The following is a 72,089-nucleotide window of genomic DNA, read 5'->3' on the forward strand; positions in this document are numbered from 1 at the left end:
GTGTAGTCACTGTTGTGGGAGATATAGCAGCTGTACATCTCTAAGGCTCCATTTCGGGCTCCGCTTCCCTGCACCAACTCTCCCATTTACCAATCCCGCACAAATCCGGGAACTGCACCAACTACCACATTGAGTGTTATCCTACCCCAGCACTCCCACTTGGAATTTAATGGCACCTGCATGAATTCTCAATTATTGTTGCCCTGCATCAATTCCTTCTATTTAGTTGTTCCCTGACAAACATCTTCAACGTACGGATGCCCTGCAGATTTGTTTTTCATTCAGTGATGCAGTGCACTGAATCTCCAATTTACCCATACTTGGAGCGTTTCTTCTTTATATTGAATCCCTGGCCCGTATTCCCCAATTTAGACATGCTCTGCTCCAATTTTCCAATATATTAGCACTCCCACCAATTTTCTCATGTAATGGCACTGTGCAGCTGATCTCTCATTTATTGTTTCCACCAAATCTCCCATTTACTCATATCCCTGTACTAATTCTTCCATTTACTGATTCCCGAGCCCGATTCTACCATTTAAGGGTGCGCTACCCTAATTCTCCCATTGACTGTTGCCATGCAACAATTCTCTAATTAAGCTCCACTGTGCACCAGCTCTCTCATGTACTGATGGCCCGCACCAATTCTCTAATTCAGTGTTGCTTAGCACCATTTCCCCTAATTACTGACGCCCTGAACAAGTTCTCCACTCAGTGTTGCCTTACACCAATCCTCATACTGACTGATGCCCTCGCCCAATTTAGGGGTGTCCTAATCGAAATTTCCAAATGGTAATGTCTTGCAATTCTCCCACTTAGTGCAACACAGCATAACGCACCCATTTAGAGATGAACTGCTTCGGGTTTGTTTGCATGTGATACATCTCTGAGGCTGTAATTCGTGTTCCGCTTCCCTGCACCAATTCTTCCATTTACCAATCCTGCACTAAGTCGGGAATTTCACCACCTCACCCATTGAGGTTATCCTGCCCCAGTCCTCCCACTTGGAATTTAATGGCATCTGCATGAATTTTCGAATTAATGTTGCCCTGCATCAATTCCTTCCATTTAGTTGTTCCCTGATACACATCTTCCACGTACAGATGCTCTGCTGATCTCGTTTTCGTTTAGTGATGCACTGAACTGAATCTCCAATTTACCAATACTTGCAGCATTTCTTCTTTATATTGAATCCTTGGCCGGTATTCCCGAACTTAGACATGCTCTGCTCCAATTTCCCAATATATTGGCACTCCCACCAATTTTCTAATGTAACGGCACTGTGCACCAGATCTCCCATTTATTGTTTCCAACAAATCTCCCAGTTACTCATATCCTTGTACTAATTCTTCCATTTACTGATGCCCGAGCCCGATTCTACCAATTAAGGGTGCGCCACTCTGATTCTTCCATTTACTATTGCCATGCACCAATTTTCTAATTTAGCTCCTCTGTGCACCAGGTCTCTCATTTACTGATGGCCCGCACGATTTCTCCAATTCAGTGTTGTTGAGCACCATTTCCTTCAATTACTGACGTCCTGAACAAACTCTCCATTCCGGTTTGCCTTACACCAATCCTCATACTGACTGATGCCCTCGCCCAATTTAGGGGTGCCTCCTCTCATTCCGGCATCAAATATTTCCCTGTCCCAATTCTCCCATTTAGTGCTACACTGCACCAATTCTCCCATTCACTGCTAATCTGAAACTCTCCCATTTGGTGCTAAATGCACCAATCTGCCATAATCGGATGTCCCGTCCCAAATTCCCTTATTTCGATAAGCCCTTGCCCAATTATTCCATTTAGTAGCTCCTTGGAATGTTTCTGCAATTTCGTGGAGCGCTGCCAGAATTCTAAAATTGAGTCATACACAAGTTTGACTGAAGTGTCTGTTTCCATGTTGGACATCTCTATGATTGTATGACTCTATTTATGGCTCCGCTGCTCTGCACCATTTCTCCCATTTACCAATCCTGCACAAATCCTGAAACTCCACCAACTCTCCTTTTGAGTATTATCCTGCTCAATTTAAAGGCACCTGCATGAATTCTCCAATTAATGTTGCCCTGCATCAATTCCTTCCATTTAATTGTTCCCTGAAACATATCGTGCACATACAGGTGCCCTGCTGAATTGTTTTCATTTAATGTTGCACTAAAATGAATCTCCAATTTACTGATGCTTGCAACATTTCTTTTTATCGATTCCCTGTCCCCTATTCCCCAATTTAGACATGTTGTGCTCCAATTTTCTAAGATATTAACACTCCCATCAGTTTTCCAAAGTAATGGCACTGTACACCAAATCTCCCATTTATTGATTCTCGCCAAAACACCCATTTACTCATCCCCATGTACTAACTCTTCCATTTACAGATGCCTTTGCCCGATTTAGCATTTAAAGATGCGCTACTCTAATTCTCCCATTTACTGGTGCCATGCACCCATTTTGTATTTTAGCTCCACTGTGCACCAGGTCTTCCATTTTTTATTCCTCTCCAACACTTCTCCAATTTACTAGTCTGCGCCAGAATTCTCTAATCTTTGCGATCCCAGCATCATATCTACAAATTATCGATCCTACATATATCCTCCCTTTAGTGGTGATGTACACCAATGCTCCCATTTCGTGGTGCACTATATTGAATCTCCACCACTAATCCTTTGCAACATTTGTCCTATTTACTGATTCACTGCCGGTGTCCTCCCATTTGCTCCAATTCTCGAAGTTATCAGCACCCTTTACCAGGTCTTTCATTTACTGATACCCCACACCAATTCTCCAAGTCAGTGTTGCTAACCACCATTTCTCCCAATTACTGATGTCCTGAACCAGTTCTCCTCACAGTGCTGCCTGAGACGAATCCTCATACTGACTGACGCCCTCGCCCAATTTAGGGGTGAACAACTCTAAATCGCCCATCAAGTATTGTCCTGCCCGAATTTTCCCATTTAGTGTTACACTGCACCAATTCCCCCTTTATTTGATGCCCTGTTACATTTCGAGAAGCCCTTCCCCAATTCTCCCATTAAGTAGTTCCTTGCAATGATTCTCCAATTTAGTGCAGCACTGCCGGAATTCTTAAATTGAATCATGGACAATTTTGACGGAATGATCTTTTTCTGTGTTGGAAACCTCTCTGATTGCATGACTTTATTTATGGCTATTTCTCCCATTTTCCAATCATGCACAAATATTGGAACTGCACCAACTCTCCCATTGAGTGTTCTCCTGCCCCCGTTCTCGCAGTTCGAATTTAATGGCACCTGCATGAATTCTCCAATTAATGATGCCCTGTATTTTTTTTTTCATTTAGTGATGCGCTGAACTGAATCTCCAGTTAATTGATGCTTGCAACACTCCTTTTTATTGAAGGTTGAAGACAGAGGGTGGTGGGGGTGGGTTGCTTTTCAGACTGGAGGCCTGTGACCAGAGGTGTGGCACTAGGATCGGTGCTGGGTCCACTGTTGTTTTGTCATTTATATAAATGATTTGGATATGACCATAGGATGAATGGTTAGTAAGTTTGCAGATGACAGTAAAATTGTAGGTGTCGAGGACAGTGAAGATGGTTACCTCAGAGGACAACGGGATCTTGATCAGATGGGCCAATGGGCTGAGGAGTGGCAGATGGAGAATAATTTAGATAAATGTGAGGTGCTGCATTTTGGAAAGGCAAAAGAGAGCAGGATATATACACTTGATGGCAAGGTACGAGGGAAGTTGCGAAACAAATAGACCTGGAGTGCAGCTTCATACATCGTTGAAGATATACTGACATTTCGATAGGAGAGTGAAGAGAGCAGGACTTATTCACTGAATGGACAAGGTAATGGGGTGTTGCTGAACAAATAGACCTAGAGTGCAGCTTCACAGATCGTTGAAGGTTTACTAACATTTCGACAGGATAGCGAAGAAGGCGTTTGGCATTTTTGTCTTTATTGCTCAGTTAATTGTGTAAAGGAGTTGGGAGGTCATATTGCGGTATTGGTTCAGCCAATATTGGTATACAATGGGCAATTCTGGACTCCCTCCTATTAGAAGGGTGTTGTGAAACTAAACTGTTTAGAAAAGATTTACAAGGATGTTGCCAAGGTTGGAGGGTTTGTGCTGGATGTTAAGACTGTATAGGTTGAGGCTATTATCTCTGGAGCGTCAGTGGCTGAGGGGTAACCTTATAGAGGTTCACAAAATCATGACGGGCCTCAATCGGGTAAAAAGGCAAGGGGATTTCCCTGTGCTGGGGGAGTCCAGAAGCAGATGGCATATGTTAAAGTTGAGAGGGGAATCATAAAAGGGACCTAAGGGTAACATTTTTCACGTAGAGGGCACTGTGTGCATGAGCTGCCAGAGGAGGTAGTGGAGGCTGGTACAATTACAACTTTTAAAAGGTACATGGGTGGGTGTTGGAATTAAAAAGTGTTCAGAGGAACATGGGCCAAATTCTGACAAATAGGATGAGATTGACATCGGAGATCTGTTTGGCATGGATGTGTTGGACTGAATGATTTGTTTCTGAGCTTATATTGCTCTGAGTGGGTTGAGCTCCGGATTGTAGATTTATGAAGCAGAAAATAAAGTATGGTACAGAGTTAGACCGAGAAATCTTGCTGACCTCAGCAGCTTTATCCTGTTTCCCTGATCCTCCTCCTTCAATCAATGCATTTTTCAGATCCTCATTCAGAACTCCTGGAGCTCTGTAACTGGCCTGAAACAATATGTGGAAAGTCCTATTGCAGTGCACACGAAGTACCTTTCCCACTGCCCTGCTCCCACGGCCTGCAATGCTGCAGACTGAGCAGACAACCCGAAGCACAATGATGAGCTCCTTCCGGCCCATGGCCCTCCTTCTCACTGAATGAAGACAATCACCAGAAGCAGAATCCAGCTCTTGTTTTGAGCCTTGAATACCTGACTCTGTCTCACTGAGTGAAGATTGGACTCAGAAACAGAAATGAAATCAACTTCCTATCTACATTGTGTCACTCTTTAAGATCTCTGTGTGTCTGAGTTCAGGTCATTTGATTGGAGACTGCGGATAGTGGGTACCCAGTGAAATGGAAAGAATGGTGGAGGAGCTCACTGAGGGATATCTCTCAAAGTGAGAATCAAAAAGATGCTATTCCACATTGGAAGGTTTTAAGGTGCATTGATGGCTCTGAAAAATGTTATGCGGATGTTTGTAAAACTTAGCATCTCTGACTGTTTTGTGGCTGGAGTTTATTTTATCCTTGTGTAGATTTGACACATTAACCCTCCCTCCCCACCACTACAGAAGCTTTTGGAACTGTTCAGTTTTTCCTGCGGCTTCTGTAATTATTTCAGGTTCCTGACGGGAGCAGTCTCTCACTTTTCTAACAAACAAACCCATTCTTGTGCTGCAACCAATATTTCAATTAGAAATGGGAAGCACAGAGGGGAAAGCTTCCGAGATGCTGAGCAATGGTGCCCGGTTCCACACTGCAATTCACATGAACCATCGCCAGGAAAAGCAAGGAGCAATCTGACAGATCCGTTTTACCACGGAATGAAAGATTTATTCCCTCGATTAATCCCAGTGCCTTTCCTTTAAAAGGCAGATTACACACCACAACACTGTGATGGCCGGGAATTGGACCCAGGTCAACTGCTTGGAAGGCAGCTATGCTCACCACGAAACCACCATCACCCTGTTAGCAGCTCCGTCCCCATTCCCAAACATACTTAACAAGGCCGTGATCGTCACCAACTGGGTTGGGGCTGAAATCCAAACAAGAAATTGCTGGGGAAGCTCAGCAGGTCTGTCATCATCAGAATCAGAAGCCTTCAGTTCTGAAGAACAATCCCTGAATCTGAAAGGTTCCCTCCCCACAGATGCTGCCAGACCTGCTGAGTTTCCCCAGCAATTTCTGTGCTGTCTCTCAGATCAGCAGCATCTGCAGTTCTTTGTTGGAAACAAAGCAAACGTTGAGCCACCGAACGGGATATTGGGTCAGGTGATAGTCTTCCTCATCCATAGAGGCAGATGGGAAGGAGCATGGATCATAGAATCCCTACAGTGTGGAAACTGGCCATTCGGCCCATCATGCATCCCACCAAGACACACCCCTCTACCCTCTCCCTATAATCCCGCATTTCCCATGGCTCATCCACCTAACCGACACATCGCTGGATACTATGGACAATTTAGCATGGCCAACCCACCCCAACCTGCATATCTTTGGACTGTGGGAGCAAACCGGAGCACCCTGAGGGAACCCACACAGACCCGGGGAGAATGTACAAACCCCACACAGAGAGTCTTCAATCAGACAGGAATCTGGGGAATTGGATAGGGTTAGAGAGGGAGTCCAGGCAGTTGGACTGGTGTGTGAATGATGGGCCGAACAGCCTGATTTCAGTGATGTAAAACCTCTACAGTAACATGACTCCCCACATGCAGCATTCCTCACAGTTTGCATTTTGTTTAATCCGTCCTGTTATTGACCTTATTCTGAATGAAATGGATGGAGAGGGGTTGTTTGTGTATTCAGTCAGATCTGTGTATTGGTGGGTCAGGAGCATCATACTCAATAACAACAGGGGGATGGCGGATTGAATTCCTGCCCATTACAGATCCCATTGCAACATGCCATTTCCTCATGGATTTCATTTGGATAAGATGTTTTATTGTTAATATCATCACAATATATTGTTGCCCTTCTGTGCATGTTATGAATTTGGACAGAGCGATCTCTCTTTTCTCTGTGAACAAACGGAATATCAAGGAGTCGGATTGGGGAATGTATCATCTCACAGAAACATGAACAGGGAGATGTCATTCCCGCTGAAATAAACACAGGCCATGCTGAGAAATCTGATAAGGTCAGGCAGCATCTATAGGGAGAAGGGAAAGGTTAACTCGTGTGTTATGAGGGTGGGGGATTCAGTAGAGCGGAAGGAAGTTAGAAAACTAATGATTTCTGAGCGATTGGAATGGGGGTAACGCTGACGAAAGAATGAGATGGTTTGTAATAGGGTGGAGGCTGCAGAGATTTAAGGATAAACGGTTTCATGGAACCGAATCCAAAAGGGATTGGGAACAAGTTCAGTAAACATCTAAGAGAACAGAAAATGTGAGCAGGGGAAGACTATACAGCCTGTTTAAACTGTTCAGTCTGTTCTGGCAGTCAATCCAATCAGAGCTGGTTTGAGATTTCAAATCCGGTTTCCTCCCCACTCCCCATATCCCGTGACTCCCTGAGACATCTGCAATGTGTCTATTCCAATCTGAAATGTACGCAGTGAGGGAACATACACAATCCTCAGGGAGAGAATATTAAAGACTCAGAGGCCTTTGAGTGAAGCGCTGTCTCCTCATCTCAGTCCCAAATAACCTGCCCCTGACCCAAAGAGGGTGTCAATCAAACCCGAATGAACGGCGGATGCTGTATCATTAACACTGATTTCTCTGCGCAGATGCTGCCTGACCTGCTGAGCTTTTCCAGCAACTCCTGAGACTGTGTTATCGTGTTTCAGATTTCCAAACCCACAGGATAATTTCTCAGCATCTGCCCTCTGAGGCATCTTCACAATCTGATACATTCAAATGAAATCTCCTTTCAATTTTCTAGAATATCGACCCAATCTATTCAGAAGCTCAGCCCTGGAGCACACGGGTCCCAAATACTGAGCTTTATTTTGTGATTCATTAATGTGTTTGGGTCATTGCCGCTGGGACACCACAGATTGCTCAGATATAATTGCTCTGGTGAAGGTGACGGTGAGTTATTGCCATTTATTTGGGGCAGATAAACCCACAATGATGTAAGGGAGGGAGTTCCAGGATTTCCAACCAATGGCACTTGTGGGACTGAGATGATTTTCCAAGCCAGGGTGGGGAGTGGCTTGATGTGGAATTGCCAACTGGTGGTGTTCCCGTGTATCTGCTGTGCTCAGCATTCCACATGATAGTGCCGTGGGTCTGGAAGCTGCTCTGGAAGGAACCTTGGGGAATTTCTCCAGTGCGTCTTGTCTATGGTACACACTGCTGCTACTGAGTGTCGGTGGTAGAGACATGGGATGTTTGTGGCTGTGGTGCTGAGCAAGCTGCACTGCAAGTTTATTTTTTTTATTTTATTAAACAAATTACAAAAACAGTTTACAACAAACAGTTACATTTACAGCTGCATACAAGAGACAGCAATTTTACAAGGGAGAGGAGCAGCAAAGCCAGGCCCCAAACCCTACCGTTCAAACAGTTTACAGGGACATGAGGACAAACCTCAAATCCCAGTTTCACATAAAGATATAAAGAGACAACAGCAATGACAGTTGTACATTACACAGTACTGTTACATACAAAAGTGCAGACAATACAGACTCAGCAAGCCTCCGCCCCTCCCACCTTGCGACCACTAAGGAAGCCCGCCCCTGCCCAGCTTCCGGTTCTTGGTCCACCCCATGCCCCTTCCAGTTCTCGGTCCGCCCTGACACACCTTTCGACCACCTCTAGGACAGCTCGCCCCGGGAACCCGTCGGGGCTACAGTGGTCAGGACGGCGTACCAACCTTCTGGCTTCACTAACCACCCTCAGCACCTTCCGTCCACCTCTGGGGCAGCCCGCCCCAGTACCCACCCGGGGTGACAGCGCTGAGGACGGCTATGCACTGCAAGTTTATTCCACCTAATTATGGAGAACACAACTACTCTCCATCATCATCAATCCATTTCACAGACGGACACCCAGTGATTACACGGATCTGTTGTCTCAGTCTGTTAATTGTACAAATTACCACGAGATTGTAACCAGATTCCCCTCTTCCCTGACAATGGGCTGAGGGACATCCCGTGACTGTTGCACTTTCTCATGGACATTCCATCTGTAAAAGCTGGGAATGAGCTGATAGGACACAGACTGTGTTACAGATGGTTACACTCAGGGCAGTGTCACTCACTGCATACCGATTCTGTCTGTCTTCTTGCACGTGTCTCTCTGAATGTATGTGCGCATTATCGTGTGTGTTTCTGTCACTATTTCCGTCTGTGTCTAACTATCTGTCTCTAACTATCAGTGTCTGTGTGAGTATGTGTGTGTCTCATTGTGTGTATTAGTGTGTGTCTCCATTTTTATGTATCTTTGTGTCTGTATCTCTGTGCAGCGGGCTCTCTGTTGTTTTGGGAACTGTATGGTATTGAAACGGGGCTTAAACTCGCCTCTATCTGTATCTCAGTCTATTTCTCTCATGTTTAAAGTGACACAATGCTTCTGGTCAGGTTGATGCGTGTTTGCGTGTGTCTCTATGTGTGTGTGACAGATGTCAATACATACAGATACTTAGAGACACATCCACAGAGATGTGCAGAGAAACATACAGCAGCACATAGAGAGACACGCATACAAATATAATTGCACAGGCACACACACACAAACACACAGACAGATATTGAAGGAGACAGCAAAAGTGAAAGCACTGACAGAATTCCTTGTTCCTAAAACTAAATGAGAAGTTAATAGGTTTTTTAGGATCATTTGACTTTACTCGAAAGTTATCCATAATTTTAGCTGGATGGCTATGCCTTTAACAAATTTGTGATGGAAATAAGAAAAAGTGGCTTAGTTAGCAGAGTGTGAGGTTACCTTTGAAAGGTGAAAGCAATTTGAATCAATGAACCACTTTTGGCCATCCCTGAGTTTTTCAGTCTTATCAAAATGGCCGCTGATGCTGGTAAATTGGGGCGAAGTGCTGTCTTGTTCCAGGATGATGAGTTAGGAATTGTAAAACCTGGAAGATGCTGCTATTAGAAACAATACCAGTCATTGGGAAAAATAGTCTCCCATAGGAAAGGGGGCTTTGGGATTACTGTTGGCTCTTCAGTACTTTGAAGGCTATCCATTGATTGTAATCCACTGGCCTTCTTTAAAACGTTTCAAATAAACAATGCAAGACTGTTCCGATCGAATCTTTTGTTGTCACCATTTTATGTAAACGTCATACACACTACTGGATAAATTAATGTGAATTCAGATGGATTGCCCCAAGAGTCAGATGCTGAAATATATAAAAGATTTAAGGAATGCAATGACTGCATAACATTGTAAGAAAGGAGAAAGAATAAATAGATTGCAGTTTTTTAAAACAATTGTGCATCTTGTATTTTCCAAATAAATGTGTTTTTGAAATGGCATTTTAGTTTTCTCAGGGCAACTGCAAATCAAGAAAAAAATTAAAAATCTTCAGTTTAATTTGGACTAAAATGTGAAAAGACCGACCTTACAAACAGCCGATGAGGGGAAGATTGCTGCACGGTTTGACAGCAATTCACCTGAGAGTGACCCAATGATTGAAGTCTGGTTGGAGATTAATGGAGTTATTCACAGATGGAACTTTGGTTTGAAACAATGAGCTGATTGATAATTGGCCACGAGTTCACCAATGACAAAGGCTGTCTGCCTGCCAACAGTGATGTGATTGGTTCTCAGGCAGCTTAACAGCTTGGGACCCTGAACAAGACACAGAGAAGTCTTCAGCTGCTCAGGAGCTCTCTCTGTCTCTGCAGTAAAAGGCAGTTTAATTCTGAAGAAACCTGGTTTATTTTTGATTCCGCTGTTCCTATGAGCTCTGCCTTTTAATAAGTGTGATACAGACTGTTTATAAGTATTAACCAGTCCTTCTGCCTCCTGTAAATCAATAAGAGCCTACAAGATGCAGTGCACAATTTTACCAAGGCTCTAAAGGAAGTACATTCCAAAGATATGACAACTAAGAAATGGAGGGGCTGGGGATGAATGGGAAGGTTATGACATGGAGCCAGTTATCAAACCTGGTTAAATGAAGAGTGCAGGATTGGGTATATCTAAAAGTAAGGTGTCAACCTGGTGAAGGGACAACACAGAAATATTTGCATGCCAGAAACCATGAGCGGCAACAAATAGACAAGGCTAAGTGACTCCTGCACCCATGGATCAGACATAAGCTCTGCAGTCCTGCCTTCTCCCATCGTGAATGATGGGGGATAATGTAATAAATCATTGCTTTCACTTCAATGTCGAGACTGAGAGTGATCGAATAGCTCCTTACCAAATTATGACAGGCATGGATGCAATGGATAGTCGAAGTCTTTTACACATGCGACATGAGAAATAGGTTTAAGGTGTTATCGACTATACCAGACCCAAAAGTATGGTGAGGAGCTTTGATTTGATTTGATAATTATGATTGTCACATATACCGAGACACAGTGAAAAATATTGTTTTGAATGATATCCAGTACAAATCATGCCTTATATCAGGACATCAGGTCAATATCAGATTTATTTGGCTATAGAACAGGTGCAGAGAAGGATGAACTCTAATATATGACAGGCCCAGTCATAAGTCTGATAACAGCAGGGAAGAAACTGCTCATGAACCGGTTGGTATATGTTTACAAACTTTTGTACCTTCGGTCCAATGGAAGAGGGTGGAAGAGAGTATTGCAGGAGTGGGAGGGGCCTTTGATTATGACGGCTGCTTTCCTGAAGCAGTGGGAAGTCGAGACCGAGTCAAATGGAAGGAAATGTGATTTGGGTTATGGACTGGGTTAGGTTCATGCCTCTCTGTAATTTCTTGCAGTACGGGCAGAGCAGGTACCATACCAATGTGTAATGCACCTGGATAGGATGTTTTTTACAGTGCAATATAAAAAATGGTCAGAGTCATTGCCGAAATATTAAATTTTCTTTGCTTTCTGAGGAAGTAGAGGCATTGATGAGCTTTCTTGGCTGTAGAGTTGACATGGATGGACTGATTGCTGGTAATATTAATTCCTCAGAACTTGAAGCTCTCAGTACCAATGACAGAGACCAGGATATGTCCTTCAGTCTACTTCCTGAAGTCAATGACCAGTTCCTTCGTCTTGCTGACATTGAGGGAGAGATTGTTGTCTTTACACCATGCCACTAAGCTCACTTTCCTGCACTCTGTCTCACTGTTGTTTGAGATCCTACCCACTATGGTGGTGTCATTAGATAATCTGTAAATGGATTTGAAGCTGAATTTGGCCATACAATCATGAGAGGGTAAGACATTAGAAGGAGGATGAGTACACAGCCTTGCAAGACACCAGTATTGCGGATTATCATAGAGGAGGTGTTCTCAACCATCCATATTTATTCTGATCTGCAGGTCAGAAAGTTGAGGATCCAGTTGTAGAGGTGAGGAAAGAGTCACAGGGCTCAGACTGTGTCGATGAGCTTTGTTGGCATTATGGTGATCAAAGCAGAGCTAAAGTCAATATATAGGAGTCTGACGTAGATGTCCTTGTTATCCAGACGTTCCTGGGATGGGTGAAGGGGAGGAAGATGGCGTCTGCATGGATCTATTTCGATGGGAGGTGAATTATAGTGGACCAAGGCATTCTGGGAGGCTGGAGTTAATGTGTGCCATTTCTAACCTCTCAAAGTACTTCACAGATGGGTTCAGCCATGAGTGTATTAAATATCGGAGCAGGCTCGAGGGGCCGAATTCCTGACTCCTGCTCCTTTTTCTTGTGTTAGTTTGTTCCTTACAGCACAGAGGGAGACATGTTACCGAATGGCACTGGCAGTCAATGAAGATTAAAATACACAAAGTGCGTCAGTGTGACACTTGCTAAATGCCTATTTTCTGGATAAAATGCAAATGATTCCACGCCAAAACTCTGACAGACTCCGAATAAGGCCACACACCTACAATTCAGTAGCAGACCTGTCATGTTACCTTTTGTGTATTCCTATCGTTTTTAATGGTTGAAGTTTGGAAAGTCAGACAGACTGCTGACATTTTTAATTATCTCAGGGCACTGACTTTAAACAGATTCTTGAATCCACGTCTTAATCAATTGAAACTTTGTAACAGAGTTCTCCATATACTTCTTTTGCAGTTTAGTTTGGAAATTAACATTTCTACAATGCAGGAATACATGAATGGAAAAGGTTTTTCATTCATTGGCCCCTCTCCTGGGCTGACTGAATTCCAGACTCAAACTGAAGCCTTCTCTGTCCCTGCACCCAGTTTAACATTGTACCATTTAGTTTAGATTGTCCCTCCTCTAACATCGAAAATGCATCCGTTCACATCCCGCTTTATTTCATCTACAGGAGGCCGAGAGATGATAATGTTCAAAGTGTAAGGTGTGTTTTAAGCTGCAAAGCGGGACAAATGTTTTCAGAAGTGTCAGTCAGTTAGCCATTTTAGGTTAGTACAGCACTGACAGTGACTTTATAAACAGGGAAAGACAAGAATGAGTGGGGACTTGGGAGTCCATGTGCAAGTAAATGCAGCGTAGATTCACAGAACTATAGCTGGACAGCACGGGTTCAATGGCCAGGGAAATGACACAAGCCCAGGATGGTGTCACTGGAATTTAGAAAGATCTGAAATGATATAAGTTTGAGATTTGTAACAGTAACTGCTGGGTTAGATAGGGAGAAAATATTTTATTTGCTTCTGGAGGCTCATTGTCTCGTAACCTAACAATAGACTGGAACCCTTTGGAAACTCAGGCCGTGTTCAGCGTGAGGTTAGGTTTTGTTTAAATCACCTGAAACTGTCCCCATCAAACTCTCGCAGAAAAAGGGTCCGCATGGGGTTAGGTACAGAGTAAATCTTTCTCTACACTGTCCCCATCAACCAATCCCAGGACAGGTACAGTATGGAATTAGATGCGGAGCAAAATCCTCATGAAACCCTCCCAGGAGAGGGACCATAGGACCATAAGATAATAAGACATCAGAGTGGAGGTAAGGCCATTCAGCCCATTGAGTCGATTCCGCCATTTAATCATGGCTGATGGGTGTTTCAATTCCACTTACCCACACTCCCTGTAGCCCTTATTTCCCTGCGAGATCATTTCCATGTCTCTTCGTTTCCATTCCAAAGTGACTCCCTCTAATTTTAAAGCTGTGCCCACGGGTCCTAACCTCCCAGTCAAACAGAAACAACTTCCCAGCATCCACCCTTTCTCAGCCCAGCATTATCTTGTAAATTTATATTAGATCTCCCCTCACCCTTCTAAACTCTAATGAATACAATCCCAGGATCCTCAGCCAATCGTATGTTAGGCCTATTATTCCAGGGATCATCCGTGTGAATCTCTGCTGGACACGCTCCAGTCCCGGTATGTCCTTCCTGATTTTGGAGTCCAAAACTGGACACAGTATTCTAAATGGGGCCTAAGGAGAGCTTTTTAAAAGTCTCAGAAGCACATCACTTCTTTTACATTCCAACCCTCTTGAGCTAAATGACAACATTACATTTGCTTTCTTAACCACAGATTCAAAATACAAGTCAACCTTTAGAGAATCCTGGACTAGCACTCCCAGATCCCTTTGTTCTTTGGCTTTAGGACTTTTCTCATCGTTGAAAAAATAGCCCAAGCCTGTATTCTGTTTTTCAAAGTGCAAGACTCGCATTTGTTCACATTGAATTTCATTCGCCATTTCCTGGACCATTCTCCTAAACTGTCTTAATCTTTCTGCAACCGCCCCACCTCCTCAGTACTACCTGTCTGTTCACCTAACGTCGTCTTATCGGCAATCTTCGCCAGAATGTCCCCAGTCCGTCATCCAGATCATTACTATATAAAGTGAACAGCTGCGGCCCCAACACTGAACTCTGCTGGACACCACTTGTCACTAACTGCCATTCTGAAGAAGAACCTTTTATCCCACCTCTCTGCCTTCAGTCAGACAGCCAATCCTGAATCCATGCCAGGAGCTCACCGCGAACACTATGGCCCTTCCCCTCACTCAGTAGCCTCCCATGAGGCACCTTATCAAAGGCCTTTTGGTAGTCTAGATCGATAACAATCACAGAGACAAAACACTTTCTCCATATGACCAAAAACTGATTGTCTTCCATCCACTAGTGTCCCGGTCTTGTGTGGGTCACAGGTTGAGCTCTGAAACATCTCCAGGACAATCTCATCCTGTACCTGTGGCTCTGGCTCTGTATCAGTGTCTGTAAGTCTCCCTGCTTCTAAAATTACCTCCATTCCCTACAATGCCGGATAAATTCAAAAACAGTTCGATTACCTGCAAAACATTTTGGGATACCCTTAATATATAAAACAGAAAGTGCTTTATAACTGCCCACTCCCTCAGTTTAAATGAGGATATTCAGTGTATTTCTGCTACATTTATATTGTCCGTAAATCACACAGAACATTCACACCCAGGGACCGTGAACAATCCGGAACGTCCATGAAGTGTCGGTCTTTATTGCAGGCGATTGGCCATCGACAGTAAGGTAGCCTTCCTGTGACTGTTTCACTGAGACAGCATCAGGAATCCTGTGGCCCACTTTGATCCTCAGACTGACTGTTCATGACTCTGCAAAGAAAATCACATTTTCAAGATGCAGGAATGTCTGAACGAAAACAGCTACTGATGTGCTTCCCCAATGTAATCACTGCTACTTTTCAGGGCGAGATTTTCAGGAGGACATTAAACTGACAGAAACACAGAATCCAGAAGAGGCCATTCAGCCCTTCGAGCTTGCTCTCCCATTCAGTATTCTCATGTCTGACTCTCTGTCTCATTGCTGTATTCCCAATTTCTCTCCAAACCCTGTGATGTCATTAACCGGTTAAAAAATCAATTTCTTTCCTGAATATGCTCAGTAACCTGTGCTCCACAGCCTTCTGTGGGAGAGAATTCCTCAGGTTGATCACTCTGTGTGAAGATAATTCTCTTCCTCTCTATTAGAAATGGGTGAGCCCATGTCCTGAGACTATGATGCTTGTTCTGAGAATACCTGCCCAGGGGATACAGCCCATCCCCTGTATCTAGTCGTCCTACCTTTAGAATTGGATACATTTCCATCAGATCCCCCTCTCATTTTTCTGAATACATGCCCAGATAAACCAACCTCTCATGGGACAGTGCTGTTATCCCCAGGACTTGCAGAGTGAAGCTAATGAGCTGTCAGAGGAAGTGATGGAGGATGGTACAATGACAACATGTGGTTCACATTTGTAGGAGGAACAGAAATAACAAATAGAATGATTCTGTTGAAAATAGTGAGAGGTTATTTAATATCATTATCCAGAGGGATTTATGGTATCAGAAATGTAACTGATAGTGGAGTCAATGTGGAGGAGGCCACATGATACACTGTCAGTTATTTCCAGCAGACCGGATAAGGACTGGGAGGTATTCTGCTGTGGAACTCTATCGGCCAGATTTTCCCTTTCATTGAAGATATTAATATCCCTTTGAATCCTCCATCACACAGTCGCTCTGTAACACATTCTACACACAGCATCACTGGGGTCTCTCACATTGAGGATGACTCTTCCACTCTGAGTGAGTCACTAGGTGGCTGCACAGACCAATGCTGCTTATTGGGAAGGATTCCTGAAACAGGGAACGTTTTCGCGTTGGAGATACTTACAGAGATACAGGCCGTGCACACTCATGGATGCTTCAGGTGGGTGAAATCATTGACATATCTGATAGCAAGATATCTTTAAAATACAGATTTGAAGGCAAGACCAATTTGAAACGCAGATGTTGCTGGAGACAGCGCAGTTCAGATGGAAACCACATGGAGTTACCTAATGGATAGCAGACACTTCAACAACATGAAGCCTACTGACAATGAAACCATGGTTAACATGTCAAGGCTGAGATTGAAATTTCCAGTAATGGTGTAAGAACAGGGTATAGGAAGATTTAAACAGCATGTGGATTGATGCAGTAATTAAACCACAACAAACACACTTGATGCTGAGACCTGGTTCGAAGTTATCCAAAAGCTTGGATTTAAAACTGAGATTGGGAACTTTCTGAGACAATTCCCGGGAAAGTGTGCAGTAAGTGATCTGCTGTCAAGCAATGACCTTGACCCCTGTGCTGTATGTAGACTCAGTTCCTGGAACTGTCTCCAGCTTTTCTCCCAATCCATTAGACAGGCTCCTTGGACTGAGAAACTTAATGATAGCAATCATCATGTTTATGGATATGATCTGTCTAGATTATCCCACTCCCCGCACCTCCCCCCTCCCCATCACCCCACCTCCCAGTCACCCGAGCACTCTCACTAGGCAGCTGGAGAACAGAATACCCCCCACTACCAGCTGCTGGTGGGAGAATCAGAATGGCACGAATATTTGGGATGGATTTATTGAAGCATAAGAAACAGTCCAGCATCTACATGGATTCTCATTTTGAAAGCAGACATGTTGTTTGTTTTCTCGGATGGAAAGTGCTGAAAACCGAAGCAGCAGGGCTGGATCGACACCCTGGATCACTTCCTCTGATACAGGAGGAAGCAGAGAATCTGATCCTGCTACTTTCCCCCTCGTTGTCTTGAGAAAATCATTGCTCTTTCCTTTTCTCCACTGACCTTTAGTCTGGACAGTGTCTCCAGCTCATTCACATTGTTTCCCAAAATGTTAAACCAAAACAGAACAGGAATTGTTGCAAAGACTCTGCAGGTTTGGCAGTGTCTGTGGGAGATTAATCAGAGTTAATTCTTCGGGTCCAGGGACCTTCTTTCAGGACAGGAATATTACCTCTGCTCCCTGAATTGGGAAACCTGTGTCCTTATCCTCATCTTCTTTCGGTTCTCTTGAATACTGTTAAATATTCTATCTCGCTGATCTCTCTGATCTCTCTTACAGATTTGCATCTCTAGAAGGGTTGCCTTTGGTCCTCCATGGTCATTTCTTGCCCATCACCCACGGGATTTTGAGTTTTTGTCAGCTTTATGCAGTGATTAGTTCAATAAGTCTGGAAACTGGATATTTCACCACTCTATTGAACTGAGGTCTGAACTTGGGCAGAGTTACCATATAAATAAGGGTGTTTGTGCAGCAACTTACATTGCGCAGCATGTACCCAACTTGTTCAAAGATGTCATAGTCATTACCGGTTAAGTACATCTCTGGGACATCAAGGATATATAAAACATACAGCAGCCAGAGAAGTATGAAATTTCCAGATATAGTGAAGTGTAAAATCACTGCCTTAATTCTACTCTTCATCTCAGGGTCAACCTGCTTCCCTTCCTTACTCTGACCCCTCCGTCCCTTCCGGACTTGACTTGACTTAAATAAAATGCGTGCGATTGTCAGAACATTGAGGAACACAATGAAAAACAATGGGGTTAGAGCCACAGCAAATGAGCGGAATCCAATCCAGCGAGAGTCAGTGAAGTAGCTTCGCTTATTCCTGCAGTAAAATGGTATGTTCCTGATTATCTTTCTGGATTCAAATCAAAAATACCAGGAAACATTTTTTAAACAAAGCAGAATACCGGTTATTGAGAGAATTGTGGATGCGTTTTTCCCAGTGCAATATTTAGTTTTCAGTATATGGCAACAAAAGCTGACAAACCGATTGAAAGTAATTGCGACTGTGAACCAGACAGAACAGTCTATGGATGCACGGATCAGGACATTGATAACACTGCACACAGGAGTGATGTTCAGGAAACATACTGGGTAATAATAATAACGAAATTGCCTGAGTATGACTTCACTGATAATGACCAGTAGATCTGCTGCTGCCATGGCCACCAGATAGTGTGTTGTGCAGGTAGCGAGGCCACACTCTCCCTGGGATAGGATCATAATAGCGACGAAATTCACTACAAGCAGAAGGATAACAGGAAAATGGCTTAATATTAATGAACACTCTTTTCTGTATAAGTTTACAAGCAATCTGCATTGTTGCTACAACGGCAATAAAGATCAGGCAGTCATCACAAAAAATTGTGATGTAAATCGTAAAACTGCAACTTGCCAGTTTCTACCTTGAATAGAAACAGTCAGATGGTGCACAGCAGATGGAATCCAGGATATCAGTCATGAAACTTACCACCAAAACATGTAACATTTAGAAGGGTGAATTTACACCACATGCAGCAATGATTCCCTGAAGAACAGTCCACACAGCTGGATAATATGAATTGGATGTCTCCACACGATAGGGATGTACTAAAAGTCAGACCACTCTTTTCTTTTCATTCATGGGATGTGGGCATTGCTGGTGAGGTCAACATCTATTACCCATTGCTAAGTGACAAGGGACAATTCAGATTCAATTACCCTTTAGTGGAGTCACCTGTAGGCCATACCCTACCTTGTGAAATGCTAAGTACCTCTCTGCAGTGAGTCCTTGCAATAATTTACGAGGAGGAAAACATATCATCAGAGTGCTTAAATATCAAAACAGGGCAGATATAAATCAATTGTCATGAAAGTCAAAAGGAGTATTGGGGAAGGGAGGGAGAAGTTTATTTTCTGATCGGTTTGAGGGCAGATGCGGTTCAACTACAAAGGAATGATAATCCTAGGCAGTGATAATACATGGTGTTAAAATGTGAATTCCAGACAGAGGCAAATGCTGACTGTATAAGTTCAATGAAAGATGAGGGGGGTGGGATTGTTGTAAATCTGGCCAATCCAAATCATCTGAAAAATGATGGGGAATGAGGGGCAGATCCTATTGGTTGAATCAACATTGTGGTTGCACGGAGATAGAGGTAATAGTAACAAGATTCCATTGCCAACCGGCAAAGCTGCACTAATTCTCCTCAGTTATCAACACATAACATCCAGAAGTTAATTGCAGTGAATTGACACTGGATTATTTACTTTCAATGTGGATACCTGCACATTTTTGAAAATTAATAATATGCGGTTCAGCACTCAGTTCAAAATGTACAGGAAGTTTGTGAAAGCGGAAAGTCGACTTAAACTGGGTGTTGTGGAGACGCTCGGTCGGATCCCCAGGGCACCTTCAGCAAAAATAAACTGTCCAGGCATTCAGTGTAACTTCAGTGTTACAGAAGATTTCTTGTGGACATGTACCTACATTGAAAGAAGTGAACATTAGTTTCAGTCCCACTACATATGTTTGTATGCTCCTATAAGAGTAGATGAAAGGAAGTAAGAGGAAATGAAACTCATGTACTCAAACAGAAATGTACCAAGTACTCTGCTACTGCTCTGACCAGGACTGTAAGAAACTACAGAGAGTTGTGAACACAGGCTCGATCATACACAAATCAACCTTCCATCCATTGAGTGAATGTACATTTCTTATTGCCGCAGAAAGCCAGCCAACACCATTAAAGATCCTCCCACCCCGGTTAAACTCTCCTCCAACCGCTTCCGTCAGTCAGGAGATACAAAACCATAAACACACACAAAAACATGTTCAAGACTAGCTTCTTCCCCACTGTCATTTGAATTCGGAATGGACCGCTCAAATTTAAACCATATGTTGATCTTGCTTCTTCTGCACCTTCGTTGCAGCTGTACCTCTGTGTTCCTCACTCTGTTCAATCACCCGGTGGCCTTTGTGTCTTTGCACTGAAGATTCGCTGCACTGCAAGCAAAACAAGTTTCTTTCCCACAGTACAGAGGTAAACGTGACAATATAATAATAAATGAAATCAAATCAACTCAGGGTTGAGAAAAAAAAGGTAAGCGGCAGAGATGATGGAAGAGTAACCCTATCAGCAGAGCCAGTGAAATACCTTGTGAGGCAAGCCACATTGCATGGTGTCTACAGCTGAACAGTGCGAAATGCCTGAGGATGGTTTGCTCAATGCTGGTGGTGTCTGGGGGGCGGGGGTTGCTGCAATTTCAAAGGGACTGGCATGGAATGCCGCATCACTGGGAAAGTTGCTGAAATAGCAGAGATGCTGCAACAATGAAAGATACCCTGTAAAGTAACAGAGTTTGGGATAATTGCAGTCAGGATCATTGTTGGAGGCAATGGCTCTGGAGGAAGCATTGGTTGAAAAGGCAATGGTCCAGCTGGGAGTTTTTTTTAGATTAGATTAGATTACTTACAGTGTGGAAACAGGCCCTTCGGCCCAACAAGTCCACACCGACCCGCCGAAGCACAACCCACCCAGACCCATTCCCCTACATTTACCCCTGCACCTAACACTACGGGCAATTTAGCATGGCCAATTCACCTTACCTGCACATTTTTGGACTGTGGGAGGAAACCGGAGCACCCGCAGGAAACCCACTTAATGGTAAGGTCCAAGGGAGTGTTGATGAACAAAGAGACCTTGGAGTGCAGGTTCATAGCTCCTTGAAAGTGGAGTCGCAGGTCAATAGGATAGTGAAGAAGGCGTTTGGTATGCTTTCCTTTATTGGTCAGAGTATTGAGTACAGGAGTTGGGAGGTCATGTTGCAGCTGTACATGACATCAGTTAGGCCACTGTTGGAATATTGTGTGCAATTCTGGTCTCCTTCCTATTGGAAAGATGTTGCGAAACGTGAACGGGTTCAGAAAAGATTTACAAGGATGTTGCCAGGATTGGAGGATTTGAGCTATAGGGAGAAGCTGAACAGGCTGGGGCTGTTTTCCCTGGAGTGACGGAGGTTGAGGGATGACCTTACAGAGGTTTGCAAAATCATTCGGGGCATGGAAAGGATAAATAGACAAAGTTTTTTCCCTGGGGTGGGGGAGTCCAGAACTAGAGGGCAGAGGTTTAGGGTGAGAGGTCAAATAAATAAAAGAGACCAAAGGGGCAATTTTTTTCACGCACAGAGTGGTACATATATGGAATGAGCTGCCAGAGGAAGTGGTGGAGGCTGGTACAATTGCAACATTTAAAAGACATTTGGATGGGTATATGAATAGGAAAGGTTTGGAGAGATATGGGCCGGGTGCTGGTAGGTGGGACTAGATTGGGTTGGGATATCTGGTCGGTATGGATGGATTGGACCGAAGGCTCTGTATCCATGCTGTTCATCTCTACGACTCTCGTCTCAGATTTTCAGCATCTGCATGAATCACCCTCAGGCCCCGCCCAGTGACGTCACGTATCCCTCTGCGCATGCGTCCACATTCCCGGCCAAGATGGCGGCTGTTCACCTCGCAACTGCAAAACACTTAGCCACAAGTTATTTTTCAAGGTGCTCGCTTCTCGCTGGAAGGATTTATTCTCAATCTGAATCCCTCTCTCCAGCTCCTGCAGCCTTATCGTCTGGAAAAGCGCGTCTCGCCATTTCCCACAGAGACAAACCCAGCACTGCGGCTGCACTGCCCTCGCCTGTAGTGAGTATAGAGGGTATTCATCACCGCGGGGAATGCTGGGTAGGTACTCCGCCATTGAGGAGATTCACACAGAAGATTAATTCTGTTCATTAATAATTTTCTCTTTCCTGAATTCCAATCTTCTGCTATCCAAATAATCTTTGGAAGAATAAAATTGGCGGTTAGAAAAACATCTTAAAATTGGATGCATCTCTCAAATCATCTCTACAACATAATCTTGTCATTAAAATGCTAGATCTCTCAAATCATTTTGTAAATTTCCGTCCTGGACTGATGGTGGTCGATTTTGGACACTCCTTTAACAGGTGGATGTTTAATACTCAAGCCAAGAGATACATTTGTTTATTTTGAATGTCTCTCAACATGTTTCTTTTGTCATCTCATTTTACAGAGTAGTGGAAGGAATGAAACTGAAGCATTTCTCTGATGCCAGTTCTGTGCTCACTTCTCAGCTCCAAGCTCCAGCCAGAGAGTTTACATTGAAGTATAATTACATTGATTCAGAGGTGAATATTTTTGAGCTTTCATCTATAATTCAGTAGTTAACTTGCTTTGCTGTGGTTCATTGGTTAGGCCCTGGTGTGATCTCTTCACTGTGGATCTGAATCCCGGTCCTCCATGACAATCTCTTTGCCAATGTCCAACCTGCGCTACCTTTAATAATGAGTATTTTAACTCTCTGTGACAGTTTATTGTTATTTCTTCTAGTTATGGTCAAATGAGAGCTTCATCACTCCAGGTCCCTGAGGTATGTGCTGTTAATTTATTCCACTCGTATGTGTGGCCTCCCTCACAAACATCACTCAGACCCTGCTATGCTCCATTTTGCTTTCATTCTTCATGCTCCCTCTTACACACACTATTCCCTTCCCTGCTCGTACACACCCATGCTTACCCCGCTATCACCTTCCCCCTCCCGTCACCCTCCCCTCCCGTCACCCTTGTCCCCCCCGTCACCCTTGTCCTCCCCGTCACCCTTGTCCCCCCGTCACCCTTGTCCCCCCGTCACCCTTGTCCCCCCCGTCACCATTGTCCCCCCCGTCACCATTGTCCCCCCGTCACCCTTCTCACCCCCCGTCAACCTTCTCACCCACGTCACTCTTCCACCGCCCCGTCACCCTTCCCCCCCACCCCACACTTCCCCCAAATCCCACCCCCGTAACCCTTCCCCCCACCCCACCCCACCCCGGTCACCCTTCCCCCCACCCCACCCCAACTCGTCACCCTTCCCCCCGCCTCCCACTTTCCCGCACCTCACCCTTCCCGTCACCCTTCCCCCCCACCCCACCCCCGTCACCTTTACCCCTCCCACCCCGCCCCACCCCGTCACCCTTCCCCCTCCCACCCCGCCCCACCCCGTCACCCTTCCCTCTCCCACCCCGCCCCACCCTGTCACCATTCCCCCTCCCACCCCCCACCCCGTCACCCTTCCCCCTCCCACCCCCCCACCCCATCACCCTTCCCCCTCCCAACACCCCCACCCCAACACCCTTCCCCCTCCCACCCTGCCCCACCCCGTCACCCTTCCCCCTCCCACCCACCCCACCCCGTCACCCTGACCTCTCCCACCCACCCCCACCCCGTCACCCTTCCCCCTCCCACCCCATCACCCTTCCCCCTCCCAACCACCCCCACCCCGTCACCCTTCCCACTCCCACCCAGCCCCACCCCCGTCACCCTTCCCCCCATCCCGCCCCACCCCCGTCACCATTTACTCCCCACACCCTGCCCCACCCCGTCACCATTTAACCCTCACCCCGCCCCATCCCCGTCACCCTTCCCCCCCAACCCCCCACCCTTCACCCTTCCCCCCCACCCGTCACCCTTCCCCCCACCCCCGCCACCGTTCAGCCTCCCACCCCGTCACCCTTCCCCCTCCCACCCCGTCCCACCCCGTCACCCTTCCCCTCCCAACCCGCCCCACTCTGTCACCATTCCCCCCCAACCCGCCCCACCCCCTCACCCTTCCCCCCACACCCCCTCACCCTTCACCCCCACAACCCCGTCACCCTCTCCTCCCACACACCCCCACACCCTCCCACCCCGTCACCATTCACCTCCCCACCCCGCCCCACCCCGTCACCATTCACACCCCACCCCGCCCCGCCCAGCCCCACCCCACCCGGTCACCATTCACCCCCCCACCCCGCCCCACCCCCGTCACCATTCACCCCCCACACCCCCCACCCTCCCCTGTCACCATTCACCCCCCCACCCCACCCCGCCCCACCCCGTCACAATTCAACCCGCCCACCCCGTCACCATTTACGCCCCCCACCCCGCCTCCCCACCCCCCCCACACCTCACCCCACCCCCGTCACCCCCCCACCCCACCTCCCGTCACCCCACCCCCGTCACCCACCCACCCCGCCCCACCCCACCCCACCCCGCCGCCCCGCCCCACCCCACCCCATCGCGTCGCCCCGCCCCGCCCCACCCCACCCCACCCCGTCACCCTTCCCCCTCCCACCCCGTCCCCCCGTCACCCTTCCCACCCCACCCCTGTCACCCTTCCCCACCCCACCCCACCCCCGTCACCCTTCCCCACCCCACCCCACCCCGTCACCCTTTCCCCCCCCCACCCCACCCCGTCACGCTTTCCCCCCACCCCACCCCGTCACCCTTACCCCCACCCCACCCCACCTGAACCCCGTCATCCTTCACCCCCACCCCACCCCGTCACCCTTCCTCCCCACCCCAGTCACTCTTCCTCCCCCACCCCACCACACCCCGCCTCACCCCGTCACCATTCACGACCCCACCCCGTCTCCCCACCCCCCACACCCCCCCACCTCCCCGTCACACCCCCACCACACATCCCCGTCACCCCACCCCCCCAGTCACCCCACCCCCCCGTCACCCAACCCACGTCACCCATCCACACCCCCCACCCCACCCCACCCCGTCGCCCCGCCCCACCCCACGCCCCAGTCACCCTTCCCACCTCACCCCCGTCACCCTTCCCCACCCCACCCCACCCCCGTCACCCTTCTCCCCCCATCCACCCCACCCCACCCCGTCACCCTTTCCCCCCCACCCCACCCCGTCACACTTACCCCACACCCCATCCCACCCGAACCCCGTCACCCTTCCCCCCACCCCACCCCCGTCACTCTTCCTCCCCCACCCCAGTCGCCATTCCTCCCCCACCCCGCCTCCCCACCCCCCCACACCCCACCCCACCCCACCGTCACCCACCCCACCACACCCCCCGGTCACCCCACCCCCCCAGTCATCCCACCCCCCCAGTCACCCCAACCCCCGTCACCCCACCCCCGTCATCCATCCACCCCGCCCCACCCCACACCATCCCGTCGACCCGCCCCACCCTTCCCACCCCACCCCCCGTCACCCTTCCCACCTCACCCCCCGTCACCCTTCCCACCTCACCCCGGTCATCCTTCCCCACCCCACCCCACCCCCGTCACCCTTCTCCCCCCCACCCCACCCCACCCCACCCCGTCACCCTTTACCCCCCCACCACACCCCCACCACGCCCCCACCACCCACCCCACCTCACCCACACCCACCCCACCCCCCCACAGCCACCCCATCCCCCCTCACCCCCAACAAGCCACCCAAACCCATTCTCCTACCCCATTACTCCACATTTTACCGCTGTTTAATGCACCTAACTTACACAATCCTGAACACTCTGTGCAAGTTAGCACGGCCAATTCACCTCACCTGCACATCTTTGAGCTGTGGGAGGAAACCCACGCAGACACGGGGTGAATGTGCAAACTCCACACAGACAGTCTCCTGACTGAGCCAGCACACCGCCCAAGCGTTTTAACAAAAACAGAAACAGTAAAACACTTCCTTATAATTGGTGCTGTCTTCCATCCTGTTTAACTAACGAATGGTATTGTTGTTGGAGTGAGGTCGATGGAAAATAAAGACCATTAAAACATGGGAAGGGTTAAAGCATGAAGACCACTGGGAATCTGTGGTCTGTGGAACACAGGATGGGATAACCATGGTGGAACATTCTTACACCAATTAGCAGAGTAAGGTTATGGCTGAAAGGTCACTACGGCCAGATGAGATAACACAAGTAATAAAGCAAGTTTCTCTGTTAAGTGTTATTATGACAGGATTGGGACCGTAAATATTTGGGACATTACATTAAAATATCTAATTAATAGTTAGGAGAGTCAGCTTGAGACAGGAGACTATTGTAATAGATGGAATAGCTAAATATCTATCATGACAGGTTATTCTGCAATGGAAGATCACTGCAGCACAGTGAGCAATATATATCTAATCATGACATTAGAATGTACAATTAAAGAGATAATGGGAACTAACATCACTGGTTTATTGTGTAGTTAGAGTGAGGTACTTTGATTAAGATAGTTGGACATGCTGATAAGCTCACAGAAACATGATAAAAAATGATATAAAAATCCACGGACCCCGAGTTCCGGGGGCAATCGAGAATCTGCTTTCTCAATGTCACAGTTTTTTGTTTGCAAATAAAATACCTATTTCTTGAAGAACTCTCTGCGTCTCCTGGTAGTTCTCTATAGTTTCTCCACAACAGTACCTGACCCAGTAATGCAGGGTCCTGGTCTCTATCTCCGTTTCTCTCTCTCAGTCTCTCACATATGCACACGCACGCACGCACAGGGTTACTGAGGGACAATGAATGAAAGAATAATAGATGCATTTTCAAATATTAAAGCTCCGTTAAACAACCCTGGGATGGGTTGATGGGGACAGTGTAGAGGGAGATTTACTCTGCATCTAACCCTGTTCTGACCCTGCCCTGGGAGGGGTTGATCGGGATACAGTAAAGGTATCTTTACTGTATATCTAACCCCATCCTGTCCCTGACTTGGGAGGGGTTGACAGTGTCAGTGCAGGCAGATCGTTATTTTGGAACATAGGAACAGGAGGAGGCCATTCAGCCCCTCAAGCCTGTTCCATCATTCAATGGGATCATGACTGATCTGTGGCCTAACTCCACATTCCTTCCTTTGGCTCATATCCCTCAATATCTTCACTGAACAAAAATGTATCTCTCTCCGATTTAACCTGAACAACTGATCCAGCATCGACTGCTGTTTGTGGAAGAGAGTCCCAAACCTCTCCCACCCTTTGTGTGTCAAAGTGCTTCCTACCATTTCTCCTGAATGCTCTGGGCCCTCATTCTCAGACCCTGCTCCCTCTCGGTCTAGAATCTCTAACCAATGGGAATCGTTGATCTTGATCGATTCTGTTTATACCTTGAAGGCTTTGATCTGATCACCCCTTTATTTTCTCAATTCTGGAGGAACACGGCCTCATTTGTCTCGTGTCCCTCAGAACGTAACCCCTGAGGTTCAGGATCATTCTTGTAAACCTCCTTTGTGCTCCCTCTCTGTACTCCAACCTGATACCCACACACTTGCTTGCACTAAACTCCATCTAACACAGCTTTGCCCATTCACCCAGTCTATCAATATCCCTTTGTAATGTTAAGGTACCATCTGCACTGTCTACAATGCTGCCTAACATTGTACCTCACCCCGTGCTGTCCATACCCTGTGCGTGTTTGATAGGAACAGTGTAGAGGGATCTACACTCTGTATCTAACCCCAGGCCGTACACTTCCAGGGAGTATTCGATGCAGAGAATGTGGAGGGAGATTTACTCTGTATCTAGCCCCATGTTGTCTCTACCCTGGGAATGAATATGCCATTGGCTCAGAGATAGGAGACAGGATAGAGGGGAATGTGGGTTTCAGACTGGAGGGAGCGTTCAAGTTGGGAGCTGTTTTCAGTAAAAGGCAATTGATCCCAGGTCACCACAGAGTGTAATAAACCAATGCCTTTCCCTCACTATCCTCCTCCAATCCCTGGTAAGGTCTGCTCCCACACCATCTTCCATCCCAACTGCTGACTGTGTTAGATACATTAATATATTGGCGATGGGCAGGGGTGCTTTTAAACCTGGGATCTTGCTGTGTAACTTGCCCTTCAAAATGCTTACGCTCCCCCTTTCTAAGTAATCTATTCTCTCTTTTATCCCGAGGAATCTTTGTTGGGAAACCTGCAACGTGAAGATCCAAAATGTTCAGGCCGAGGACAGCCTTGGACAAGAACAACCTCCAGAGGGGGAGCACGGGCCTGAGACCTGAGGCCTGGTCGACAGGCTGCACCCCGTGGGGGCCCACGTGAGTTGTGTGTTTATTTACCCCGAGGTTTAATCTCCTCTGGGGGACCCTGGGTTTTAGGGGCCCCTGGGTAACTGGCTCCTGTCAGATTGGGGCCCTGTTGTTTTTAAAACAGATTTGAAGCCTGGGGTTAAAGTAACCGGGGCCCTGGGATTTGACACAAACACATCAATTCCCAGTGAGTGTCTGACAGACAGGACTTCCCAAGGAGGGAATTAAAACCTTAAATGAGAAACTCCCTCCAAACGCTTGTTCTAATATCAGAATAATGATACTTCTAGGAGGGGATCTCTCAGTCTCTCTCTCTCTCTCTGCACTCCCCTCTCACACCCTCCCCAACTTTCTTTTATTGATTTTTCAAACAAATAAAACCGTCCCACACACAGCAATGTGACTCGTGGGTATTTGAAGTGGGGAGATGGAAATATTTCGCAGCACAAGGTGATTGTTTTTGAGACAAAGGGGTAAAAAAACACAAGATCCACAGAGAGAGAGAGAGAGAGAGTGGGAAGGAGGGAGCGATAGAGGGATAAGATGTGTCTTTGTATCTGGGCTGGGAAAGGGAGACAGGATCTGGGGGAGGGGGGAGAGAACGGGGCTCTCCAATATCCCATCACAGCCCAGCTCCAATCACTTCCTTCCAGAAAGTAACATCCGCAAAATTAAATCCTGGGATGGAGGAGGTGATTCTTTAAACAAGATTCCCAAAGAAATCCACAGCCTCCTGTCGGATGTAAAGTGGGATTTGAGCACATTCTGTAGCACGAAGGGAACTACCCTGTGGGATCGCTCTGTGCATCAATGGCCCATCCTGTGACTTGTTGTTTTAATGGAGAGGGGTGTGGAGGACAGGATGTGGGATTCCAGGCAGGGAGAGACAGACAGAGAGAGAATCATGATCAGCAACTGGATTTGGAAAGTGCTAGTATTATTGGGATCTTGCTGTGTTAAAATTACAGGGGGCGGGGCATTTTGCTTGTGGAGCGGTTGTTGCTGAGGAATGGCACTAGATCTTCCAGTGGGCAAATAAGAGGAAATACCCCAGGTACGCCACACCTGGCTGCCTGTGGGATCTTGCTGTGCGCCCTCAGCCTGCCTTTTGCCCCTTACACAACACAGGAGCCTGTCAATAGGGCCCAGGCTCCGTTTGCTGATGGCCTGACAGTGGATGAGGTGTATCATCCCTCCTTTCCCCAGCCCAGACCCCTCCACCTCTCCTCACCCTCCCCCCACAATGAGATAGCGACGGGGCTAATGTCTACAGGACAGGGCGGGGAGATGGGAACACACTTTAAATGGGAGGGAGGGGAGGGCATTTCAATCTGAACGTAGGGGGAATGGAGAGAAAGAGAGACACAGAGACACCAATCCTTTCTCTACAGCAGGAGGAAGCTGAGCAGAGAGATGGAGCGGGGATAGGGACAGGGAGAGAGGGGAGAGAGAGGTGAGGAGGAGAGAGAATGAGATAGGGACACAGATGGAAGGAGTGAAGGAGAGAGAGAGTGTGTGAGGGAAGGAGGGAGAGAGGGAGTGAAGCAGCTGGAGGGGGCAGGTTAAACATTGAGGGAGGGACACGATCCAGGCTCTGAGACTGACTCCCTTCCATCGAGTCACTGCATTGAGTCTCAGAAAATAAACCCTTGGGGTGGGATGGGGGTCAGTCGAAAAGCATTTACCCCCTGGGTCCCAGTGAAATCTGTTCCCATTCTCTGGGTTTAAAACCAGAGGGAAGTGCTGATAAAATGGGGAGCTTTGGGAAGTCACTCAGTGATGGGATTTTGTTTGTTTTTCTTGTTTTTTGATTCAAAAGATCTTGGCTCTAATTTAATCAACTCCCATCTCTCTCTCTCCCTCTCTCTCTCTCTCTCCCTCCCTCACATCACCAACCCCGGGATTTTCTCTCTCTCTGTCTCTCTCTGTTTCTCTGTCCCTAATCTTGTTTGTGTTCTCTCCCCACCTTGGTATCTCTGTCTCTATTTCTCACTCTCTCTCTCTCTCTCTCTATCTATCTGTCTCTCGGCCCCCACCCTCCCTCCCTATCCTCCTGTCCCTGGGGGAGATTTGTACTCAGTATCATGTGGCGTTGCATGTATCATTAACACAGTGGGATCTTGCTGTTCCCTGGGTCTCCTGTTGTTGTCCAAACCGTGGGGTGGGGGGAAATAAACCCCATTCTCAGTGAAGGGCGGGGTGGGGCAGGGGAAGTCTGGGGGCGGGGATCTTGCTGTGCATGAAGACACACACAGTCGAATGGCCGGTCAGTCTCTGCACATACTCCCTGTGCCCCCCACCCCAGGGACACAGCGAGGAGTGGGGGTGGTGAGCGAGGGTGGGGGCATTGTACACATTGGAGACACAGAGGGGGCTTTTATACAGAGATGGGGGAGTATGGATAGAGGGGACACTTTGGGGTAGGGGGTAAATGAAGGTGCACAGAGCGAGGGGCAATTAGAATGGGGAAGGAAGGGAAAGTTGGGGGGGACTGGAAAATTCCGGGTGGGGAAATTTTTGGTGGGGTCACAAATTAGCTGGAGTCGGGGTGTTACAGGGGAATGGGGCAGTAAACTTAGGGGGGAACAAAAAATTGGGGAAGGGCCTAATATTTGGGTGACTGGGGAATGGGATAGAGATCCCGGGGAGGTGTTGGGGAAGAGACTGAACATCGGGAGGAGGGGAGGGGGGATTGTGGGTAGGAACAAAATTGGGGGAGGGGAAAGGGCACAATATTCGGGAGGGGGCAGTGACAATGATTGAGGGGGTTTACATAAAGTCCCTGTCTCAGGGGGTGGGGGTGGAGAGGGGGCCTGGGATCTTGCTGTGCAGTGAGGCAGTCCCTACACAGGCCAGTGTGTGTCTGCACTGGCTCACTGTGTCCTGCCCCACCATAAAGGGGTGGGTGGGGGAGGGGGTGATCATGAAGGAACGATGGGGGAGGGGCAGTTTGAGTAATGCTGCACAGGAGGAGGGAGTTATGAGACCGGTAGGAACATTATTCGGGGGGGAGGGAAGCAAAATATGAGGGAAGAGCAATATTGGGGGGTGGGGGAAGAACAGACAGGGGGCAGGAATTACAGGAATGTAAAATCTCGGAGAGGGGCACATTTGTTGGGTGGGGGGAAGTCTTTGAGTGGGCAGTTTGTGGAGGGGAACAAAACTACACTGGGAGGGGGCAATTAGACTGGGGCTGGCCATAGTGGGTGACGGGGGGTCTGACAAATTGGGGACAGACACAACATCTGGGGTGGGGACAAAATATGGGGTGGGCAAATAATTAGGGGCAATACTTGGGGCAAACTGGGGAACAGGGGGTGTTAGCAAAGCCCCTTTCTCAGTGAGATTGGTGGGTGGGAGGGGAGTGACAGGGAACAGCTGGAGAGTGGAATGGTGCTTTGGCCATCCGTGGTCAATCAAGAGGCCAGTGAGTGTCTGCACATGCTCACTGTGTGGGGCACGGTGGGCTATCAGGGATGAGTGGTCTCTGCCAGAAGGGAGAATCAACAAGGGGGCCATTCAGGGCAGGCCACAGACAGGTAATGGAAGGAGGGATAGACACAATGGGCTGAATATCCTCCTCCTGGGCAGTGAGGTGTCAGGGATTCTGGGATCTTGCTGTGCACACTACCAAGTATCCGACCATTAGAACATAGAACATAGAAAAATACAACGCAGTACTAGCCCTTTGGCCCTCGATGTTGCGCCGATCCAAGCCCACCTAACCTACACTAGCCCACTATCCTCCATATGCCTATCCAATGCCCGCTTAAATGCCCATAAAGAGGGAGAGTCCACCACTGCTACTGGCAGGGCATTCACTGAGTAAGGAATCTACCCCTAACATCTTCCTATATCTACCACCCCTTAATTTAAAGCTATGCCCCCTCGGAATAGCTGACTCCATACGTGGAAAAAGGTTCTCATGGTCAACCCTATCTAAACCCCTAATCATCTTGTACACCTCTATCAAGTCACCCCTAAACCTTCTTTTCTCCAATGAAAACAGCCCCAAGTGCCTCAGCCTTTCCTCATACGATCTTCCTACCATACCAGGCAACATCCTGGTAAACCTCCTCTGCACCCGTTCCATTGCCTCCACATCCTTCCTATAGTATGGCGACCAAAACTGCACACAATACTCCAGATGCGGCCGCACCAGAGTCTTATACAACTGCAACATGACCTCAGGACTCCGGAATTAAATTCCTCTACCAATAAAAGCCAGTACGCCATATGCCTTCTTCACCACACTATTTACCTAGGTGGCAACTTTCAGAGATCTGTGTACATGGACACCAAGATCCCTCTGCTCATCCACACTACCAAGTATCCGACCATTAGCCCAGTACCCCATCTTTTTATTGCTCTTACCAAAGTGAATCACCTCACACTTACCTACATTGAACTCCATTTGCCACCTTTCTGCCCGGCTCTGCAGACCAGTCATCCCACACAGAGACTCATTTACCCCCAGTCTGGTGGGTGAGGGCGGTCAGCGAGGGGGGTATATAGGACACAGCAAGGAATTTATTTGCGTGGGGGTAATGGAGGGAGAGGTTCGGGGAGCAATGACAGAGGGCAAAGGGGAAAGAGACAAAATGGGGAAGGGCAAGGTTAGGGGGAGGGCAACTGTCTGGGGGGAGGGTAAAGAGACAGAGGGAGACATACACACAGAGACAGAGAGAGGGAGAGAGAGACACACCCACAGTCTCAGAGAAAGAGAGAGAGAAACAGTCTCAGAGAGAGAGGAAGAGAGATGCCCACAGTCACAGAGAGAGGGGGAGAGACACTCGGTCTCAGAGAGAGAGGGAGAGATGCACCCACAGTCTCACAGAGAGAGAGGGAGAGATACACCCACAGTCTCAGTCTCCAATGAAGCGTTGGTGGGATTTCCCACCTCTCTATTTATAGCTGCTCGTTTCGTTGAGTCATGGCATTCTAACCAGAACTCTATCAATAAAAACATCGATTTAAATCCTAATACCTTCGCTTGAAAAAAAGAACCGGCAATGACATCACCCGCCTTAAGAAACCAAGACCTATAAATAGAGAGGGGGGACATCCCAGCAGTGCTTCAGCGGGGACTCTCACTGATGATGTTACCCAGTATGGTGACAAAACATCTGAAAACATACCTTCCGGCTCAGTGAGCTAACTTACATACTTAGGATAATGGCTGACTCAGCCAGGTTTAAATACCCCAGGGTCTGTCACTCAAACCCATCTCCTCCAGTTCATCCAGTCAGCGCCCAGCTCCCTCCACCTGGAACACACCTCCTCCAGGTATGGGACACACCAACAACCATCTTTGTGGGATTATAGGGGGGTGTGGCAGAAAGCAGCAGCTCAATGGTTTAGCCCAGGTCTGTCCCTGTCCTTCCCCCACCCCCACTGGACCCAGCCTTGGAATACACACAGACACAAAGCTGCAGTTTCACACCCAGAGCAGGCACAGCACCATGCTACAATCCAAATGGACACAAGAATTTTACACAAATCAATGAAACTAAAATGAACGAGTTAAGGGAGCAAGCTTGCTGAGCTTTGGTTTGACCCAAATCAGTTTAAACCTGTTAGACGACTGAACACAGTGTCTGTCCAATGGAACACCAGCAGGGTGATACAAAGGTACGGGGGTGTGGGGGTACAGGCCTGACTTGGGCAGACAGGTGAGAAGGAACATGGAACAGAGCTCAGGCCAGTGAGAGGACAGCTGACCATCTGATACTGACCTATAGCAGCTTGGTACTCAAATCCTGAGGGTTCACCCTGAATATAACTGGAATAACCCGAACACTGAGATAACAACCAGAACCAGGCGAATGGGGAGGATTCTGCAGTGAGCATCTCCCAAGCCCCTGTCCCAATGTCAAAACATGGTCACCCTCCGCCACGGTCAGCGTTACAATCCAGGACCAGAACTCGGAATTAATGGGACCATTTGTTGAGGGATCAGGGATTGCTTTCTCTTTATTGCAGACAGATTGAGTGATTGCAGAGTTACTCAAAAAATAAACAGAATTTTTACAGTTTATGCAAATAGGTTGAATTTTTATAAAGACTTAGAATAATAAAACAATCCAAACTCTTATCCGTTTCTATTTCTTTTTGTTAGTGTTTGGATTGATTTGCACAGGGACCAGGGACTGCAGTTTAGAGAGAATGGAATGAACAGGGACAGGAACAAATTATCCCAGAGAAAAAGAAATCTGCTGATTGTGCAGTGGCACGGCGAGGCCAGCAGAGAGTGGCATTGTATCACTTTAAACACAAGAGGGACAGACACAGACAGAGTCAGAGAGAGAGAGGCTGAGATGAGGTGCCACTGCTCTGCCCAGCAGAGAGATCTCCACCGTCCGAGCTTGACACTGAGCTATTCTACTGACCTGAGAAACTGTGTCTGCTTTAGTTGGGGATAGGACTATTGTTCGTTGTGTTCTTGATCATATCCCCCATGCATGGGATTGATGGAGATGATGGGAAGGTGGGTACAGTGGGACTCGTGTTGAGAGTTGTCCTTCCCCTGGTCAGGATGGGCTTGGTACATTAATTAATTATATGAAGAGAGACTGTATCTGTCAGAATTGGGGATGGTTCACTGATAGCAGAGGACACACCGTTTGTCAGTGTGGATTGTATCAGTCTCAATGTAGAGAAATATGAATCTGGCAGATATGGAAAAGAGTAAGATCATAGAATTCTGTCCATTCTCTATTTATCTCTGCACCCTCAGTCTATTACAAACCTTACGGCCTCATAGATTTGCCTCACTGTCAGGATATTGAGAAACAGAACAAATGTAAATGGTAAAAATGGTGTTAAAATGTTTCAGACTATTTAAAACTTTCCCACGGATGGTCTTCAGAATAACTGGAGCTGGTATAACAGTCCCTTGCCATCCCTGTCGTTCCTCCGTACTGGAGTATGCCCATTCTGAAGTCTGATCAACAGGTCTTTAAACAACTCCCACATGGGAAATGTGGACTAGCTCAATAACAGCTCTTCCCAATTAACTCTCCCTAGCTCCTGCTTAATACTGTCTTAATTTACCCTCCCCGAATTCAGTACCTTCCCACAAGGTCCTGACTTATCCTTATTCATAGCAATCTTAAAACTGAAGGAGTTGTGATCACTGTTTCGAAAATGCTGTCCCAGCGAAAGGTCAGTCAGCTGGCCAGGCCCATTAACCAATACAAGGTCCAGTGAGACCTTGCCACAGTGAATCAGATGGCAGATTGGAGGAACAACATCTTATCTTCCACCTGGGCTGCCTAAATCCCAGAGGACTCAACATTGAGTTCTCCAATTTCAAATAAACTCCCTCCCCCTTCCTTCCACCCCTCCCTGCCACCAATTGGATTCATTCCTCCCATTGACCAATCAGGCCGTACCCTGTACTTGTGTTCACCTCAGCACTCCGTTCCTCTCCCCACCCAAAGCCCTCCCCCACGCCCACCCTTTATCAGCAGCTCCCCTTACCCCCACTCCGAAGCATTGACCTCACCACCTCCTGATGCTGCCTGGCTTGCTGTGTTCTTCCAGCCTACTGCTTGTCTCCGATGGTTACTAAGGTGACAGATGGCTCCAAATGTGGTGGTGGAGTAGTGACCAGTGAAGGAGGTTTACCTCAGTGTTAAACAGGACCTTGATCAGACGGGCCAATCATGAGCTGATACAAGGTTGGGTTTTAGGAGCTGTTTTACAGATGGTGATGGTCCATCGATCTTTCAATTGATCCCAGGCTCCATTATGAAGGCCCAAGCAAACAGAGTTCATCCAGAGTCAGTTCCCACTGATCTCGATGGAGTCAGTGAGAGCCACAAAACCTTCTCATGGCAGCACTGAGGGGGGTCGGCTCATCTGCCACATCCAACCCCATTCCCCAGTATCGGATCCGGTCTGTCCCTCTGACTGGGCCGTGGATTCCCCACCAACACAGCGGCTGATTGGTGGAAAGAACCAAATAAAGAGAGGGAGTGATATCGGCATCAGGCCGGGGGGGGGGGGGGGGGGGGGGGTGGGGGGGAAGGGAATGGAACCAGAGAAAGGAAATCATTGCTGAAAATACATCTGTAATCAAAAGACATGGGTTATTTACAGTATATTACTCCATAATAGGAACATTCCCTTTTTTATTTAGTTGTGCCCAGATGAGTGGATGAGTGAATTCCGTGAGGACAGGAGACTGCCATTGCTGTTCCCACTCTGACCTGCAGTGACCGATGATACTTGCCTCCAGGTCATTGACCTTGTATCTGGTTCACTCACTGACAACTGGTTGCTGGGGATGATGTTTTTCTGTGCATGTCTGATTCCTGTTTCAGTTATACTTTTGTTATCCAGCTTTCTATTAACGGTTGCTGATTGCTGACAACACTTCCCACTGTTTTGCTCCTCCAGTCTCTTTGGTTTCACTCCTCAGATGGAACCATTCCTTGCCCGTTAGGAAAGGAGTGTTACCATGTTCCTGCTCCTCCTTCTCCTGTCAGTCCATTCTTCACCTGTACCCCTCATTCCTTTATCTGCTGCCTTTAATGTTCACTCTCTGTTACTTGGATTTATTCATCAATTGAGTTATTTTTATAACTGGATATTTCAGGGCATGCTTTAACTGGTCTCAGAAACTGTTCTGTGTCACCACGTAAACAAGTGCATTGGTGCAGCAGTTCAGGTCCCGCAGCATATATGAGGCTTGTACAAAAATATCAAAACCAGCAGAATCCAAGGATTGACTGACATGAAAGAAATGTAAAATATACAGCAACCAGAGAAGGATGAAACTTGCAGATATGGCAAAGAGTAAGATCACAGATTTCCTTCTGCTCTCTGTCTCTGGGTCACTCTATTTTTCTCTGACCCGTGAGTCCCTACGCACCGTAATGGCCTCAGAGATGTGTCTGACACTCAGAACATTAAGAAAGAGAATAAAAATGAATGGGAGCATTGGTGTTAAAAATTGCTCAAAATATTTAAAACTTGCCCACCGGCGGTTAATATAATAACTGGACCTTGTAGAACAGTACCATGGAATGTTTTCGATCATCTTTCCAGGTTTAAATCGAAAGTAGTTTGGAATATTTTTAAATGAAAAGAAAATACAGATTGTTGCTAGAACCCTAATTGAAGTATTCTCTGTCCAATACTTAGTTTTCATCTGACGGAAACAAATGGTGACAAATCGATTAAAAGAGAAAGTAATGGTGAACCAGACAGAACAATCAATGGCCCAGCAGCTCAGTCCATAGATGACACGACACACAGGAGTGAAGTCCCGGAAACACTGTGGATAATAATAAGATGCAAACAGATGAAGTACGATTTCAAAAACAATGAATAGCAGATCAAATGTTGCCATGGCCACCAGATAATGAGTGGTGCATGCAGAAAGACCACACTTGCCCCGAGCTAAGATTAGAATCACCACCAGACTAGCTGTAAGAGAAACTGAAAGAAGAAAAGAGACTTGAAGTTACTGATCAAACATACCTGCGCCAGAGCCTGGGTTCAATTCCACTACTAGGTGGCTGTGTGTGTGGAGTTTGCACATTCATCTTTGTGTGTGTGTGTGTCGTGCATGTGGCGAGGCGGCGTGGTGGTGGTGGTGGATGTTCCCTCAATCACATTGTCACTGGATTTGTGTGCTCCCTTCAGGCTATTGACACATGCACATTACAGTTGCACAGTGAAAGATATTCCTAGTAAAACTTACAATTGAGTTTATGGATATTCTGCTGTTAGTGCTACACACTTACTACAATGAGCTGTGAAAAGCAAGAACTCTGACCCAGCAGTAACCTCCACTCAGTCTAATTCTACAATGACACATCCTCCCAGCAACGTGAGGCCACAGCAATCAGAGGATCCTGCCTGAGCTTCATCATGCCCATTCAGTACAATTCCATGATCAGCAATACCTTCACTTAGAGGTATTCCTGGAGATCTGGATCAGTAGTACACAACATTCTCAGAATGTCATGGTGAATAACTGATCTCCTGACTTTCCCAAAGCCTGTCCACTACCTACAAGACACAAATCAGGAGTGTGATGGAATATTGTCTACTTGCCTGGATGGGTTTAGCCCCAATAATTGTCAAGAAGCTTCACACCATCCAGGACAATTCAGGCCATATGATTGGCATTACATCCACAAGCATCTTCTCCCTCCACCACCAATGCTCAGGAGCTGCGGTGTGCAACATCTACAAGATGCACTGCAGAAATTCACCAAAGATCCTCAGACAGAAACCTTCCAAACCCACGACCAGTTCTTTCTAGAAGGACAAGGGCAGCATATATATGGGAACTCTAAAAGCTTCAGGTTCCACTCCAAACCACTCACCATTCTGATTTAGAAACATATCGCCATTCCCTCACTGTTGCTGGGTCAAAATCCTGGAATTCCCTCCCGAATGGCATTGTGGGTCAGCCCATAGGAGGTGGGCTGCAGTGGTTCAAGAAGGCAGCTCACCACCATCTTCTCAAGGGCAACTAGGGATGGACAATAAATTCTGACCATCCAGTGATGCCCACATCCTACACCAATGAATAAGTAGAGTCATAGTCATAGATTCCTACAGCACGAAGACAGGCCTTTTGGCCCAAACTGGGCCATGCTGACCAAATGCCCATCCACGCTAACCGCATCTCACTGCACTTGGCCTATATCGTCTTAATCGATTCCTATCCATGTATTTATCCAAATACCTTTTGACTCTTAATGTAAACAGCTCAACCACTTCCACTGGCAGCTTGTTCTGTATGTATACCATCCTCTGTGTAAAAAAGACGTTTCCTCTCAGGTTCCCTTTTATTATTTCCCCTCTAACCTTAAACTGATGCCCTTCAGTCCTCGATTCCCCAATCCTAGGAAAAAGGTTGAGTGCATTCACCCTGTCCATGTCTCTCATGATCTTATGCTCCTCTATAAGATCCTCCCCTTAGTCTCCTAAGCTCTGATGAAAAATGACCTCGCCAGTTCAACCTCTCCCCCAACTCAGACCATTGCGTCCTGGCAACAACCTTGTAAATTTGTTCTGCACTCTTTCCAGTTTACTAACATCCTTCCAATAACAAGGTGACCAAAACTGAACACAATACTACAAGTGCAGCCTCACCAACCTCCAGTATAACTTTAACGTAACTTACCAACTTCTACACTCAATTCCCTGACTGATGTCGGCCAGTGTACCAAAACCCTTCTTTGATGCCTTGTCTACCTCTGACTCCACTTTCAGAGAACTGTGAACCTGAACTGCAAGATCCCGCTGTTACACTACACTCCTTAAGACCCTACCATTCACCATGAAACTCTGACCTTGATTTGACTTTCCAAAGTGCAAGACCTCACACATCTATATTAAAGTCCATTCTGTCATTTCTCGGCCCACTTCACCAGCTGACCAAGGTGCTGCTGCAATTTCTGATCACCTTCCATGATACCGCCTATTTTAATGTCATCAGCAAACTTACTGATAAAAAAAACATCATTCCATTAAATCGATGGATAATGCAACATGTCCATGAGGTATAGAGAAAAGATTTTCTTAGGAGAGGAATTACACCACAGCATTATTGCAAGGTTTCTGAAGGTTTGTAGCTCAGGTTGCGGTTCAGGGTGTAGGTTAGGTTTGCTCGCTGAGCTGTTGGTTTGATATCCAGATGTTTCATTACCTGGCTCGGTAACATCATCAGTGGCGACCTCCAAGTAAAGCAAAGCTGTTGCCTCCTGCTTTCTATTTATATCTTTCTCCTGGATGGGGTTCCTGGGGTTTGTGGTGATGTCATTTTCTGTTCGTTTTCGGAGGGGTTGATAGATGGTATCTAGATCTATGTATTTTTTTATGGCGTTGTGGTTGGAGTGCCAGGCCTCTAGGAATTCTCTGGCACTCCAACCACAACGCCATAAACAAACACATAGATCTAGATACCATCTATCAACCCCTCAGAAAACGAACAGGAAATGACATCACCACAAACCCTAGGAACCCCATCCAGGAGAAAGATATAAATAGAAAGCAGGAGACAACAGCTTCGCTTCACTTGGAGGTCACCACTGATGATGTTACCTAGCCAGGTAATGAAACGTCTGGATATAAAACCTACAGCTCAATGAGCAAACCTACACCCTAAACCGCAGCATTAGTTTGGAAATGTTAACTGCGCACATTGGTATCACACGAGGAACACATACTGCCCTCACCCAGTGCCCAGTGAGTCAAAGGTAACATGTATCTGTCATACTTCATAAAGCGTTGGATTAGTGTTCAGACAGCACCCCACACCAATGAGTAGGATCCTCTAGGGTAGTGAAGACTAACTCCAAGATAAGAATCAAATATTTCAAGAGAGCCCATTACAGAAAGCTGGTGCCTGACTCAGTCTTCTGCATTATACTAACCTCTGGGCACAATAGCAGTAACACATGCACTGTGAACCTTACACAATCCTATTAAATTCTGCATGACCGTACTGTACATCTTTTTACAAATGGACAAACTAACACGTCCTTTTGACAATCAAATAATTCAACAACACACATCAGAATTGGAACACTGTACTCAACATCTCTCCTAGTGATCTGTCCTCACAATATCATGCCCCCATATGTCCGCTCACAGGCAAAAACACACAGGATAGTCAAAGCCATCCGTGCTGACCCTCGCTTATCACTCCATAATGACCTGTCGAACCCACCTCTTGCCCACGTTGTCCCTGTGCTCCCATTCGGAGCCATCTGTCTGAGCAAGATCCACCAACAAACTCCCTTCACATCAGGAAATGGGAAACACCAGGTGGCACTGAGAGGTGGGTAGTTACAAAACCCATCTGACCGATAGCAGGGTTTGAACTACCACAGAGAGAGAGAGACAGACAGAGAGAGAGTTGTCTTGCTAAACACTTTCTCGGCCAGCAAGGGTCAGTACTCAGTCAAACTCCATCATTGTGGACTCAGTGCAAACCCATTCTGCACAGTATGGAGGAAGAGACAATGCTGCACATTACTGAGGAGCCCCTTAATTGATAAACTATTCACTCAAAACTCAGTCAGTGAGTATACTATTGTCTGGCATTGAGATTTCCCTTGCCAAATAGAAATAAAATAATTACCATGAATAGTGTGGAAATAAGTCTGATTTGATGCAATAAATATGATTTAATACAACTTACCAGGAATACCAACACAGGGAAGAATGGTGTAGTATACTTTTCTGACCATTTGCCTTGGAAGATGCATTTTGTTGCTTGTGGAACAACCTCTCCTGTCCTGGTGCTGGCAATCTGTCAGAATTGGAGAATTCGCTAGGGATTGGAGCTGACACAGTTCCACAGTCTTTATTTTATGTTGTGTGGTATTTCCACCGGGAAACTAAGATCACATCTTTATTTTCAACAAACAGATTATGACAACATGTTTATTTTAATGATGTGATACCTGTGAGATTTAGGTCTCTCCTGAATACCCCAAAGACTGGATTAATCTGATCCCATTGTGTCTTAAATGTTAATTGCAAATTATCTTGAAACAACAAGATTTGTATTATTTCAAACAATATCACTCCCATCAAAATCTGAATAATTTGAGATTGTTTTTTCAGTGATGCCCTTCATTTTGCTGAGGCCACTCAGTCATTCAGTACCTCATGTTGTAAAGCTTCTTGCGATCTCTTCTACTGCATACTGTTATACCACTGCTTTCCTTGTTCATTCAGTTATTAGATTAGATTACTTTACATTGTGGAACCAGGCCCTTCGGCCCAACAAGTCCACACCACCCCGCCGAAGCGCAACCCACCCATACCCCTACATTTACCTCTTACCTAACACTACGGACAATTTAGCATGGCCAATTCACCTGACCTGCACATCTTTGGACTGTGGGAGGAAACCGGAGCACCCGGAGGAAACCCACGCAGACACGGGGAGAACGTGCAAACTCCACACAGTCAGTCGCCTGAGGCGGGAATTGAACCCGGGTCTCTGGCGCTGTGAGGCAGCAGTGCTAACCAACTCATTTGGGAAATTCGACCTGTGATCAAGCACTCTAATACAAACCTGATGCTGATGCTGATCACAGCAACAGGTAGAAACTAGAAGAGGTAAGATTTTCTCAAAACAAATACAAAAACATCCGAAACGAATCCAGATCCTTCCCTTCAGAATCGTCGAATGGTAGAATCACATAAAACAGCAGAGGGCCTTCAGCCTATCGGATTTGTTCTGCCAAAATTACATTAAGTTCACATCACTTCCACTTTCCATCACTTGGCTCATTGCCTTGAACGTTATTGAGCTCAAGTATTGAGCTAATCCAAGTATGTTTTAAAGGTTGTGAAGTTTCCCATCTCAACTACCTTCTCCGGCAGTGCAATGCAGGCGTCTACCATCCTCTGGGTGGGAAGATCTTTTCTCATGTCCCCTCAAAACCTCCTGTTTTCCACCTTATTATTTGCCCGATCACTGCTCTAAAGAAAGCAGCCTGAGCTTATCGAGCCTCTCTCTTCACAGCGACATTGCGACAGATGAAACAACATCCTGGTGAATCTCCTTTGCACTCCCTTCGTTACAATCACATCTCTTCCATCGTGCAGTCACCAGGACTGTACACAATACTCAGACTGTGACCCAAACAAATCAGCACCTCCCTACTCTTATAATTGATGTCTCGATTGGGAAGGGCGTGTGTCCTGTCTGCCTTCTTTACCCTATTAACCTGTCCTGCTGCCTTCAGGGATCTGTTAACAATCACCTCAAGATCTTTCTGTTCCTCGAAGTGTCCTGGTGTTCTGCCATTTATTGAGTGTTGCCTTGTCTTGTGACTTCTGCCAAAGTGTATCACCTCACATTTATCAGGGTTAATTTTCATCTGCCACTGATTTGCCCGTCTGACCAATCTGTCTGGATCTATCTATAACCGATTACTATTTCTCTCGCTGCCAACTACTCGGTCAATATTTGTGTAATATGCAAATATATATATCATCATCAATCACCACTTGTATCTGCCCCCACATCACCATGCCTAACCTACACGCCCCCAGTGATCCCACCCCCTCCCCACGCAAACATACACATTTATCAATGTCATTTGTGATTATCACAAAGAATGAGTCACCCAGCACTGAGAGCTGTGGACCAAAGTACTGTGAAAAAACTTTGTTTATGAGCAAAACAGGCAGTTCATAGTAAGCAAGGATGTACAGATTAGAAATACTGAAATAGAAGCATACAGCTAACATTGCACAGCACGTATGACTCAACGGTAACCCTGCACCGCTGTCTGATCCCGCAGTGACCCTGCACAGCCGTGTGGCCCAGCAGTGACCCTGCACAGCCCTGTGACCCAGCAGTGACCCTGCACAGCCATGTAACCCAGCAGTGACCCCGCACAGCCAGGTGACCCTGCAGTGACCCTGAACAACTGTCTGACCCAGCAGTGACCCTGCAAAGCCGTGACCCTGCAGTGACCCTGCACAGCCGTGTGACCCTGCAGTGACCCTGCACCGCTGTCTGACCCAGCAGTGACCCTGCACAGCCGTGACCCTGCAGTGACCCTGCACAGCTGTGTGACCCAGCAGTGACCCTGCACGGCCATGTGACCCTGCAGTGACTCTGCACAGCCATCTGATCCAGTAGTGACCCTGCACATCCGTGTGACCCTGCACCGCTGTCTGACCCAGCAGTGACCCTGCACAGCCGTGAATCTGCAGTGACCCTGCACAGCCCTGTGACTCTGCACAGCCATGTGACCCTGCAGTGACCCTGCATAGCCATGTGACCCTGCAGTGACCCTGCACAGCCATCTGACCCAGCAGTGATCCTGCACAGCCGTGTGCCCTTGCATCACTGTGTGACCCAGCAGTGACCCTGCACAGCCATCTGACCAAGCATTGCCTCCGCACAGCCATGTGACCCTGCAGTGACCCTGCACAGCCATGTGACCCTGAAGTGACCCTGCATCACTGTGTGACCCAGCAGTGACCCTGCACAGGAATGTGACCCAGCAGTGACCCTGCATTACTGTGTGACCCAGTAGTAACCATGCACTGCTGTGTGACCCAGCAGTGACCCTACAAAGCCATGTGACCCTGCAGTGAACCTGCACAGCCGTGTGACCCTGCAGTGACCCTGCACAGCCGTGTGACCCAGCAGTGACCCTGCACAACCGTGTGACCCAGCAGTGACCTTGTACAGCCGTGTGACCCAGCAGTGACTTGCACAGCCGTCTGACCCAGCAGTGACACTGTATAGCCGTGTGACCCGGCACAGCTGTCTGACCCTGCAGTGACCCTGTACTTCTGTTTGACCCAGCAGTGACCCTGCACAGCCATGTGACCCTGCAGTGACCCTGCACAGCTGTGTGACCCTGCAGTAACCCTATACAGCCGAGTGACCCAGCAGTGACCCCGCACAGCCATGTGACCCTGTAGTGAAATCGAAATAGAGACTGGGTACGGGGATGCAAATGCCTGGGTTGAATGGGTAAAGTATACTGTAAAAAGTCTGAACAAAAGCAATTGCTATGCATGTGCCTCTGATAGGCCAGTGGCACAGGTGGTTCCCTTTCCACTCGGGTGGAAGCGAGACAGGAAGGGCATGAAATGTATGATAGCCCTGTATCAGGATGAGACTGCATGGAATGATAGGAATTGTACCTCCCTATCTCTGATGTTCCCTCCCTTGGAGAAGAAAGATGCAAACGTTCCCCCCCACATTTTCCGCCACAGTTGGAAATCACACGTCGTGTGGGCGTAGGCGAGGTACAAGTAGGTCGAGAGATTTGAGGGAGGTGAAATTATGTACAGAGATTAAGAATGTTACCGAAACGGAGAAGGGAGGGAACTACTAAGCACTAAAGGTTCCCCAAGCAGATCTGTGGTGGTACTGTGGAGGCAAAATATTGAGACCCACGCTAACTCCGGATTGGAGAGGGATATGTGTAATTGTACAATTGGCATTTCCATTTACCCTGGCATTTGAGAAGGAAAAGACAGTAGGGAAAAAGGAAGGGGTAAGAGATTACTGTTAGACACTTCTTTCGATGACAGGATTTATCTTGATTCGGTAGGAGTTCCTAGGGGAGTACCTGATGAATTCAAGGCTCGTAACCAGATTGCAGCAGGCTTTGAGTCAGTTCTCTTTTGGTGGGTAGCAATTAATAAAAATGTAGATTGGATAAATTACATTTTCTATAATCAACAGCGATTTATAAATTATACAAGAGATGCGGTTAAAGGAATATCAGAACAGCTTGATGCGACAAGTAGGATGGAATGGGAGAACAGAATAGCCCTTGATATGATTTTAGCAGAGAAAGGGTGTGTGTGTGTGATGTTAGGAGGAAGCTGTTGTATCTTTATTCCTAATAACACTGCACCTGATGGTTCAATTACTCGGGCCTTGAGGGGATTGACTACCTTAGCAGAGGAAATGGCTAAGAATTCAGGAGTAGACACATCTCTCACGGGATGGCTTGAATCATGGTTTGGAAAATGGAAGGGAGTGGTGGTTTCTATCCTTACTTCCCTGATAGTAGTAGTTGGGGTATTGGTGGCCATTGTCTGTTGTATCATACCCTGTATACGAGGGCTCACCCAAAGACTGATTGAAACAGCCTTGATGAAACAGATGCCCCTAAAAGGGAATCAGACAGAGGAACTTTATCGACTAAATGATGAGGAGATGAGTGAAACCAAGATGGATGAAATCTCCGGAATGATGCTTGCGAATGTCGGGGGCGATGTTTGAAAGAAAAAATGCAGAAGATAACAAATGGTAACAAAAGAAAAAGGGGAAATTGTGGGATATAGGTAAATTAATGTTACTTCTGCAGTTCTGCAATTCTGCAATTATAATTGATTATATAAAAGTAAATGAACTCACACCAGTGTGCAATTGTTTTAGCCAAGAGCTGAATCAACAAGAATGTAAACTATGTGGAGGAAATATATAACTGTTTTTGTATTAGCTAAAATTGTATGTCAGCATGAAACGTGATTGCAAAACAATGGTAGATATTATGGGCAAATAGATAAGATGTTGTGAGGGGATGAAGTTAGGCCAGATTTCCCACTTTTACAGAGACACAGGAACAAACCCCAATTAAAGAGGTCATAGAGATCAGAATGGCCTCCAGAGAGGCCCAGATGGAGAGAATAGATTATGATGAAGAAAGACTATGCCTAACAGTGACCTGAAGTGGGATGAGGTCAAACGGCCTTGTGAGGCCAGACATAAGCATTTTGTCACAGACAAGACGGGATAAGGCCGGAGATAAATGGGAGTAATGGAGTCAGTCTTCGGGAAGTGGTGGATGTAAACAAGGGGGGAAACAATGAAATAAGAAAAAAAATGTAGAAACCAAATTATATAAATATCGAGAATTTGTTGAATTTGGTGTGTTTTGTCCCTGCTTTGTGGACATCACACCCGCTTGAAAGATTAGATTACAGTGTGGAAACAGGCCCTTCGGCCCAACAAGTCCACACGGACCCGCCGAAGCGAAACCCACTCATACCCCTACATTTACCCCTTACCTAACACTACAGGCAATTTAGTATGGCTAATTCACCTGACCCTACACATCTTTTTGGATGGTGGGGGAAACCGGAGCACCCGGAGGAAACCCATGCAGACACGGGGAGAATGTGCAAACTCCACACAGTCAGTCGCCTGAGGCGGGAATTGAACCCGGGTCTCTGGCGCTGTGAGGCAGCAGTGCTAACCACTGTGTCTTTTGCTCTTTATTCTTTCAACTGATCTTTCCATTTAATTTGAGCTGAGATCAGAGTGACTTCCCTTTCAATCGAAGCAGGACTTGACTGAGGGTGGAATCAAAGTCCCTAAGCAACACTGTGGTTAAAGGTAATTAGAGAAAATTCTGCACTGGAAATCGGAACAACGGAAAAAGCGGTCTCTGCAAGTTATCTTCCAAGTTGCATGTCATTCTGACTAGGGACTAATTTATTTTTACTTCATGATCGGTTGTTAAAAATTTTGAAATTTCCCAACAACAGCTCTGTGTGGACCTGCATTACTTGGATTGAAGAGGTTCAAGTAGGCAGCTCTCTGGCGCCATTTCCAGAGCTACTGGGGACGACAAATAAACTCTGCCCTTGCTAGTGCCTTCCAAAACCCTGGATGAATATGCCCTCTTTTAAAGAAAAACAAGATATATTATGTTTTCACACTCTCATCTGAAGTTTCGGAAAGGTAAGACCTTGCTGGACGAGTATGATGCCAGTGACATCAGGAGCATGACAAGACATTGATAACAATTGGAATCGTTAATTCAGTTAGTTACTTACAGATGATTGATTGTGTGGTGTCAGTGTCACTGAGTTCAACATTTTCATAATGCATAATGGTAGTCATTCTCATATTTTTAAATTTTTCATTCAGAAGCTGTAACCAAATACTCTGGAGCCAACAGAAATGGCAGCTTCACTGTTCCCTTTCAGATCAGACAAATATCCACAGTCCAAAAGACTAAGGAAGTTGAAAGTACTGGAAAGCCTTAACAGGTTCTGAGCAGAGAGAAACAGATTTAACTTATTGAGTCGAATATGAGTTTTTCCCAATAGGGTAATATCAGGCTTAATATTCTAACACGGTTTCTCTCTCCAGATACTGGCTCATCTGCAGTGTGTTTCCACTGTTTTCTGCTTATATTACAGATTTGCATTTTCCCCAGTATTCCCTAGCACAGTGACTCATTGTGGGGAGCAGGGTGGGAGGGGCATGGTGTCTCAGTGGTTAGCACGACTGTCTCACAGTACCAGGGGGCCCGGTTTGGGAGGGAGGGGGAGGGGGACATGGTGTCTCAGTGGTTAGCACGACTGTCTCACAGTACCACGGACCCGGTTTGGGGGGGAGGGGGAGGGGAGCATGGTGTCTCAGTGGTTAGCACGACTGTCTCACAGTACCAGGGACCCGTTTTGTGGAGGGAGGGGGAGGGGAGCATGGTGTCTTAGTGGTTAGCACAGCTGTCTCACAGTACCAGGGGCCAGGTTTGCTTCCACACTCAAGACTATTTGTACTGAGTTTTCACATTCTCCCCCGTCTGCAAGTGTTTCCTCCAGGTGCGCCAGATTCCACCCACAGTTTCAAGACTTTCAGTGGATTGACCATGCTAACTTGCGCATCTAACACAATTTTGAATAAATACAAACACACAGGTACTACACACCAGTGGGGAAGAAAATTCCAATTCAAACGGTCTTTAGAGAATTTCTCCTTATCCCTGTTCCTACCGAGGTTGGATAGTCATTGTATCTTTTTCTAGTCCCACTCCTACATCTGTCACGACAAATTATCAGTGTAACCAAGTGTGTGATATGGCAAATGATATCAGTCTCATACTGGATCAGGTACAGTGTTAGGAACATGCATGTTTCCTAAATTTGTAAAAATAATTAATCTAAAACAAAAGCAAAGTTACTTAAAAAACGATGGAAAGATAAATGACATATAGTTTGGACATTGACGCTATGTGTATCATTATTTATTTTCCTATATATCCTATAAAACACACACATACGTCTGAAAGCAAACAGAAAAAAAAAACTCTGCAGAATATTAGTTTGGAAGAGTTTTGTCCAGATAATAGTTAATTTCATGGCTAAAGGAAAATTGAGATGGTCTCAATTGTTATTCTGCCTCACAAATGCTGATGGCAATAACGTTTCTTCCTGGAACAGTTGGACTTGGCTGAATTCCCTTCTCTGCTGGCAGTGGGGAGATTCCAATGAATCCTCAAAAGGAACCCTCCATGAGTGGTAAAGATGACTGATAGATTTACTGCTCTCTGTTAAAAAGGCATACGGTGTGTTAGGTTTCATTTGTCAAGCGATTGAATTCTGGAACCGCAATGTCCTGTTGCAAGTATACAAAACGCTGGTGCGACCACACTTGGAATATTGTGTATAGGTCTGGTCCCCATATTACAGAAAGGCTGTGGAATCATTGGAAAAGGTGCAGAGGAGATTTATCAGGATGTTGCCTGGTCTGGAGGGAAGGTCTTATGTGGAAAGGCTGAGAGGGGGTTTGATAGAGACATACAATATGATCAGATAGTGTATTAAAGGATTAGATAGGGTAAACAGTGAAAGTCGTTTTCCTAGGATGATGATGTCAGTTTGTATGAGGGCGCATAATTACAAATTGAGGGGTGATAGATTTAAGCCAGATGTCAGAGGCAGGTTCTTTATGCAGAGAGTGGTAAGGGCGTGGAATGCCCTACCTGCTAATGTAGTCAACTCAGCCACATTAGGGAGATTTAAACAAACCTTAGATAAGCACATGGATGATTTTGAGATAGTGTAGGGGGACGAGCTGAGAATAGTTCACAGGTCGGAACAACATCGAGGGCCGAAGGGCCTGTTATGCGCTGTATTGTTCCATGTTCTATGTTCTATGTGTTACTGTCGAAACGAACAAGTAAAGTGATGGATCAATGGCTGTGGCTTCTCAGACAAGTTACATTTTCTTCCTCTCTGAGCTGAAACATATAATAACGTTACCCGAGCATCAACGTGAACCATGTAAGGTCTGGTTAACCATTCCCCTGATTGCATACTCCATCCCTGTTACCTGCTCCATTTAGGAGTGATTTGTAATTTATCATTTGGAAATATTTTTATATGAGGCTTCATAATTATTATACAATAAATTCATGTCTTCAAAGTACTGTGTTAAAATGAATATATTGTTTTTATTAAATTAAATCCTTAGTTTTATTCTCTCATTCCTCAGCTATGCCCACTACACTCTCCTCAGGGCCCTTTATGGTTCAATGTGAACATCGCGTATTCTCAGGCCTGAAGTACCCTGACCTTGTAGAGGCCATGAGGGGCATGGATATGGTAATTTTCCAAGGTCAGAAGGCTTCAAACCAGCGGGCATAGATTTAAGGTGAGAGGGGTAAGATTAAAAAGATACCTGAAGAGGTAACTTTTTTACTCAGTGGATAGTGTATGTATGGAACGAACTGGCAGCAAAAGTGATGGAGGCTGGTACAGTTACAACATTTAAGAGGCAATGGATGGGTATGTGAATAAGAACCATTTAAAGGAATATGGGTCTAATGCTGGCAAAGATTACTACATCAGATTGGAATATCTGGTCGGTGGAGATAAGCTGGACTGAAGGGTCTGTTTCCGTGCTGTATGATACTATGATTCCATCAGGCCTTCATTCTAGCAAGGAGTAAAGTGAAACATCAGTGAATACCTTCTAAAACCATTGCATATTTTTCTTTCAGTTTAGGGGTTCATTACGAGACACAATACATCAGATGGAGTCTCAGCATTGTCATGTACAAATGCAGTATTCCATCCTAATGATGATACCCAATAACCTTTACATCAAACAGCAAGATTGGCTGAATCGGTTGACGAGGTTTATGTGGTTCATTTACCGGAATGCACAAATCCTTCTGTACCAATGACTTCTGTGATTTTCTCCCCATTTAAGTATGTTACTATTATTTTCTCTGTTCAACACAGCACTGACTTCTCTTAACCCACATTTTCCTGTTTTCTGCCAAGGTTTTTCACACTAACCTCCCCGTCTGTATCCCATTGCAGAGTCTCCATGTCCAGTTAAATGACTATCTTGGTGAAGGAGCTAACTGAGCTCCAAGATAATCAGTCCTCTCATGCAAGTCATTGGTATAGATTGTAAATAGTTGATTCTCTCGCACCAATCCCCGAGGAACTCCACAGAGTTACAACTTTACAACCTGAACATCCCGAATGTTTATTCCCTGATAGTTAACTGGGTTTCCCCTGTATTTGGGTAGCAAGCTAGAAAGGTTAGATGGCCTCATCCTACACTGTGTAATGTACTTAGCGAGGTGAATGACTTCAATCTATTCATGAGTAAATTCTTAGAGGGCAGAATGGTCTCCTCCTGTCTCATTATAGCGAAGGATTTCTCCTTCGAATCCTCCCACATCCTCCCACTTCCTCCAGACCAAAGGACTAGCCATGGGCACCCGTATAGGCCCCAGCTATGCCTGTCTCTTTGTTGGCTACGTATAACAATCGATCTTCCATAGTTACACTGGCATCACTCCCCACCTCGTCCTCCGTTACATTGATGACTGCATTGGTACCACCTCGTGCTCTCACGAGGAGGTTGAGCAATTCATCAACTTCACCAACACATTCCATCCTGACATTACATTTACCTGGATCATCTCTGACACCTCACTCCCCTTCCTGGACTTCTCCATCTCCATTAATGACGACTGACTTGATACCGACATTTTTAACAAACCCACCGACTCTCACAGCTACCAGGATTACACCTTTTCCCACACTACCTCCTGCAAAAATGCCATTCCGTATTCCCAATTCCTCCGCCTCCGCCGTATCTGCTCGCAGGAGGACCAGTTCCACCATAGAACACACCAGATGGCCTCCTTCTTTAGAGATCACAATTTCCCTTCCCACGTCGTTAAGCATGCCCTCTAACGCATCTCGTTCACATCCTGCACTTCCGCCCTCAGACCCCACCCCTCCAACTGTAACAATTTCAGAACGCCCCTGGTGCTCACCTTCCACCCTACCAACCTTCACATAAACCAAATCATCCGCCAACATTTCCGCTACCTCCAAACAGACCCCACCACCAGGGATATATTTCCCTCCCCACCCTTTCCACCTTCCGCAAAGACCGTTCCCTCAGTGACTACCTGATCAGGTCCACGCCCCCCCCCTACAACCCACTCTCCCATCTTCGCACCTTCCCCTGCCACCGCAGGAATTGCGAAACCTGTGCCCACACCTCCTCCCTCACCTTTATACAAGGCCATAAAGGAGCCTTCCACATCCATCAAAGTTTTACCTGCACATCCGCCAATATCATTTTTTGTATCCATTGCTCCCGATGCGGTCTCCTCTACATTGGGGAGACTGGGTGTCTCCTAGCAGAGCACTTTAGGGAACATCTCCGGGATACCCGCACCAATCAACCAAACCGCCTTGTGGCCCAACTTTTCAACTCCTCCTCCCACTCTGCCGATGACATGGAGGTCCTGGGCCTCCTTCACCGCCACTCCCTCACCACCAGACGCCTGGAGGAAAAATGCCTCATCTTCCACCTCGGAACACTTCAACCCCAGGGCATCAATGTGGACTTCAACACTTTCCTCATTTCCCCTTCCCCCACCTCACCCTAGTTCCAAACTTCCAGCTCAGCACTGTCCCCATGACTTGTCCTGACTTGTCCTACCTATCTGCCTATCTTCTTTTCCAGCTATCCATTCCATCCTCGCCCGCCCCCGACCTCTCACTTTCATCCCTTCCCCCACTCACCTATTGTACTCTATGCTACTTTCTCCCCACCCCCACCCACCTCTCACTTATCTCTCCACCCTTCAGGCTCTCTGTCTGAAAGGTTTTTGCCCGAAACGTCGATTTTACTGCTCCTCGGATGCTGCCTGAACTGCTGTGCTCTTCCAGCACCACTAATCCAGATTCTGGTTTCCCATATCTGCCGTCATTGTTTTTCCCACATTATAACGATGCTGACTGGCTGAATGGGATCTGTCTTTACCTCTGTAACATTACGGAGTGCTTCAGAGAACAACACATGGGTTAGGAGCAGCAACTGGCCATTCAGCCCCTTGAGCCTGCTGCACCATTCAGAATGTGCATTGTTGATGCGATTGTAACTACACATCCCTTTCCTGTCTGCTCCCAATAAACATGGAGTCTCCAGGTCATCAAAGTTCTATGGAACTCAGCCTTGAGTGTTTTCTGTAACACAGTCTTCGCTGCTCTTTCGGGATGAGAACACCACAGATTACACAACCCTAAAGAGAAAGGAGCATACCTGTCGCAATCTGAAATGGAAAGGTCCTTATTCTCAAAATGTGTTCCCCTCAAACCAACCACCACTCCTTTGATATATAAGGAGTTGACAATTAGAAACAGATATCGACCACTCAGCCCCTCAAACCTGTCCACAATCCCATTAACTCTCCTAAACCAAATACTTGTCAAATTCAGTCTCCACTGACCTCGTGGAAAAACAATTCCAGCAACGATCATATGAGAAATGAACACTGGTGCATAAGGAGGCCATTCAGCCCATCTTTTAACCATGGCATTTGATCACGGCTAAAATATTTCTGAACCCCTTTCTCCTGCCTTCTCCGACTAACCAATGATAACTGTATTAATGATCGTGTATGCCTGTATATGGGGTTATGTTTGTGTGTTTGTGTGTAAATATCCATGTCTACGTGCGTATTTCTGTGGGCATGTGTTAGTGTGTGTTAGTGTCAGTATTTCAGTTTGTGTGTACCTCTGTCTGCATCTCTGTGCAAAGTTGTTTTTGAAATAAATAGATTGAACTTGGAATCAAAGTCTCCCTCCTCCTCTCTCTCCGTCTCTCCCTGTTGTTCACAGAGTTCATAGAATCGCTACAGTGTGGAAACAGGCCCTTCAACCCAACAGATCCACACTGACACTTCGAAAAGTAACCCACCCAGACCCTTTCAAATGCTATCTTACGCTTACCCATGACTAATACCCCTAACCTACACATTCCTCGGCACTATGGACAATTTGCATGTCCAATTCACCGAACATTCACAGCGTTGGACTGTGGGTAGATACCAGAGCACCCAGTGGAAACCCATGCAGACACGGCGAGAATGTTAAACTCCACACATACAGTGACCTGAGGGTGGACACGAGCCCAGGTGCCGAGTGCTGGGAGGCATCAGTGCTCGCCTCTGAATTTTGTGATTAGATTCATACAATACCTCCCTCTGCTGGACTATCCACACCACTGCATCGGTGGCACAGTTTTGAACTCTGAGAAGATAACACATCCTTTGCTGTGAATCTGTCAAATTGCATGGCCGTTTGATTTTTCAAATAATATCATTTGTAGCACAGAACAGTTTTGTCTGATACTAAGCGATGTTGTTCCTGCATCATTACCACCACGACTGGACCTTTTTAATGACTTCTCAATAATTTCTCACGTAAAATTGCAAGTCACAGAATGAGAAATAAATTCATCTAATCTCCTGATAAAATGGTTCACTCAGAGGTGAGCATTTCCATTCGGAAAGGCCCAAGCATATTTGCAACCCTCCATCTACCAGCGTTGTGTGTGTGTGTGTTGGGGTGGGGGGTTGTAGATGGATATCGGACACCTCTCCACCCGGTTTGGCGCTTTCTGTCCTATTCCAAGCTGTTTCTCCTGGAATAGGAGACGGGGAAGGATGGAGTGAGGGTGGCATTGGGTGATCGTGCTGAAAGGACTGGTGTAGGTGGGGGTGCGGTTGGAAGATGGCGATGTGTCCAGACGGAGTAATTCAACAGTGCTGTATCCATCCAGTGCTATTAGTGAGGGAGATATAGTAGACGGGAAAGAGAGAGGAATGGTGCTGCATGCAGCAGTGAGAGCGTGGAGCATGAGCCTTGATCAGGGGTCGGTGCTCTAACAGATATACAGTGATGTGAGGGAGCAGAGAGTTTACAGTGACCCTTATCGTGACAGAGTGGGGAAGGTTATTCATGCTTGTCCTGTATTGCTGGACATTCCTTCAGACGACAGATACTGCACTGAGCTCAGACCATGCTTGGTGGGTCTGGTGGTGTGGCCCCCTCTGGGAAGAGAATGGTTCTCGTCTGTACTAGCCCATCCACCAGGATCTCTGTGCCCCTGTCGACAAACCGTGGTGTAATTGCCCCTTATCTGCCATGCTCGGGGTAAACTATACAGGGCAGCTCCAACCTGAGAAAGCTAATCCATGTGCCCATTTGCCTTTTAAAGATGGCACCAGTGCCAGGGATCACGGAATATCCAGGGATATACGGACGATGCTGAGCACCTACTGCCATGATGGGTGGGAGAATCGGGCTGGCATTGAATGAGAGGGATACCATTGGGTGAGGTGGGTAGATAATTAGTTGATTTAGATAAGATAGCACCAGGAAACTAGTTCAGCTTCGTGCAGAAAATCCCTATGTCACACTCAATGAAGATGTCACTGAGACAAATTATTGTTAGATTCAACCCAATGAATCGAAGACTGTGCCAACCCCCACCCCAGTCACAACGCTGCAACAGCTTGACCAATGCTCTCCATCACAGAGAAAGAGTTAAACGTCACCTTACCCTTGGGACATAAGGCATGGGGAGGGGGTGGTTGAGGTATCAGTGGGGGAGCACTTTATGGCAAGTCGTCATAATTCTATTAGTTTTAAAATAGAGAAGGAAAAGGATGAACCAGATCTAAAACTTAAAGTTCCAAATTGTTGAAAACCAATTTTGATTATATTAACTAAGAATTTTCTAAATTCGATTGGGACAGATATTCTCAGAAAAGGGTGTCAGTTGGGAAGTGGGAAGCCTTCAAAAATGAGATGTCAAGTGTACAGAGACATTATGGCCCTGTTAGGATGAAGGGTAAGGATGGTATGTGTAAGAAATGCTGGAGGCTTGGAGAACTTGAGGCTCTGGTCACGGATAAACGGGAAGCATATGTCAGGTATAGACAGCAGGAATTGAGTGGTTTTAAAAAATTCATTCATGGGATGAAGGCGTCCCTGGCTAGGCAAGCATCTATTACCCAGCCCTAATTGCCCAGAGGGCAGTTAGCAGTCAACCACATTGTTGTGAGTCTGGAGTCACTTGCAGGCCAGACCAGGAAAGAACGGCAGTTTGTTTTCTTAAAGCATGTCAGTGAACCAGATGGATTTTTCCGACAATCGAAATGGTCATCATTAGCCTCTTAATTCCTGATTTAAAGTGAATCACTAGAAGATTCTGAATGCAATAAAAGTATACTTAAGAGGGAAATTGGGAGCATAAAAAGGGGACATGTGATAGCTTTGGCAAACAGAGTTAGGGAGAATCCAAAGGAATTCTACAAATACGTCAAGGACAAAAGAGTAACTGTGGACAGAATAGGACATCCTTAAAGATCAGCAAGGCTGCCCATGTGCAGAACCACAGATATTGAGGAGGTACTGAACGAATATTCTGTATCAGTATTTACTGTGCAGGAGGATATGGAAGCTAGAGAACTTAGGAAAAAAGTAGTGACATCTAGGAAAGTGTCTGCATTTCAGAGGAGCTGCTGGAGGTCTTAAAGCATGCAAAAGAAATAAAATGTCCTGGCTTTTATTAGATGTACGCTAGAACTCTGTGGGAAGCTAGGGAAGTGATTGCTGGGCACCTTGTTATCATTAATAGCCACAGGTAAAATGTCGGAAGACTGAAAGTTGGCTATGTGGTGCCACTATTTAAAGGATTTAAGAAGGGTAATAAGGAAAAGCTAGTGAGCCTGACGTCAGTGGTGGGTAAGTTGTTGGAGGGGATTATGAGTCATCGGATTTTCACACATTTTGAAAGGTAAAGACTGATTAACGATAGTCAACATGACTTTGTGCAAGCAATATTGTGTCTCACTGACTTGACTGAGATTTTTTTGAAGAAGCGACTAAAAAGAGTAATTGAGATAGAGTGGTGCACATTGTCGAGGTGGACTTCAGTAAGGCGTTGAATAACATTGTGCATGGTCATCTGTTTAACAATGTTTTTTTCATATGAAAGCTATTTGGATACAAAACTGGCTCAAAGGTAGGAGGCAGAGCGTGGTGTTAGAGGATTGCAATATCCTGGCAAAGATTTGCAATGCTCCCCATGCTGTGCAGATAATCCAGTTTATCGAGTTATCCACTAGCACGGTCTGCTGGTGTCTGGGCTGGTTCTCGAAGCAGACTCAAAATTTGAGGCAATGGACAATTCTAGCAGATCTGGCAATGTCTCCATTCAATGATTGCTTTCTTGGGATTGGATCCACCATTGTTTCCCTTATCCCGTTATTCCAACCCCCCCCCCCCCCCCCCCATCTCCTTATTCATATTTTCAGCAAGTTATCAGTTAATAAGTTATTTGGGTTTTTTTTCTGTATCTTTCCCTGACCTTAGTTTTTGACTCCCTCGTGCATGCTGAAGCTCAGAAACATTGAAATGGTGGTGTCAGGCTGTTGTTCACTTCCCGATGTGTCCCATGTGGTGCTTCATGGTAAGGGGTGTTCCAGCAGCACTGACTCACGTGTTTGAAACTTGGTGTGTGCCTGCCCGCGGAACACCTCTGTTTGTCCCTCTCAGTTGATTGTGCGGTCAGTAACATGAGGAAGACCCTTGAGTATAATTGTAATGGACCAGGCATCTAACTTGTAGCTGAGGGACTTGTGACTGTTTCCTGTTATTGAAAAGTTAGTGGAGCTGCTGTGAATGATTTGCTGGAGGTTGTGCTGTGAGCTGCCTCAGACATTCAAGGAGACCTGAGAATTTGGTGACCCAACTCTGGATGGAGCATGGGGACTGTATTTACAACATCTGGGTCTGTAACATGAACAACAAATTGAGCATAGGCTGCAGAGAGGGGAAGCTCTGAAACCACGGAGTGAGTGTGTGTGGGGAAAGTGAGCAGCCGTATCTGTCTGCATCTTAGCCGGGACAAGTACACATTCTCACTCTCCCCGTTACATACAATGATGCACACTCTCCCTATCCACCCCTCAAACACATTCACACACACCCTCTCTCACATTCCACACGCACAGTCCGCTCTGTCACACGTACACATGTACACAGCCTCTCTTTCTCCCTTGCGCACTCACACACACACACACCCTCACTCTCTCTCACGCACACGCAGTGTCTCTCTCTCTCTCTCTCCTTCACACAGACCCGCCCCTCTCTCACACATACACACACGCGCTACTGCTACTTTGTAAATAAAACCAGTCTAACTCCAGATCAAGACACAGACAGATTCCAAACAAGGCCTCACGTTTAGGATACATTGTCTGACCACAAGTGTTACTTCATTTACATCGATAGTACCTGAAGGTGTCTCCAGGCAGTGACTTGAAATAAATTCTGCGATTTGCATATTAATCAATCAAACTCACACCTACGTTCTAACTGATTAAGTACTTAAGAGCCATCTTAGGTGTGCGGACAATTCATATGCATGAGTTGTACAACCCTTTGTACAACTCTGTGTTTAAGGTATTCCTCTCTCTTACATCTGATGAAGGAGCAGCGTAATGAAACCTTGTGTTTACAAATAAACCCACTGGACTCTAACATGGTGTCATTTGATTTTTGACCTTGTCCAATCCAGTCCAAAACCAGCGGCATCATATCATGTCTTTTACTGGTTAGCTACTCCTCTCCCCAGTAAGTAAATTGTTCCTAACCCCATTTGTGCTTGTCTTGCATGTTAATCTTTTGCGATGCACATTACGCACTCATGTCTGGAAGACCAGATGTAATACATCTATAGGATCCCCATTATCCATCTTGCTTGTTACGTTTTATTAAAGAAAGTTAGTCAAATCATTCAAACATGATTTATCCTTCATAAAACTATGCTGACTGTGCTGGATTGTGGTTTGGCTTTGGATATTTCCTGTTATTACTTCCTTCATAACGTATTCCAATACTTTGTCTTCAATTTCAACATTTTTTTCACTACTTTTCATTTCCCAGTGAAGCTGGTTATTCGAAGTCCTTTCCTTTCTATAACCTCTACGTTCCCTTTCACAATTCCTGTGTAACAGGCACAAGGCTGTAAAAGATTTGCCCCAGTTGCTGTGTAAGAGGCATGAGTTACTAGATGGAATCATTATTTTCTGGCCTTACACACACGATGGGCTGAAAGTCCTCCTGGTGTTCTGACATTAGTCCTGATGGCCTGAATGTCCTGCACCTGTTTCTGACCAAGCCACTGAATACCTCAATGTCCTCCTCTTGTTGCTCAATGACAGGTTTGGGGAATTATGAAATCTCCCTGCTCAAATGTCACTTTTCAAGGATTGAACTGCGCAGGCAAGTTGTGTTGCCCACACTAGGTAGCATAGTGGCTAGCATTGCTGCCTCACAGCACCAGGGATTCAGATTCAATTTCAGTCTCCAGTTTCCTCCCTCAGTCCCAAGGTGTGCGTGCTAGGTGAATTGGCCACGCTAAATTACCCATAATGTTCGGGGATGTGGAGGCCATGTGTATAAGTTATGGAAATGCCAGGTTACAAGATTGGGTGGGGTGGGTGGTGGAATTGGATGGGATGGTCTTCGGTGGATCAGTGTGGAGCCAATGGGTCAAATGGCTTGGTTTCGCACTGGAGAGATTTTATGATTAACACCTTCATTGCAGAAACCAGTTAAGGGAATAATCTCTGAGGTAATTCCAATATCTTTTCCACAAGGAGGAGATTAAACCTGTGCACAGTACTCCAGGTGTGATCTCACCAAGATCCGGTACAGCAGCAACAACACTCTACCAGCCTGCTGTAAGGTTCCCACCCAGGTTAGAGCAGGCTCAGCTGTCTGGGGGAATACACAGCATTGTTGAAAGATCATTGCCCTTCTCTACTTCACCAGCATAACAGGAGATCTGGAGAAAATCTCACAATGACACTTGAGAGGAACAGGTAAGATATGGAGAGATAATTTAAATGATGAGATATGCCTCGCCAAACATCTCGCCTGAATCTACCATTAACCTCCCTAGAGCCCACGTCACTCAGATTCCACAGAATCTGGTGAGGTGGATCTTAGGAACAGCAAGGAGAAGCAACGTTCATGGGAGTTATGTATCAAAGTGAAAGCTGCAATACAAGTGTGAATATGTCATAAAACAGGAAAGTAGACATACAGGTTTGTGGGTACTGCAGTAATAATGGACAGCTTGAAGTTACTTCTACCCAGTGTTTACCCAAATGAATGTCAATGTTGAGTGTGTATGAGATAGGTTGCTTTAGAAGTATGTTGAGCAACGAGCAGTTGATCAGGCAATTTTGGAGTTGGTGTTGTGTGATCAGCAGAGCAAATCGAAGAATTTGCTGTAAAGGAGCTTTTGGGAATAGTGATCATAATATATTGAATTTTATATGTATTTTATAAATACAAAAAATGTTTTTTTTCTTATATTTCGGGTATATACCTGAGTCATGCAAGCCATTAAGATATGAGAATAACGTTGACTTTAGTGAATTTGAAAAGTACATTAAATGAATTAATGAAAGACAGGCAATGTTTGGTATTTACCGAAACTCTGTAAAGTCGACTTTATACATATATCCCTCCAAGGCATAAATCGCAAAAGTGAAAGGTGATTCAACGATGGTGAATAAATGAAGTTAAGAATTGCATTAGATCACTGAATGTGCCTTAGAAAAGAGTCCTATATTGTGGATTCATTGAAATTTTGGACGAAACGAAGGAAGACTGATAAACTGAGAAGTAAATTAGAAAGAGAACAAGAATGCAAACTAACCAGAAACAAAAAGACTGATGAAAAACTGCCATCAATATTTGAAAGGAAAATAAAAGCAAAGTCAAATGTGGAACAGTGAATGTGTGGACAGCATAATTTATTGTGGAGAACAGAAAACAAATAAGGAAACTAAACAGTTACTTTATGTCTGTTCATGGAGAAAGGTCCAGAAAATCTCCCAGAAATATCAAGTGGCCATGGGACTTGTGTAACTAAAGATTAAAATCATTCATATCACTGACAAGGTAGCATTTGAAAACATACTGTATTGATAAGCCTGACAGACCAAATGTACTTCATACCAGAATTTCAGAGAAAGCAGAAATGGATATAATAGTTGCATTGCGAATCATTGTATTTTTTCGTTTTCAGTTTGGAAGGTGAGAAGTGCATTCCAAGGATTTACAAAGTGAAGAAGAGGGAGAATGGTGAACTACAGACCAGTTAACTTATTGTTCACAGTGGGGAATCTGTTGGAAATTATTATAAAGAATGTGATATTGGACACTTGGAAAGTTATAGCAAACGTCTGGAGAATGATGCTAGATTTTTAAAAGGGAAGGCAACATTTACAATATTTTTGCTTGACGATGCCCCTTGTCGATATAAACAATGGTGAACCAGTGGATGTGGTCTAGTTGAATATCAGGTGAATGTTTAAAGAATTCATACAGTAAGTTAACCCTAAAACAAAAAAAGAAAATTGTATTGGGTGGAACATACGCAAATGGGGGAAGGTAAAATTTAAGTTTCCCTTTGTTTGAAGGGAATCAGAATAAAGTCGATGAAAGGCTCTGCGCTCTGTCTCCATGGATGATGTCTGAGTCACTGCGATCTCCAACATGTGTTGGTTTCTGTACAGATTCCAGTTCCTGAAGTAATTTGCTCCGACTAGGAGTAAAGATATTCTGCACCAGTGACACAGAATTTTAGTTAGTCTGTACCTGGAGTATTGTGTACAGCTTTGATATCCTGATCCAAGTAAATCATACTGATCTCATATACTGGATGGACATTCTCCAGTATAATCCCTTGTATGGCAAGATTATCGTATGAGCGAACTCCGCCTGTATTCTGTAGAGTTTCAGAGAATGAGAGATGATCGAAATTAAACTTTAAATATGTCACACAGAGGGGAGTGACGAACATAGGGGCATTGAAAAGTGTGAGCAAGATTAGCGAGAATTTCAAGATATTCCACAAGGACATCAAGCAGAACAGAATAACCAGGAACAATCAGGGGCCATTAGAAACCAAGAGGGCAATCTGTGTGTGAAGCTGGAAAACATTGATAGATTGTGACATGAGAGCTTCCCATCTGTTTTACTTGGGATAATGAGGAGGCAGGTACAAAGTTCAAGAAGATGGAGTGGGAAGATCTTCAACGGATTGATATAAGATGCGAGCAGGGAATGATGGTTTTGGCTGGCATAAAACTGGATAAATCACCGGGGCTGGATGAGTTGTATCCCAGGCTGCTGCTGGAGACAAGGGAGGAAAGGCACTGACTCAAATGTTTCAGTAGGATCTGGTCACACTGGAGCCTTTACAGGAGTGCGGGTGGAGATAGACCAGGGAACTGTGGATCAGTGAGTATCAGATCAGTGTCAAGGAAACTATTGGGGAAAATAGGGAAGGAGAAAATTCATCTTCATTTCGAGAAGCAACATTTGATCAGGGATCGTCAGCATGAAGATATCAGAGGGAAGTCATGCCGAACGAATTTTATTGATTTTTTTGCGGAGAGGTCACTTATATGGTTCTTCAGCAAAACCTTTGTCAACGCCCCGCATGGGAAACTAATAAAGAAAGTACAATCTCATGCTATCAAGTGTAACTTAGTAAGTTATATTCAAGTTGTCTCACTGGCAGGAGATAGAGAGTGGTGGTAGAAAGCTGTTTGTGTGATTGGAGACCAGTCTCCCCTGGCGTATCGCAGGGATCAGTGCTGTATCCCTTATTATTCGTGGTACTAAGAAATGATGTAGATGCGAATGTGGAGGAGGTGGGGGGGAGGGGGGGGGGGTGGGATGGGGAGAGTGTGTTAAGTAAGTTTGTGATTAGCACAAAGATTGTCTGGGTGGTTGGCAGTGATGAGAAAGGTCTTATGTTACAGGAAGAAACAACAGAATGATCAGATGGGTGGATCAATGGCAAATGGAATGTAACCTTGATAAATATGAGGTGATGCACTTTGGAAGAAGGAACCAGACAGGGGCGGACTCAATGGATGACAGCACACTGGGAATCTGAGAGGATGCATCTCCACACATCCCTGAATGTCACTAGGCAGGGTAATAGGCTAATTCAGAAGTCACATGCGGCTGTCAGCATAGCCTTTATTCATTGAGACATAGATTGTAAGAGATATACAAAATGTTGATTCGGACACAGATGGAATACTGTCTGGAGTTCTGGGAGTCATATTGTGGAAGGATGTGATTACACTGCAGGGGGTGCAGAGGAGATTAACCAGGATGTTCCCTGGGATGGAGCATATCAGCTATGGAGAGAGGCTAGATAAGCTCGGGTCGTTTACGTTGGAGCAGAGAAGGCTGAGGGGGACGTGATTCAGAAGGATAAGATTACGAGGGGCATCGAGATGGTTGGTAGATAGCAGCTGTTTATTTTAGTAAAAGGGACATGAACAAGGGAGCACACTTTTAAAGTGATGAAGGTTGAGTTTTAGAGAAGATATGAGGATTGTTTTCACCCAGAGGGTGTTGGGGTCTGGATTAAACTTCCTGAGAGGATAGTTGTGATGGGTAATCTCACAATCATTAAAACGTACTTGAAGTATCATAACATTTATGGCTACAGATCTCATGTAAGAAAGTGGGACTAATGTAGATCGTACTGATTTTCTGACAGTACACAGTCTAAGCTTCTCTGATTTTTTGATTATGGACGGTGCAAACAGTTAAGAAGATAAGTGGTGCGTTGACCATCATTTGAGTACAAGAGTAAGCGTGTCTTACTGCAGTTGTACAGGCGCTTGGTGAGACCCCAGCTCGAACATTGTGCAGTATTGTGTACAGTTTTGTTCTCTTTACCAAATAAAGCATAATCCTGACATTGAGAGAGAACAGTGAAGGATGACCAGTCTTGTCTCTGGGTTGACAGGCTTGTTGTAGGAGCAGAGTTTGGGGTGACTGGGCCTGTATTCCATGATCTTTAGGAAAATGAGTGAAATATATAAAACTCTGACAGGGGAGACAGCATGGAAGCAGGGATGATAATTCCCCTGTCTGGAATGTCTCAAACATGCGCCCATAGTATTAGGTACAGACAAGCCACTCTGCATTCAGATGAGAATAAATGTCTGCACTGGTGAACATGGGGAATTCTCTCCCAGATCAGGCTGTGGAAGACAAGGCACTGAATATAAATAATGAATTTAGACAGGAAAGGGATGGGAAGGGTGCAGGAGTATGGTGTGAAGATCGAGGACTAGCGATCGTTGCAGGTTGTTCTCTGATAACGCGGCAGCTGTGTTTCTGTGGAACGCTATGATAGAAAGCGGTGTAATATAAATAATGGGGGTGATGGGAAAAAGAGGGTAAGGGGCGAACGCCCAATAATGTCAGGAAAAATCTAAACAAAAATAATAGTCAACGTAACACAAACAACAGCACAGTCTATGTAAATCTTAAAACCATATATTGTCATGAAATAGTGCTGTAAATGCAACACTTCCACAAAACGGTTACTGAATACAACACTGCACCTTTCACCAAGCTCTTTACCAGAAAGCACGTGAGCTGACTGACCACATGACTCTACTGTGGGATTCCAGTTGGATTAGATTCCCGACAGTATGGAAACAGGCCCTTCGATGCAACAAGTCCACACCACCCTCCGAAGAATAACCCACCCAGACCCATTCCCCGACCCTATGTTTACCTCTGACGAACACACCGAGCACTATGGCCAATTAGCATGACCAATTCACCTGACCAGCACATTGTTGTGGGAGGAAACTGGAACACCCGGCGAAACCCACGCAGACACAGGGAGAACGTGCAAACTGCACACAGACAGTCACCCAATGCGGAAATTGAACCCGGGTCCCTGATGATAACCACTGAGCCACTCTGCCGTCTCAAGATTTCTCCCCAAGATTCTTCCCTTGGTTTGAAATAAAGTTCCTTCTAAATGTTAACTACAATTCCTAGTTCTGGATGCAAGTTTGCTCGCTGAGCTGGAAGGTTCATATATCTATAACCTCAACCTGAGCTACGAATCTTCTCAAACCTCGCAAACAATTCCCAGTTTCAGGGTCAGTTTCAAGGCTTGCAGAGCGGATCACATTCCTGGTTTAGCTGAACACATTGAGGGTGCTTTTGGCAGACAGAGGATTCTGAGGCTGGGTTTTGCTGTTCATCTGGGGACGGAAATGGAATCACCTTACAGTAAACAGGAGCTCACTTTATAAAGAAAGGTGCACAATTCATGAATCGCGTTGCAGCCAAATAGTTTTTTTAAGAAACCCACATGATTGGAGAACTGCCTGTATATTGAATGGAGGAGCAAAATTGATGGACCGAAGGGACTACAGTATTTCTTATTTTATACATCCCGGTTTAAACTCACTAAGGGTTACGAACAATGTGTGGGGAACACTGCATTGAGGAAATTTTCACCATGAACTAGAATGGAGAAAGCTCAATGTGTCTAAAGACCTCCTCGTTTCCCGATGTTTCTGTGCAGTCTATGGGACAGCTCTATAACTGCTGTCACAAGCTCTCAGATGTTAGGAAGGAGATCTATGCAGGATGACAGGACTGTGTTTCCCATTCCCTTTTCTAATGCCGAGGCTGAGGCTGGGTGTTCTGTTCAAGTTTATCCTTTACGACCCGGAGCAGCTTGATACAATTGAGTGCCTTGCTTGGCCGATTCAGAGATCATTGATGAGTTTATCACATGTCTGTGTGTCTGGGGTCACTTTTAGGCCAGACCAGGAACGCACGCGAAATTCACTTCCTGAAAGTACACTGGGGAAGAAAATTGGTGTTTACAATCGACATTGGCTTCAGGGTCACTGTTACTGATGCCAGATTTTGCATCTCAATATTTTATTAATTGTTATTAACTTCCACCAGCTGCCAGAGCATTAGTCTGGTCTGGATTCGTAATCCAGTAACATTTCCACAACAGCACCATCTCCACATGGGGACCTAAGGCAAACCACACTGAGCAGGTTATTTCTATGCTGCTGGACTGCTCTGTCAAAAAGAGCTTTCACCAACGTGACTATCGCGACGGGACTGAGGGTGTGGTAAATGGTCAGACTGTAGTCATTCCCTTGTTATGGGACTGGATATAGTTGAGTAATTTCCCACAAGGCCAGGCAGATGTCAGAGTTGGAGCTGGAATGAAACAGCTTCCCAGGGACACGGCTTGTTGTGCAGCACAATCTTCAGTCCTATTGCAGAAATGGGGTCAGGGCCCATTGCCTGTGTCGTATCTACTGTGTCCAGCTGTCTCTTCATGTCACGTGCAGCGAAACGAATTGGTTAAAGATTTGCATCTGTGATTCTCTGAGCATCATTGTGAGGGTGAGTTGGATCATCCACTCAACACTTCTGGCTGTGGATGGTGCAGACACTACATCCTTGTCTTTTGCACTGATGTACAGGGCTGTTCCGTTATTTAGGATGGGGATATTTGTGGAGTCCTCTCCTCCAGTAAGTTGTTTAATAGTCCATCGACAATGATGACTGAATGTGGCAGGAGCGCAAAGTTTTGATCTTAGCTTTTTGTCTTGGGATCTATTCCCGCTCTCTATCAGAAGGTAGTTCTGCTGGTTGGAATGTAACCAGTCAATTGTGGGAGCTTTAGTGGGTTGTCATCAGGTTTAGATACACATGGTTCTGACTCTGGCATGTTCACCCAAACTCGGCACTGAACCATCACTCGGCTTGATCATCATGGTACAGTGATGGATTATCCTGGGGGAAAAGTTATGGATTGTGATTGAATGCAATTCTGCTGCGCCTGCTGCTGTGATCACATAATAACCCAGTGTGAGCTGCAATATCTGCAAATCAATTCTACTGACTTTCCCCCAGTTCACACCGAGACCCATTCACCCATCAGCCCTGTACTCAGTGACCTAACCTGGTTTCCAGTTTCATATTCTCATTCTGCTGAGGGCCCTGATGTCACGCCTTCAATTTGTTACATTTCTCAGAGACTTTAACATATTTATCTGAACCATTTTATTTCCCGTAATACCATCTGCTGCATTTGAAGTGATTTTTTTTTGCCTCTGTTTTTCTCCCTGACCATGATTAAGACCTCAGTCGTGTCAGCAATGCCAGCCTTATGTCGATTCAGAGCCAATGAACTTGTGCACTTTGCGATTTTGTTCCCTTCCCAATGTACAGCGCTGTGTGCTTGACAGGGCTTTTGTGCAGATTCAACACACATCTTTGGAAAATGTTCAAAAACAGAAATTGCTGAAGAAACTAACCAGGTCTCGCTGCATCTTGTGGAGTGAAAGCTGAGTTCATCTTTCGGGTTCAGTGACCCTTCGACAAAGCTCCCAGTTTCTACAGCAATTTGTGCATTTTCATTTTCAGTATCCACAGTTATTTATTTAATTGATAATTTGTGCTGTGCCTATTTATTCTGGAGAAACTCAGCAGGTCTTTCAGCATCTGCAGAGACAGACAAATAGAGTTAGCGTTTCAATGCATTGTAACACTTCTTCAGAACGGAAAAAGATCAGAAACTGGGCATTTTAGTTCCTTGCCAGAGGTGGGGGGATAGGTGACAGGGAAAAGAGGGTGTGACAACAGATAAACAGGCTTTTAGCAGTGGTGAACGAGAAGATGACACAAAATGAATTTAAATTAAGATGTGAATGGGGGAAAGGGGTTCTCTCTATTGAGTGCAAGATAAAGAAGACACAAGCACATAAGGTCATAGGGAGGCCAGGAGGGAGAATGTTGACCCTGTGGAATTATATAGATCTGGCCAGAGATACAATTTGACTGTAGAGATCATCACCACCATCAGACAAAGGAATCCAGGTGCTTGACGGCTTATTGTCACTAGTAACATTTTCATGCTTCCTTCGTATTGTAACATAAAGAGGAAAGCAAATAACAGGATGACGTTTGGGTGGAGTGCTGTTCACCTGTCACTTTTAATATTGTTTCAAATTTACAGTGCTGATCTTTAAACGCTTGTTCTTGAAGTTAATATCAGATGGAGTGTAGGAGGTTTAGATAAGATTAGATTACTTACAGTGTGGAAACAGGCCCTTCGGCCCAACAAGTCCACACCGACCCGCCGAAGCGTAACCCACCCAGACCCATTCTCCTACATTTACCCCTACACCTAACACTACAGGCAATTTAGCATGGCCAATTCACCTAACTCCTGCACATTTTTTGGATTGTGGGAGGAAACCGGAGCACCCGGAGGAAACCCACGCAGACACGGGGAGAATGTGCAAACTCCACACAAAGAGTCGCCTGAGGCGGGAATTGAACCCGGGTCTCTGGCGCTGTGAAGCAGCAGTGCTAACCACTGTGCTACCGTGCCGCCCCTGTATATGAAACAAAACGTCAGCATGCTGATGCAGAAATGTTGGTTCATTAGACTGGTTCCTGGGATGAAAGGGTTGAATTATTGATTACATCAAAAATGCTGAGGCAATTATTCATTGTGGTTTAAATGAATGAGGGTGTCATTACTGAAACGGATAAGATACAGAGGGGGCTTGACAAGGTCGGTGTTGAGAATATGGTTCTACACCAGGACAGAGTCTCGAAGTCAGGGATGTAGATACAGAATAAGGAATATCGATTTGAAACTGAGATGTAACGAAATGTCTTCGTTCAGAAGGTAGTGAATGGCTGGAATTTCCTCACCCAGAGTGTTGTGGAGGCTGGGTCACTGATTGTATTGACAGACGGTGGATTGGTTTGTGACATTTCAGCGAGTTGAGGGATGCAAAGGGTTAGCAGGGAAGTGGAGTTGAACCGTGGAGTAGATCAGGCAGCATCCAGGGAACAGGAGAATCGACGTTTTGGGCATAAGCCCTTCTGACCTGCTGCGCTTTTCCAGCAACACATTTTCAGCTCTGATCTCCAGCATCTGCAGACCTCACTTTCTCCTCCGTGGAGTAGATCAGCCATGTTCTTATTGAATGACAGCGCAGGTCTAAGGGGCCGAATAGCCTACTCCTGTTCCTATTTCTTACGTTCTTATTTATGTTTTTAGAAAATACTTTGATTATTTTCCTGGAAGTCATGATGTAAAATGTTTCATTCAGAGACAGCAGAAGATTTGTCTGAGTTGACCTTGTATGAGGCATGGGGGCTGTACTTTAAGGCGAATCTGGGCCTGTAACATGACCTACACCAGGAACAGAAGTTACGAGAGGGGAAGCCTGGACAGAGGGATTGGGTGGGGGTCTCTTCCTGACCCAGCCTGGACTTTCCAATACATTTGCCAAACTACACCAAACTACTGGAGTGGCCTCAATCTGGTCCTGTACAGCAGGATCGAAGGGCTCAATGGAACATCAGAACATGGGGCTGATAGAAACAACTGGGCCATTCGGCACTTTGATACTATTCCACCAATCAATAAACTCATGGCTCGTGTCATTATGTTCCCAGCTGCACTTTTCTCTGATTTCACAATGATCCCTGATTCACCTGTCTATGGAAAATCAGACAAAGTCGGCCTCGCTATGATATGCAGATTCAGCCCTCCCAAACGTCTTGGTGAGAGAATTCCCACTTTGTGACTTTCTCCTCACTGCGGTTCTGACTGTTTCCATTTCTAATCCCACTCCTCCACTGCTCACAACAAATTTTAAATGTAACCAGGATGGCGATATGGCCGATGATAAAGGTCTAAGACTCTGTCAGATTCAGTTATCAGAACAAGTTAGTTGTATTTCTTTAGTCAGCTACAAGTAATTAACAGAACTAACTGAAGTGTATGATGGATATGTGGTTAGCTCTGCTGCCTCACATCACCAAGGAACTGCGTTCACTTCCAAACTCAGGTGAGTTTCAACATTCTCCACGTATTTGTGTGGGTTCCCTCCCAAAGCTCCAGTTTCCTCCCAGAGAACACAGATGTGCAGCTTACAGTGGATTTGCCATGCTAATTGCCCATTGTTGAGAGAGCGTCCCCTTCATGGTGTCCTCTGTCAGTGGGGGGGAATTGAACCTACGCTGCTGGCCTTCCTTTGCATCACAAACCAGCCGTCCATCCAACTGAGTGGAAGACAGTGTACCTGCTACAGCCAGAAACAGGCACAGAGAGAAAGCAAGAGAAACTTTCATAACAAGGAAAATGGTGCAATTCAGATAACGGTCAAGATAACAGCTGAGGATAAAAAATTCTATGCTCAAAATTGTATTTCATAACGGGACAAGTGTTTAGAAGCATTGTTTGGCTGAATATAATAAAGTGAGATAAAGTGAAATAACCAGAATTACTGATTGTGATTGGATATAAAATAAGTGCATATTTTTGCAGGAACCCAAGGGGTTGAAAGACTGAAAATTTCTGTTCCTGAAAATGGGACTTCTTTGGAACACTATCTGTGTGTGTGTTTGTGTGTGTGTGTGAGAGAGAGAGACCGCAGACACTGCACTAAGCTGGGTGGTAGCCAAGACCATGCTCTGTGGGGCTGGTGGTGAGGTCTCCTCAGGAAGATAATGGATCCCTCTGTTCTAGCCCATTCACTAGGACCTCTGTGCCCCTGTTGAAAAATCGTGCTGTTAGTTCCCCTTATTTGCGATGCTCGGGGTCACCTATGCAGGTTGGCTCCAAACTGAGGAAGTACAACAGTGTCCCCATTGGCCTTTAAAAGATGGCACCAGTGTCAGTGATCATAGAATATCCAGGGGCATCAGTGCGATGGTGAGTCCCTCCAGCCATGTTGGGTTGGAGAATCGGGGTGGCATTGAATGCGAGGAACACTATGAGATTGAGTGGGTAGTTAATGAGGTTAGTTCGATAAGATAGCACCATGAAACTAGTTCAGTCTCGTACAGATAATCCCTCTGTCACACTCAATAAAAATGTCACTGAGACAAACTATTGTTAGATTCAGCCCAATGAGTCGAAGACTCTGCTGACCCCACACCCAGTTACAAAGTTGCAGAACAAATTTTCATCTAAAACTCTCCATCATCTTTTTTGACGCCAAAATCCCTTTCACCTATCATCTTGGGAATACTGGCTCATGTTGCAGAATGCTGTCGAAATGTCTTCACTTCAGCATTCTGAAACCTGTGATCTTACATGACATTGTCTCTCAATCTCCCTTTCGCTTTTTTCCCCAAAATCCTTTTGATTGTTGTCAGTTAAAGTGATTTCAGCGTCATCTCTCTCTGGCAGGGGCTCGGGATTACGGACTAGGCAATAAAGACTCTGTATCAGAGTGATCATGTAACTAGACGGGTAATTCAGAGGCACGGGCTGTGACTCCAAGGCAATGTTAACATCCTACCACAGACGATGTCAGAGCTTAAATTCGAATGACAAAAATTGGAATAAAACCTAATTTCACTCATGGAAACCAGAAACCGTTAGATTTATTTTTATTATTTTACTGATAGTCTTTGGTAAAGAAACTTAACATTATTACCCAATCTGAGCTCAGTGTAACTTCAGAGCAACATTGTTGGCTCCATTTTGTCTTGACAAATGGCTGAGTGGTCAAGGACAATTAGTGACGGACAACAAATACTGCCCTTGCCCGTGATGCTGGCATCCCGTGAAACAACAACATTAAAGGTGAAATAAATCAAAGAACGGTGGATGCTAGAGATCGAAAATAATGTTCTCCAGGGTCTGAAAGTGTTGGAGAATCTGACAGGTATGGCAGCCTCTGTCAGGAGAAATGCAGATAACGGTTTGACCCTGCTTCACAACTGAAAGCCAACTGGGAAATAATATTATTTATCCAGGTATCATGGATGGTTGGGGTGGAGAGAGAGGTGGGGACTAGGTTTAAATTGAATGGATGGAGAAATGGCCAGAAAAAGAGAAGAAAAGAAATGAAAAGTGAGCAAAGGGATTGCTGATGATAAACTGAAAGGAAAACAAAATGGCAAGCTATTCTCACATTTCCCCATTTCCGATATTCCTGAATATCACGTTCATTTAGATATGTCACGGTTTAAAGTGAATTAGGTTCCCTGTATCTCTCTTCTCAGAGTGTGATGATCAGATCCATTAGCAATACTGGTGCTGCCCTTATAGTTGAGGAGATGTAGAGGAAGTTAATGCTACATTGTCAACTGCTTCTTTGGAGAGAGCACCTCTTACTGTGGAACTCAGCAGAGATGCAACGGCTTTCTCAGCCAGGAAGAGAAACTCAGGAGTGGAAATATTTTTCAACACTGAGCGCATTCACGTTCCGTGTGGGGAATTGACTTGTTCCTGTCATTGGAAAATCAGTGGAGTTTCTGTGGATGATTATCTCGGGTTTGTATTGTCAGCTGCGGGGTCTGCTGACCCCATTCTATACACTGCATTTACAGAGTGTCTGGGTCCATGGTAAACAAATGGAGATGAGGCTCCATGGAAGGAAAGCTCTTTCAATAAGGAGGTGCAGGACA

The sequence above is a fragment of the Chiloscyllium plagiosum genome, unplaced genomic scaffold, assembly GCF_037043375.1.
Source record: "Chiloscyllium plagiosum isolate Xiang-an unplaced genomic scaffold, Cpla_swu_hap1 HiC_scaffold_40, whole genome shotgun sequence".
NCBI classification, from domain to species: Eukaryota; Metazoa; Chordata; class Chondrichthyes; order Orectolobiformes; family Hemiscylliidae; genus Chiloscyllium; species Chiloscyllium plagiosum.